At 43.1% G+C, this 63217-nt stretch overlaps 1 protein-coding gene and 1 long non-coding RNA gene across 3 annotated transcripts; both read left to right on the top strand.

Annotated features, from left to right (window-relative positions):
- Positions 1-6374: 6374 nt before the first annotated feature.
- LOC106581804 (interferon-induced helicase C domain-containing protein 1) lies at positions 6375-26553 on the top strand. Of its 2 annotated transcripts, none has more exons than XM_045704468.1 (16): positions 6375-7018; positions 12443-12617; positions 12777-12953; positions 14401-14472; positions 16754-16974; positions 19448-19658; positions 20786-21003; positions 22365-22466; positions 22611-22734; positions 23131-23346; positions 23453-23709; positions 23953-24102; positions 24361-24522; positions 24663-24856; positions 25104-25197; positions 25379-25847. In XM_045704468.1, the coding sequence occupies exons 1-16, from the start codon at positions 6578-6580 to the stop codon at positions 25469-25471; spliced, it is 2907 nt and encodes a 968-aa protein (XP_045560424.1). In that variant the 5' UTR covers positions 6375-6577; the 3' UTR covers positions 25472-25847. The 2 variants fall into 2 exon arrangements, with proteins under 2 accessions (XP_045560424.1, XP_014019608.1); XM_014164133.2 differs by having other exon boundaries at positions 6376-7018; positions 25771-26553.
- A 9190-nt stretch (positions 26554-35743) lies between these two features.
- LOC106581723 (uncharacterized) lies at positions 35744-40088 on the top strand. Its single transcript, XR_006761227.1, has 11 exons — positions 35744-36046; positions 36152-36616; positions 36737-36867; positions 36993-37031; positions 37650-37720; positions 37968-38093; positions 38373-38423; positions 38552-38650; positions 38748-38818; positions 38974-39112; positions 39580-40088. It is a non-coding gene; the product is annotated as an uncharacterized lncRNA (long non-coding RNA).
- The last annotated feature ends 23129 nt before the right edge of the window (positions 40089-63217 follow it).

The raw sequence follows: 63217 nt of genomic DNA, 5'->3' as shown, positions 1-63217 counted from the left end.
GAGCTGTTTTTACTGAATGGATGTGATTAATAGATAAGTGTGCCCAAATAAATAGAATACTCAAAATTACAGTTATAACAGTTTGTTGATTAAAAATAGTGTCCAATAAGGATGTTATCCTTACAGAAATATAGGTAAAGTAATGGCCAAAGCTTAAAGGAAAAATTCTACCAAAATCTATCCACTGTTTGATTCAGTCCCAAAAGTGTCACTTGCCACATCAATTAAGTGTCACTTGTCAATGACGTCGATTAAGGCAGACCCACGCACCACTCTGATTCAGAGGGGTTGGGCTAATTCCGATTGAATGAGGGATTGGGCACATTCCGATTGAATGCAGCTCATTTTGCTTATTGGGACTATTCTGTTACACCTGCTCCCGCTCTCCCTCTTTGGCGCTCGAGGGAGCCAGGTTGCCTTTCATTACGCACACTTGTCACCATCATTACGCGCATCAGCGCTCATTGGACTCACCTGGACTCCTTCACGTTTTTGTCCGTATTCTGTTCCTGTCCGTGGTTATTAAATGTTCAGTCCCTGTACCTGCTTCTCGTCTTCAGCGGTGATCCTTACAGAATGCTGACACCCCTATACGAAGCATCAGGGAGGTTTTTGTTTTTTGTTTTGTTAGTGACGTCGGGTCCGGGTGCCGCCGCCGATGGAATCGGGGGTGCCTCAGCTGGCTCGTCAGGCTTTCACGCCTTAGCTGGCTCGAGAGTTTTCCTTTCCCCGGTTGGGTCGGCAGGCTTCCATACCACGTCATGCCTCAGCGAGCTCGTTGGGCTCCTACACCTCAGCAGACTCATCGGGCGCCCATCCCACGTCATGCCTCAGCCGGCCCATCGGGCTTCCATGCCTCAGCTGGCTCGTCGGGCTTCCCAGCCTCAGCGTCAGGCTTTCACGCCTCAGCCGGATTGTCAGGCTTTCACACCTCAGCCGGCTCGCCAGGCTCCCACACCTCAGCCGGCTCGTCGGGCTTCTACTCCCCAGCCGGCTTGTCCAGTGCCCATGCCTTGGCCGGCCCTTCAGGCTCGCCCAGGTGGGATGCCGGGTGGTGCCCCTAGAGGGGGGGTATTTTTTTTGTCTCGCCCAGGGAGGGAGAATGGCCAGGACTGGGCCTGCTTGGAGGACAGTAAAAGTTTATAGAAATGCTTATTTTTTTCCCCTTAGCCACATCCATCATGGTTTTACAGATGGGAATTGGCAGATTCGATTATGCTGAGCCCCGGGGCACCGGACTATGGCCCGTCACATGAACTAGGTTTTCCCTTCCCTCAACCATGGACTGATCAGAGATGGGACCAAGTCCTAACTTTAGTGTCTCAAGTCAAGTCCCCAAGTTTTTGAATCATCATTACTCATACAAATGCCATCCAAATGATGACTTACAGCTAGTGTTGATAATCAGCTACCGTTTGACTGACATTGTGAAATATCCAATTAGAATCAAGTGTTTTCTCCGCGCCCACTACATGCACGTTGAGAGGTCTGTGGTGAACTGAGAATAAACACTCACATAAACTCTTGCTCAGAGCGCATATTTTCAAGTGACAAGCATTGAAAGTATAGGAGAGTGCTCTATTTTCCCCCTTGCGTTTCCGCACCTGCCGGCACTGTGGCGCTAAGAACATAATTGAATGGTAATTTCCCATATGCGATTCTCTACTTTGAGCAACGGAATTGTTTACGGTGTAATAACAGAATTTAACAGGAGAGGAAGGTGGTGCTGCTCTTTTGGGAGGGGTAAATCCAAGTCTCTCGAGTCTCTTCAGTGTTACAGCTCAAGTAAAATGTGAGTGCTGAGTCATAGATACACAAGTCGAAGTCGACTTAAGTATTTTTCTTTTTGCCATGTTAAGTCTCAAGTTGCAAAATTAGCGACTCGGGACCAAGTCACGTGACTCGAGTCCACATCTCTAGGATTAATAAAAAAAATACCAAAATAATGTTTTTGAGTGGAGCTTGGAGGGTACTATGGTGTTGAATGCTGAGCTATAGTCGATAAACTGTATTCTTACTTAGGTATTCCTCTTGTCCAGGTGGAAGAGGGCAGTGTGCAAAGTGATGGCGATTGCATCATCTGTGGATTTATTGGGGTAGTAAGCAAATTGAAGTGTGTCTAGGGTGGCAGATAAGGTAGAGATGATATGATCCTTGACTAGTTTCTCAAAACACTTTACGATGACAGAGGTGAGTGCTACGGGGCGATAGTCATTACGTTCATTTACCTTTGCCTTCTTGGGTACAGGAACATTGGTGGCCATCCTGAAACATGTGGGGACAGCAGACTGGGATAGGGAGAGACTGAATATGCCCGTAACCACACCAGCCACCTGGTCTGGACCGGCAGCCTTGCGAGGGTTAACACGTTTAAAAGTTTTACTCACGTTAGCCATGGAGAAGGAGAGCCCACAGTCCTTGGTAGCGGGCCGCGTCGGTGGCACTGTGTTATCCTCAAAGCGTGCAAAGAATGTATTTAGCCTGTCCAGAAGCAAGACGTCAGTCTCGGCAATGTGACTGGTTTTCCTTTTGTAGTCTGTGATTGTCTGTAGTCCCTGCCACATACGTCTTGTGTCTAAGCCGTTGAATTGCGACTCACCTTATCTCTATACTGACGTTTAGCTTGTTTGATTGCCTTGCGGAGTGAATAACTACACTGTTTATATTCTGCCATATTACCAGTCACCTTGCCATTGTTAAATGCGGTGGTTCACGCTTTCAGTTTTGCGCGAATGCTACCATCTATCCACGGTTTCTGGTTAGGGTAGGTTATAATAGTCACAGTAGGTACTACATCTCCTATACACTTCCTTATGAACTCAGTCACCGTATCCGTGTATACGTCTAGATTAATTTTGCACGCTACCCGGAACATATCCCAGTCCACGTGATCAAAACAATCCTGAAGCGTGGATTCCGATTGGTCAGACCAGCGTTGAAAAGTACAAAGCACAGGCACTTCCTGTTTGAGTTTCTGCCTCTAGGACGGGAGGAGCAAGATGGAGTCGTGGTCAGGTTTGCCGAAAGGAGGGCGAGGGAGGGCCTTGTAAGCATCCCGGAAGTTTGAATAACAATGGTCGAGAGTCTTAGTAGCGCGAGTAGGACAGTCAATGTCTTGATAGAATTTTGGCAGCCTAGTCCTCAGATTTGCTTTGTTAAAATACCCAGCTACAATAAATGCAGCCTCGGGATATGTGGTTTCCGGTTTGCATAAAGTCCAGGGAAGTTCTTTGAGGGCAGTCGAGGTTTCGGCCGTGGCGATGACGGAGGAGAATTCTCTTGTCAGATAATATGGTCGGCATTTAATTGTGAGGTATTCTAGGTCGGGTACACAAAATGACTTGAGTTCTTGTTTGTTCCTAGAATTATACCATGAGTTGTTAATCATGAACCCCCCCCCCACCCCTGCCCTTCTGCTTCCCGGAGATATATTTATTCCTGTCTGCGCGATGTACTGAGATTCCTGCTGGCTTTACTGACTCCGACAGAGTATCCCTAGAGAGCCATGTTTCCGTGAAACAAAGTATGTTAAAGGCCTCGATGTCTCTCTGGAAAGAAATCCTTGCTCTAAGGTCATCAGCTTTCTTATCCAAAGAATGAACATTAGCGAGTAATATACTCGGAAGCGGTGGGTGGTGTGCGCGCCTCCGAATTCGAACCAGCAGGCCGCCTCGAGTGCCTCTCCTCCACCAGTGATGTTTTGGGTCGGCCTCCTGAATAAGTTCAATTGCTCTGGGGAGAGTGAACAAAGGATCTGCTCCAGGGAAGTCGTATTCCTGGTCATAATGCTGGTAGTCCTGGTGATTTACCGGCACTCTAATATCCAATAGTTCTTCCCGGCTGTATGTAATGACACAAAACATTTCCTGAGCTAATAATGTAAAAAAAATAGTACATAAAAAAAAAAAAATACTGCAAAGTTTTCTAAGAGCTAGTCGCGATGCTGCCATCTCCGTCAGCACCATCGACACATCCTGCACCAGGATTTACACCATACCCTGTTCCAGGTGAACCCTAATTACCTGCGGGACAAAGCATGCCTTATCCAGTTCCAGCAACACCAGGCTTCCATCCAGGTTTAGCCGTGCCCTATCCCAGTCCAGATGCACATTATCCTGCCCCGGGACAGATGGCACTCTACCCGGAGCCTGCTGATTGCCTCATCATATATAAGTATCAAGTGCTCATGGCCCACCTGAAACTACAGAGTGCAGTCCAGCTCGCTAAGGCCTACATGCACAACATGAGACCTTACACTGCTGCCTTACAAGCTCTGCAGGACAAGTACGGTCAGTACTGTCTATCCACTCTGGTAGGCATGCTCAGGACCCTTGAGGGGCAGAACGGCTATGAGCTCAGATGTGGATCCAACATCGACCGGCTCTTGAGCAAGATGCCACAGAGCTACCGGGATGAATTAATTGAGTACTGGTTCGATTGCGGCATCCTCAGGACTGGCACAGACCTGATGTACACCCTGCACAACTTGGCAGCCTGGTTGCAGAAGAAATCCCAGGCTAAGCGCATATTAAGCAGAGCTGCAGTCCTCTATTAATGTGATATGCCTAAGCAAATGGAGAAATCTGCTTAAATCTTTTTCAACGCAAGTGGAGATCCAAACCCCAAGGAGCCTGCTCAATCCAAGGAGAAATCCAAACCCAAGCCATACTGTCCCCACTGTGACAATAAAGAACCCTTTCTCAACTCATGTAAAGAGTTCAAGAAGCGTAACACAGGACAGATTGTGAAGTGGTTAAAGGATGGAGAAAAAAAGCTGGACGATCCCACAAAGCTGATGCTTGCACCCTCAGACGACCTTGCAAGACATGTAAAGAGCAGCACCTAACGATCTTTCATGACACCATACAGGAAAAGCAGAAAAGCAGGCTCATGTTGAGTGTCCCTAAAACCAAGGTATACTTGGACAGACCCAACCGATCAGAGAAAGTAATGCTAAAGATCATGAAGGTCTTACTTCACAATGGAGACCGAGCCCTAAAGACATACGCTGTGCTCAACGATTTTCATCACCTGTTTCGCATGATATGTTACGAATTTGCAAAACGTACAATATGTTAAGAATTTGCTAAATGTATGATATGTTACAAATTCTAGCTAGGTGGCTAACGTTAGTTAGGTCGCTAACATTAGCTAGGCTAGGGGTTAGGGTTAAGTTTAGGAGTTAGGTTAAAGAGTTAAGGTTAGGGGAAGGGTTAGCTAAAAGGGTTAAGGTTAGGGTTAGGGTTAGCTAACATGCTAAGTAGGCACAAAGTAGGTAAAAAGTAGTAAGTAGTTGAATTAGCTAAAATGCTAAAGTTGTCCATGATGAGAATTTAACTCACAACCTTTGGGTTGCTAGATGTTTGCGATATACACCCACCCATCTTTTTTACTTAACCATACCAAACATTATATCATACTAAATCGAGTGTCTCAGATTTATGAATAGAATAATACAAAATGCTCTGAGACCGGGCTGGTTTGTTTTGTATTTTGATTGGTCCCTGAATCCATAGGTGGCTGTTTTGAAATGTATAAAAGCCATCTTCACTTTTCTATCTGTAAAGCCTTGATGAAAGTTATGAAACCGAAATGCGTTGTTTTTTTACGTTTAATAATGACGCACTTTATCAAGTGTTGCTGAATTTCCTATTCACTTCAGTTTGCTCTTGTATTCATGCGCGTTGGTTGGAGGCGTTCCCTTCCCTTTGCTAAAAATCACACCGGTGTTCCTCAATCGTTCCATTTATTGGAAGTTTAGTAGTCAACAGCTCGTTTTTTTATCAATACATTGCTCTAGCGGTAGGCAATTATATGGCAGTGCTTCCTCGAGACTGCAGTGTCGTCACTAGTTTCCACAGCCACAAACTAATACACCTCGCCAATGGAGAGATGTACTGCTTGGAATCTTTACCTACGATAGAAATAAGCTGAAACAGTTTTATGTAATTCATTTCATTATTCTTTTGGCCAAAATTCATTTTCACAAATGTAAATTTAAAAAAAAAATCTTACCATACAAAAATAAATTGAACTGTTTTTTAAGACAATTAAACAATACAAAAAACGGTTAGAATTATAAGTGTATGTATGTCCCTTGTGTAATGTGATATTGTACCCCCTAGCCCAATTGTCCATTGTATATTATTCATACATACTTGTGTTCCCACATGTACTTCCTGTATTGATTTATTGTTAATTCAAAATATATATATAAATAAAAACAAATAAAAAATAAACCTCGCATATTTCTACAATGTATCTTCTTAAAATGTTATTTTAAACCTAACCACACTGCTTAACTTATGCCTAACTCTAACCTTAAAATAAGACCAAACAGCTCATTTAAGTTTTCATTCATATTTGACTTTGTGGCTGTGGTAACTGGTGGAAACCAGACTGCAGAGGGAGAAACGAAACTGAAAGTGCTTGCATTGACGGGAATAGAATCTCGATTGATGCATGTTGATTTAACTATTTGCACTGCAGTTAGCCTACTCTTCCGTGTGCTTGTCTACGTGACTCAGGACTTCGATGTGACCAGGCATTTCGTGTATATCTCTGATCAACCTGATCGATGGCCGCTGACAAAGATAACGCCGCCAACATCCGTCTGATTGACGATTTCAGACCTAGGCTGCGGAAACTCATTGAAGTCGAGTTTGTACTGGATCACCTGAACTTCTTAGACAATGACAACAAGGACTTGATCCGAACTAAGGCGAGAAAAGAGAGCAATCTAAAGGCAGTGGATCTACTTATTGATACAATCATCAGGATCCGGCCACTTCCGAACGGTTGGTTCAGGGAGTTTGTGGATGCACTGTCAGCTGGGGGTTGTAAACATGCGGCCGTCTACGTGGAGGATAGCCCTCCATGTCCTGCTCTGGAGGCAGAGAATGACAACTGCGTCAGACTAATTGAACTTCTGTCGCCAAGTCTTTTGAAGATGAAGACTACTGATGTTTGCTGGGACTGCTTTTCTAAAGAAATTCTCACCGAAGAGGACCGTGAAATTGTAAGTAGTTGTATGTGTGTCGTCCGGGTGTGACCGGGGTAGGCCGCATTGTAAATAAGAATGTATTCTTAACTGACTTACCTAGTTAAATAAAGAAATATATGTGTAGACTGTATGATCTGTTGGATTCGACATTTTGAACATTGAGATATTAAAGACATGATAGATCAGACGCATAGTATATTAAGGAGTGAGCTCTGTAGAAAGACAGTGGCTGTGGAATGTGCTGGGTGGACGGGAAGAGATCAAAGGATTGCTATAGGGAGGCAGATGGACAACTGTGGACTAGGCCAAGGAGGGGGTGAGGTCAGATCCCCCGAAGGGAGTAATAAGGGTTTAGTATCCTGTTACCCTCTTCCTGTGGAACCATAATATGTAAGGATTGTAGAGAAGGAGGCTTGTCTTAAGTGGGATATATATATATACACTGCTCAAAAAAATAAAGGGAACAGTAAAATAACACATCCTAGATCTGAATGAATGAAATAATCTTATTAAATACATTTTTCTTTACGTAGTTGAATGTGCTGACAACAAAATCACACAAATAATCAATGGAAATCCAATTTATCAACCCATGGAGGTCTGGATTTGGAGTCACACTCAAAATTAAAGTGGAAAACCACACTACAGGCTGATCCAACTTTGATGTAATGTCCTTAAAACAAGTCAAAAGGAGGCTCAGTAGTGTGTGTGGCCTCCACGTGCCTGTATGACCTCCCTACAACGCCTGGGCATGCTCCTGATGAGGTGGCGGATGGTCTCCTGAGGGATCTCCTCCCAGACCTGGACTAAAGCATCCGCCAACTCCTGGAGAGTCTGTGGTGCAACGTGGCGTTGGTGGATGGAGCGAGACATGATGTCCCAGATGTGCTCAATTGGATTCAGGTCTGGGGAACGGGCGGGCCAGTCCATAGCATCAATGCCTTCCTCTTGCAGGAACTGCTGACACACTCCAGCCACATGAGGTCTAGCATTGTCTTGCATTAGGAGGAACCCAGGGCCAACCGCACCAGCATATACAGTAGTGTGAACCTGCTTTCACAAGGGGTCTGAGGATCTCATCTCGGTACCTAATGGCAGTCAGGCTACCTCTGGCAAGCACATGGAGAGCTGTGCGGCCCCCCAAAGAAATGCCACCCCACACCATGACTGACCCACCGCCAAACCGGTCATGCTGGAGGATGTTGCAGGCAGCAGAACGTTCTCCACGGCGTCTCCAGACTCTCACATGTGCTCAGTGTGAACCTTCTTTCATCTGTGAAGAGCACAGGGCGTCGGGCCCTCATACCACCCTCATGGAGTCTGTTTCTGACCGTTTGAGCAGACACATGCACATTTGTGGCCTGCTGGAGGTAATTTTGCAGGGCTCTGGCAGTGCTTCTCCTGCTCCTCCTTGCACAAAGGCGGAGGTAGCGGTCCTGCTGCTGGGTTGTTGCCCTCCTACGGCCTCCTCCACGTCTCCTGATGTACTGGCCTCTCTCCTGGTAGTGCCTCCATGCTCTGGACACTACGCTGACAGACACAGCAAACCTTCTTGCCACAGCTCGCATTGATGTGCCATCCTGGATGAGCTGCACTACCTGAGCCACTTGTGTGGGTTGTAGACTCCGTCTCATGCTACCACTAGAGTGAAAGCACCGCCAGCATTCAAAAGTGACCAAAACATCAGCCAGGAAGCATAGGAACTGAGAAGTGGTCTGTGGTCAGCACCTGCAGAACCGCTCCTTTATTGGGGGTGTCTTGCTAATTGCCTATGATTTCCATCTGTTGTCTATTCCATTTGCACAACAGCATGTGAAATTTATTGTCAATCAGTGTTGCTTCCTAAGTGGACAGTTTGATTTCACAGAAGTGTGATTGACTTGGAGTTACATTGTGTTGTTTAATTGTATTACTTTTTTTGAGCTGTGTGTGTGTATGTGTATGTGTGTGTATATATATATATATATATATATATATATATATATATATATATATAAAACCTGTGATGGTGAAAAATGTTTGGCTGTCTGAATTACAGCTATACAGACCCTTTGGGAAGAATTAAACTTGGTTAAAGCTTCTCTAGTGTCTGCGAGTTATTTACTCTGAAAAATAAGAACCTAACAGGTCCATAGCCTAAATTTCTACTGTCTCCCGAGTGGCGGCGCGGTCTTAAAAGACACGCCATCTCAGTTCTAGAGATGTCGCTACAGACACCCTGGTTCAAATCCAGGCTGTATCACAACCGGCCGTGATTGGGAGTCCCATAGGGCAGCGCACAATTGGCCCAGCGTCGTCCGGGTTTGGCCGCTGTAGGCCGTCATTGTAAATAAGAATTTGTTCATAACTGACTTGCCTGGTTAAATAAAAACATTTCAATTTTTTTTTTAACTCTTATTAAATCAGATTATTAATGATGACCTAAATGTACAAGAAGGGTGCAATTTCGGCTCGCAATCAGGGCATTGCAAGGCAATATTATGGATTTCCCCTGATTGTCTGTGCGATTTAAAATGTGGGTCAAAAAGGAAATAACAGTATTATCTGAGTTTTTAACTAGCTACCCATTCAGGTCGTTCAAGATTGATGTGGAAATTTGACGTATATCGATGTCCTGAGGATGTTCGGAAATGCCTTCAAAACCGGACCCTAGGGGCAACAGTGAGCACAATTACCATCAAGTAGGCTTAGGTTTTGCTAGTTGAAAGAGAGCGACCCGGCTCTATATATTTTACTGGTTTGTGAGTCACTGACACCCCTTGGTTAGAGGGGAATAAATCAGACTAAGACTTAACACACACATGAACTTTACTCGCACACAGGAGAAGATGAACATGGTTATGTACATGGGTATGTAAATGTGTATACATGGGTATGGTTCTGTAATGGACAGAAACAGATATATAATAAATATAATATACAGGAGATAAATACACAGGCCCGAATAGATATTTGTAAAGTATGATTTGCAAAGCCAATCCGGGCCTAGAGAGACTGCATGGCTAGAGCGTGCACAGGGGTGCGACATATGGCTATTGTCCGATTGGCTGAAGCCATGAGCTGGAGGTGATATTGGTCTCTCATGTGAAGGTGAGAAAGGGTGAGGTTTGGTGAGAGGCAGTCAGCGCAACTCCAGCCACACATAAACAACAACAAAACACGCTGGAATTTAGTCCCACAGTGGCATCGGCAGGGGGATTCTGTAACGAGTGTTGTGGGTGGTGGATGAACATAATCCCATGGCTCTGGTCCAAAAGGTTGTTTTAATGTTTTAACCCTATCCCAAACCCATATCTTAACCATTCGGAATGAGTGCCGAAACTGAATGTTTTAACCCTATCCCAGACCTTGACCCTTAACCATTCGGAATGAGTGCCTCAACTTAACCCTTAAAATGTGACATTTTGAGAAATGGAACGATAGAGTGCAGCAGGAGCAACAATCCCCTGACTCTGGATCAGAAGGTTTTGTGTTCGATCCCAGTCGTGGACACTGGTTTAAATTTTTATATTAGTGTTTTGGAATATTTTTTTTCTTCTATTTGACCTTTGGAGAAATGGAATGATACAGAGCAGCAGAAGCAACAAAAACACTTCGAAATTTGACTTTTGGAGAACGTGGATGAATGTCTAATTCTGCAGTGAGACCTTGTTGAGCTACCAGTGTCACCACCAGTGTCACCACCGCTTACCCCCCTGCTGTGTATCGGAGTCCTTCTAGAGATAACTAGCTAGCACACAGTGTCCTTCGCTCCCATCTGCCGAACACCTGCCCTCGCCGACGTTAATAGAACTGCGGGAAAACACTGCCGACAGGCGGGGGCGAAGAACACTATCTACCGGTGTCCTATCTATCGTTAGCTAGATAGCTACTTATCCCACCTGCTGTATACCGTAGTTAGCTAGCTCGCTAGCACCCAGTGTCCTTCGCTAATGCCTGCCGAACACATACCGTCGTTAAGCGGTAAAACACTGTCTACAGTTGTACTAGCTAGTAGCTAAAAAATAATCCACATATTATTGTTTGTAGATCAGTGGCACAAAGTCTCAGTTTAATCCATTTTAAATTCAGGCTGTAACACACTTTTTGGGGGGGGTCAAGGGGTGTGAATACTTTCTGAGGGCACTGTATGTATGGATGGTTTCGTTCAAATAAAAAAGGGGTGCTGTAAAAAAGGGATTGATTTCAAATGGATTTATCCCACATCCAGCAACGCAATTGCACTCTTCTCGGTACACAGGTATGAGGCTGGGGCGCTCCAGTACAGTACAGTACTGCATGGTAACAGTATGGTAATGCTCCGTAACGTTGGATGCCAACCGCTGATAAATTCCACAGAAGAAAAGGCGGGGGCGACAACGCCGGTAGCTAGCTAGCTAGAACTCCAGCACACAGCAGGCGGGAGAGGTAGCTAGCTAACGATAGCTAGGACACTGGGATACACAGTGTCCTTCGCCCCCGCCTGTCAAGCACTGTTTTCCCACAATGCTGTTAACAACTCTGAGGGCAGGTGTTCGGCAGACGGGAGCAAAGGACACAGTTAGCTAGCGAGGACTACGGTGCACAGCAGGCGGGATAGGTAGCTAGCAAGCTAACGATAGCTAGGACACAGACGGTGTCCTTCGCCCCCACCTGTCAGGCACTGTTCTGCTAACAAGGGCAGGTGGGAGCAAAGGACACTGTGTGTTAGCTAGCTAGGAGGTCACCAGTACACAGCTAGCTAGGATACTGGTAGACCGTGTCCTTCGCCTCTCAAAAACTAAATGTATTATTTGTTTCCCTTTTTTCGCCCACATTTTAATAGCATAGACAATCAGAGAAAATCATTTTTGAGCGTGGTATGATCGTCAGTGCCAGAAGGAGAATGGCAAAAATCATCAAGATGACATGCGGGCCCCAAACAGTCAAATAATGGTGCAGTGTACAACGGTGTACAGAACAGCATCACTGAATGCACAACTCATCGGTCCTTGTCACGGATGGGCTATTGCAGCAGACAACCACACCGGGTTCCACTCCTATCAGCTAAAAACAAGAAGCGGCTCCAGTGGGCAGCTATCATCAACACTGGACAGTTGAGGAGTGGAAAAGGATTTGGCGTAAGCAGCATGAGTCCATGGCCCCATCCTGCCTGGTGTCAATGGTACAGGCTGGTGGCGTAATGGTGTGGGGAATGTTTTCCTAGCACACGTTACGTCCCTTGATGACAATTCAGCAATGTTTTACTGTCCCGAAGAATTCAAGCTGTTCTGCGGGCAAAGGGGGATGCGTCCCGGTACTAGATGGGTGTACCTAATAAACTGTCCACTTAGTGTATTTATGTAATATATCTCTGGACCAGATGAGGGCAGACTAATGCCACTAACTGCACTGCAGCTTTGATGTGAGTGCATAACTCTTACATGATCCTATATTTAACTGATTCTATTTCTGTTTTAGATTTTAGCTGAATGTAAAAACCGAGGAAATATGGGTGGTGCTCGTGAACTACTCAAGAGAATCGTGAGATTCCCGCCCGGATGGTTCTCCATCTTCTTGAAGGCCTTACTGAACACTGAACACAAGGACCTGTTTAAAGAATTGACAGGGGAGTCACCTGGTGATAACTTGATAGGTAAGATTTTATAGATTGCCCATATATTGTCCTTCATGCTAGCCTAAACCATGCTCCTTTGAACTTGAATAGTAGCTTTGAATAAGTTGTACATATTGACTAGCCTATCCCTGTCTTTTTCTCATCATGATATAATTTATAACATGATCAATACATCAGATGAGCCAGGTGTCCTGATGGCTGTGAATGAAGCTCCAGGGAATGTGGATCACATGGTGGAGGAGGGTCCTGTAGAAGCAGCAGGGAACTCTTTTCTCCCAGAGCAGGAGACACTGGACAGCAGTGTGACCAGCATGCATCTGGATGAACCTTCAGAGGCTGACTCAGAAACTGCAGGTGCAATATAACACAGTCATACCCTTTTACTGACCTTTACACCATTGATCATGAGAGTCAAGGTTGTAGTACTGGGCCTTTTGTTCATAAAGCGTCTCATAGTAGGAGTGCTGATCTGGGGTCAGTTTAGCATTTTAGATGATAATGAATGGACACTGGGGGGGGGGGCTGTTCATAGGTCAGCACTCCTCCTCTGCGACGCTTTATGAATACGGGCCCCGGTTGGATATTCAACCTTTAAGGATAAATAAGTAGAGTGCTAGAGGAAGGTGCATTGGAGACACATTTTTGAAACACTGAAGCAGTACTAGTTCAAAGCAGTAAATTCAGTTGAAGTCGGAAGTTTACATACGCTTAGGTTGGAGTCATTAAAACTCGTTTTTCAACAACTCCACAAATGTCTTGTTTTACAAACTACTATTATTCTGACATTTCACATTCTTAAAATAAAGTGGTGATCCTAACTGACCTAAGACAGGGAATCTTTACTAGGGTTAAGTGTCAGGAATTGTGAAAAACTTTGGCTAAGGTGTGTGTAAACTTCCGACTTCAACTGTACAGTATTTTTACTGAACAAAAATATAAACGCAACATGCAACAATTTTACTGAGTTATAGTTCATATAAGGAAATCAGTCAATTGAAATAAATAAATGATACCCTAATCTATGGATTTCACATGACTGGGCTGGGGTGCAGCCATGCATAGGCCCACCCACTTGGGAGCCAGGCCCAGCCAATCAGAATGAGTTTTTCCCCACAAAAGGGCTTTATTACAGACAGAAATACTTCTCAGTTTCATCAGTTGTCCAGGTGACTGGTCTCAGATGATACCGCAGGTTAAGAAGCCGGATGTGGCGATCCTGGGCTGGCATGGTTACGTGGTTGTGAGGCCGGTTGGACATACTGCCAAATTCTCTAAAACGACGTTGGAGGCGGCTTATGGTAGAGAAATTAACATAAAAATCTCTGGCAACAGCTCTGGTGGACATTCCTGCAGTCAGCATGCTCCCTCAACTTGAGACATCTGTGGCATTATGTTGTGTGAAAAAACTGCACATTTTAGAGTGGCCTTTTATTGTCTCCAGCACAAGGTGCACCTGTGTAATGATCATGCTGTTTAATCAGCTTCTTGATATGCCGCATCTGTCAGGTGGATGGATTATCTTGGTAAAGGAGAAATGCTCATTAACAGGGATGTAAACCAATTTGTGAACAAAATTAGAGACAAATAAGCTTTTTGTGCGTATGGAAAATATCTGGGATCTTTTATATCAGCTCATGAAACATGCGACCAACACTTTACATGTTGCATTTATATTTTGTGCAGTATAAAATCTGTGTAAACAAATGTTAACACATTAAACTGAAATTATCACACTGAGATGGATGGATGAAAATTATTAACACGTCAGTTGTGTAAATAATAATTGTTTTTATATTTTTAGACCTATATAGTGGCACAGAAGAACCAATGGAAAATGGGACACCGAAAAATAGCTTGGATCTCTCAACGTCAGGTAATATTTAATTCACCTTCTCCTGTTCTGTTTCATATGCAGCAATTTTTGGAAAATAGCTCAACCCCTAATCATCCTTTGAACAAAAGTTAGAAACTGTATCTGACATTACCTTAGAAAATAATGCAGTTGGATTACATGTTAGATTCATAGCAGAGGCTCTTCTTAAAACAGTTTGAAGTGTTGCGAGTCATCAGTCAATCACAAATATAGTCCTACTGAACTCCTCCACCATGTACAAAATGGGGAACCATCAAAGTCACACTTGAAGGGGAGTTCTAATCATCCCTCACTCTAGTCTGCCGTCTGCAGTTTTGGATTAAGTTAGCAGCACTTGCACGGTGTCTGTTAGCATTAATCTTGAAATGATAATGGTGGAATCAGTTGAACACTTTTGGGAATGAGTGATTAAATGCTGGAACTATCTATGTAGGAGAAGGAGAGGGAGCTTGCAAAGCTTGCTCAAATGAAGGCCAGATATGCAATGAAATCCAGTCTGCTATTGTTGTTTCTTGTCAACCTGCTGTGATGTTAGTCTTATATTGCATCATGTCCTCATAACATTCTTTGAAAGCTCTCTTCATTGTTTTATGCATTTAAAACATTCCATAATATCTGTCAGGACCTCGATCAATCGAATTTCAAAACCAGGTGTTGCGCTGATGAATAATTCAGATCCCTGAAAATAATTAGATGAATTTGTAATTATAGTAAAGTTATAATAAGCATTGTTGCTTGTACTTTAGTTAACATTTTGAATATGATAGAATGAAAGGAACTTTCAATTGGTTTTTCCGTTTGGAGGAGAATCCATAGTTTGGGTGAGAGAGAACTGGAATGAGAGACAAGTTTGAATGGAAGAGTTCCTAGAGCCTATCCTATTTGGCTCAGAGAATAGGTTCCATGTGTATCATGACAAGCCACACAGGTTAAAGAGGACGGAGCATAGCCAAAGCTCCCAATTGCAAACACATGCTATTTAGAGTCCATATAGGGACTAAATGAAGAGTTGGATGTCGTTACATGGTTATGATTCAGTAATATGCCAAGAGTGCGCAAAGCTGTCATCAAGGCAAAGGGTGGCTACTTTGAAGAATCTAAAATATATTTTGATTTATTTAACACTTTTTTTGGTTACTACATGATTCCATATTTATTTCATAGTTGTGATGTCTTCACTACTCTACAATGTAAGAAATAGTAAAATAAAGAAAAACCCTGGAATGAGTAGATGCAGTACCATTATGTTAGACAGTGATGCCTTGGGATCCACGTTTCACACGCTTGAAATCAATTTAAGTATGAAGGCATTTGCTTTTTTAGAGGCAACACTTTTAGATTTCTCACCTCACATAAAAAAATGTGACTGATTAGTTCACTTTAATAGGCTTTTATAAATCAGCCAATTGATATTTATACCATGAATCCGCCACAAGGGGTCTGTGACATCATGATGATGATGATGATGCGGAGTGATGAGTCATGGGACGTTAATGTGAAGCCTAACACACCGACGCGGACAGCTCCTGTCACTCAAACCAGCCTCTGACACCACTGTGTGTCTGTTTGTATCGCCTTTATTTTGAGTTACTCTCAATCTTGCTTACATTACTCTGCTATCAAGACCGTGAGTCACCATATTCAGCCACATGTTGTGGATTTTTTATTTATTTAGCTACTCTGGAAGTTGGGCAGAATGCCTGATGTGAGCAGATCCAATACATATGGGGTTATGGTGCGTTTCCATAAACCTGTGGCATATGTGCTCTGCGGCTTAAAGAAGACATTGGGAGTACTTCATTAAAATACAGTATATTGCATTCTGCTTTCTCCATCAGGTGGAAAAACACTCTGTGGGATTCATATCTTATTGACATGGCATTAACCATGGTGGAATCTCCTCTCTAATAAGTCTGGGATTTGCTGATAAAATACCAGGAGAGCAAAGTTCACTGTCTATTTCCTATTGAGTTTAAGACACCATATCTCTCCGTTAGTTTGTGTTGCAGGAGTCCAATTTAATAATGTTACTTCAGACGAGAGACCTCTAACATACAATGTATGGGAGATTAAAATGTTTTCCTTGTAGTTATACATGGAAGCACACCTGCTTTTTCCATGACATAGACTGACCAGGTGAAAGCTATGATCCCTTATATGTCACTTGTTAAATCCACTTCAATCAATGTTGGTGAAGGGGAGTAGGTGGGATAAACAAGGATTTTCAGGGTGCTAATGTGGACAACAGTTTTGATCTGAACCTCTCTCCTCTACTCTACAGGCTGCATTGCCGCTGCTGCTGAAAGCCCCCCAAAAGATGTCATTGTTCTTCGAGATTATCAGATGGACGTGGCCAGGCCTGCCTTGGAGGGAAAAAACATCATCATATGTCTCCCAACAGGAAGTGGTAAAACCAGAGTTGCTGTCTATATTACCAAAGAACATCTGGACAGCAGGAGGAAGGAGGGCCAACCAGGGAAAGTGGTTGTCTTGGTTAACAAGGTACTCCAGTTTCCCATACAATGTCCCGTGCACACAACCTGTCTGTACAGTATGTGTGTGTGTATTGTCACATACTGTAGCTAGGCCTATAGAGATCACAAAGAAAGCTGCTAGCACAGTACTGGGCGTGACACAGTTAGTCTCTACTCAACACAAATCATTTCTTTAAGAGTAATAAAATACACCACTTTACAACAATCAGTTTGGCAGTCATTCCCATGCTCTTTTTCTATATTGTAAAAACCATTGTCATATCACATCTAGCACGGTTCACATGTAGGGTATGCTGGTACTCATTTTGGGTGCCGCTACGGTTTATATTTAAGTGCAGGAGCTTCACAATACTTTTGAGCTAATATTATATGAGGTGCAGGAAGTCCAGCAGTAGAAAAATGTAGGTGCCCGTACTCAGCTCCAGTGAGCTCCTGCCCAAGTCAAGCACTGCATACAGTGGGGGAAAGAAGTATTTGATCCCCTGCTGATTATGTACGTTTGCCCACTTACAAAGAAATGATCAGTCTATAATTTTAATGGTAGGTTTATTTGGACAGTGAGAGACAGAATAACAACAACAAAAATCCAGAAAAACGCATGTGAAAAATGTTACAAAATAGTTTGCATTTTGATGAGGGAAATAAGTATTTGACCCCTCTGCAAAACATGACTTAGTACTTTGTGGCAAAACCCTTGTTGGCAATCACAGAGGTCAGACGTTTCTTGTAGTTGGCCACCAGGTTTGCACACATCTCAGGAGGGATTTTGTCCCACTCCTCTTTGCAGATCTTCTCCAAGTCATTAAGATTTCGAGGCTGACGTTTGGCAACTCGAACCTTGAGCTCCCTCAACAGATTTTCTATGGGATTAAGGTCTGGAGACTGGCTAGGCCATTCCAGGACCTTAATGTGCTTCTTCTTGAGCCACTCCTTTGTTGCCTTGGTCGTGTGTTTTGGGTCATTGTCATGCTGGAATACCCATCCACGACCCATTTTCCATGCCCTGGCTGAGGGAAGGAGGTTCTCACCCAAGATTTGACAGTACATGGCCCCGTCAAATGATGCGGTGAAGTTGTCCTGTCCCCTTAGCAGAAAAACACCCCCAAAGCATAATGTTTCCACCTCCATGTTTGACGGTGGAGATGGTGTTCTTGGGGTCATAGGCAGCATTCCTCCTCCTCCAAACACGGCGAGTTGAGTTGATGCCAAAGAGCTACATTTTGGTCTCATCTGACCACAACACTTTCACCAGTTGTCCTCTGAATCATTCAGATGTTCATGGGCAAACTTCAGACGGGCATGTATATGTGCTTTCTTGAGCAGGGGGACCTTGAGGGGGCTGCAGGATTTCAGTCCTTCACGGCGTAGTGTGTTACCAATTGTTTTCTTGGTGACTATGGTCCCAGCTGCCTTGAGATCATTGACAAGATCCTCCCGTGTAGTTCTGGGCTGATTCCTCACCGTTCTCATGATCATTGCAACCCCACGAGGTGAGATCTTGCATGGAGCCCCAGGCCGAGGGATATTGACAGTTCTTTTGTGTTTCTTCCATTTGTGAATAATCGCACCAACTGTTGTAACCTTCTCACCAAGCTGCTTGGCGATGGTCTTGTAGCCCATTCCAGCCTTGTGTAGGTCTACAGTCTTGTCCCTGACATCCTTGGAGAGCTCTTTGGTCTTGGCCATGGTGGAGAGTTTGGAATCTGATTGATTGATTGCTTCTGTGGACAGGTTTCTTTTTTACAGGTAACAAGCTTCGGTTAGGAGTACTCCCTTTAAGAGTGTGCTCCTAATCTCAGCTCGTTACCTGTATAGAAGACACCTGGGAGCCAGAAATCCTTTTGATTGAGAGGGGGTCAAATGCTTATTTCCCTCATTAAAATGCAAATCAATTTATAACATTTTTGACATGCGTTTTTCTCAATATTTTTGTTGTTATTCTGTCTCTCACTGTTCAAATAAACCAACCATTAAAATTATAGACTGATCCTTTCTTTATCAGTGGGCAAACGTACAAAATCAGCAGGGGATCAAATACTTTTTCCCCCACTGTATAAACGATGCACACCCCTACACGTATGACTGTGTTATGAAGTTACTCAGTGTTCTTTTTCTCAGCATCTAAAATATACATCCCGATCCAATTTGAGAAATGTATTCAATAAAACACACAACATGATATGCATCTTCATTGAAGTAGAAATAACTTGAGTACCTCCCCAAACTAAAAAAAAAAACACAATCTGTGATCTTGTTGCACGCATTATTGTAACACACGTCCAATTTGTCAGTCTAAACATTTTTTTTATTAACTCTGTTCATAAGTAGTTGTACTTTCAAACAAAGAACTGTACATATGCACCAGCTAAGTGCATACTGACAGTGAGAAATACAGTATTGCTTTCTTTTTAGAGACAGGGCCTCACATATTGAATGTGATTAACCGCTAGTCTTTCTAATAATTATATGTTCTCCTTCAGGTGCCCCTGGTAGAGCAGCATTACTCCACAGAGTTCTGGAAGTTCCTTAAAAACAAATACAAAGTTGAGAGGGTCAGTGGGGACTCCCAGCTCAAAATCTCCTTCACAGACATTGTCCAGAAAAACGATATCGTCATCTGTACAGCCCAGATTCTGGAGAACTACTTGGAAAGGGCTCACAGTGGAGATGACGATGGGATTAAACTTTCAGGTTTGACATCATTTTCTTGAACTGAGTTTCCTAATGACTAAATCCGGGATGGGAGTAATGTTAATGGGAAACATATCTACAGTAAGCTAGGCATGTTTATGTAAAACTTTGACCGTGGGTTTTTATCTCCGCCTTAGTCCAAAGTCAGTTTGCTGGCCACAGCGATGGACGTTAAGCGGGGTTTGGAATTGGAAATGGAAAGTAAACAGGACGTGTTTCCTCTTGAGAATTAATTTGACAGGTTCTTGTCAGTCAGTTGCTTCCGGCTCTCCTGCTTGCTCTTGCTGGCACTCGCCAGTCCAAGGTGGAATATCCCTCCAGTGTAACATATGCTGTTTGTTGAAACGCCTGAGAGGGTTAGGTTTTTTTCTGGTGCTTTCCAGGCCACACGTCTGTTCAAGCCATCAGTGTGTGGCTGATCAAATTCACATGAGAGCCTCTGTCACTGCATCAGACTGAATGTTCCACTCCAGACTCTTATGCCCTCTGGGGAAGGGAATTATAGCACTTCTGTTTAAAGTTGTATTTGTGGATGTTCGTACCTCATCACGTGTCTCTCAGTGCTGTGAAATACACATTTAAACCTTTCTGAGAAATGGACTCTAGCGACACAGCAGTCATGCAGTGTGGTGGAAAATGCATCGTAGACTTCCTAGAAAAGTAGTGGTTAGTGTGGGAGGGCCTCAGACATAGAGCCAGACCAGGGAGGGTGTAATTTGTGGGTGTCAATAAACCACTTAAGTATATTTACAGCACTAGCATTATGGGGGATAAAACAAAGGGAATGTTGAATACAGGTAGTAAAGCTAGAGCCAACTATTGTTCCTAGGAGCCCTACAGCAATGTAACCAGACCCACGGCACAATGTAATGGGAAAATCAGACTTTAGAGGAGACAAAGTGATCAGCAGACCAAACTGGCCTCGGCGGAAGCTTTTCTACGGTCTATGAGGGTTAGACGGTTTTAGATTGTTGAATGCGTAACAGCAGGAATGTTTGTAATTTAAAATGTACACCCGCTGTCTCCTATATCCATTATATGGCACGTTCTTACGTTAAACCAATATGTTTCATTTTGTCTTCCAATCAATCGCATGAGTGTATTTGCTCCTTGTTTCTGTCGTGTAGATTTGTCACTGATTGTGATCGATGAGTGCCACCACACACAGAAGGGAGGAGTCTATAACCACATCATGATCCGCTACCTCAAGCAGAAGCACAAGAACGCCAAGTTAAAGAAAGAGCAGAAGGATACAGTGGACATCCCACAGATCCTAGGCTTGACCGCCTCACCCGGCGTCGGGGGAGCCAAGAAAATTGAGAAAGCAGAGGAGCACATTCTACGAGTAAATACCATACACTACATCTCTTTTTTTTCTCTCTCCCTCTTTCTCATTCTCTCTCAAGACACACACCCTCGTCATTCTCATTCTTGCCATAACTCTTTTTCATTAAGCACTTTCCTCCCTCCCTCCCTCCCTTCCTCCCCACCCGCCCTTTGTCCCTCCCTCATTCAGTTACTACTCTGCTCAGTGCTCACCCCTGCTCAGCCAAGCTGTTTCCAATGTTCCACATGGCCTCTGCACTTCAGGCAGCCGTAAACCTCACCATGCCTTTTTTAACCATGCCTACTTTGGGCTCCTGAGTGGTGCAGCGATCTAAGGCACTGCATCTCAGTGCTAGGGGCGTCACTACAGACACCCTGGTTCAAATCCAGGCAGTATTACAACCAGCCGTGATTGGGAGTCCCATAGGGCGGTGCACAATTGGCCCAGCGTCGTCCTCGTTTGGTCGGGGTAGGCCGTCATTGTAAATAAGAATTTGTTCTTACTGACTTGCCTAGTTAAATAAAGGTTAAATAAAAAAATCACCACACAGGAAAAAATTGGAAACAGCTTTTGGTTTTAACTCTCAACGGGTCACACTGAAGTGGTGATGCAAAATAGATGTTATTGTTATTTTATTTGAATATACTCAGTGGTGTAAAGTACTTAAGTAAAAATACTTTAAAGTACTACTACGTTTATTGGGGGTGTCTGTACTTTACTATTTATATTTTTGACAACTTTTACTCCATTCCTAAAGAAAATAGTGTACTTTTCGCCATACATTTTCCCTGACAGCCAGAAGTACTCTTTACATTTCGAATGCTTAGCAGGACAGGAAAATGGTCCAATTCATGCACTTATTAAGAGACCATCCCTACTTCCTCTGATCTTGCGGACTCACTAAACACAAGTGCTTTGGAGTGTGCCCCTGGCTATCCGTAAATACATTTAAAAAAATCAAATAGTGCCGTCTGGTTTGCTTAATATAAGGAATGTGAAATTATTTATACTTTTACTTTTGATACACTTAAGTGTATTTTAGCAATTACATTTACTTTTGATACTTAAGTATATTTCAAAACCAAATACTTTTAGATTTCTACTCGAGTAGTATTTTACTGGGTAACTTTCACTTTTACTTGAGTCATTTTCTACTAAGGTATCTTTTACTTTTACTCAAGTATGACAATTGGGTACTTTGTCCACCACTGAATATACTGTGTGATTGATTAATAGAACACTACTTTGGAAGTACAGTATTGCATTGCTATGCATTGTGACTGATCTTTATTACAGAGGTAGGTGGTTTCTAATAAACCTCATCGTATTTGTTTTGATGTTTTTGCTCATTCGTTCAATTCATGTTCTGCCTTTTGTAGATCTGTGCAAACTTAGACGCATACAAAATAATGACGGGGAACCTTGGGGAAAACAAAAAAGAACCGCACAAAAAAATTGCCACTGCCGAAGAGAGAAAAGAGGTACTCTTTTAAAAAAATAAATTTATTTATTCCCAGTAGAAAGAGATGTATACATATTATTTCATGAAAATCCACATAATCCTGAGTTTTTGAAGTGTGTAAATGTATTTATGTACTTACATCTGTTTAATTATTTCTTGTCAGGATCCCTTTGGTGATGTTATCAAAGGAATCATGAATGCCATTCACGTCCATGCTGAACTGAACCCTACCTGTGACCTAGGCACCCAGAACTATGAGCAGTGGGTGGTCCAGAAAGAACAAAATGGTGAGGGAACACATTTATTTTCATGTTCTTTTGATCTAAATATATTTCAACCATTCTCTATACCAACCAAGTGTCATAGCTGAATAAATAGACACCCTGTTATACCCCAAAAGTATACTGAACAAAAATATAAATGCAGCATGTAAAGTGTTGGTCCCATGTTTCATGAGCTGAAATAAAAGATCCCAGAAACTTTCCAGATGTACAAAAAGCTTATTTCTCTAAAATTTTGTGCACAAATTTGTTTACATCCCTGTTAGTGAGCATTTCTCCGATGCCAAGATAATGCTTGCTTATATGAACTGTAACTCAGTACAATATTTGAAATTGTTGCATGTTGCATTTATATTTTTGTTCAGTGTACGTTCCTAAGCAACTATCGATGTTTTCCTACAGCTGCAAAAGAGGAGAATCAGAAAGTGCGAGTTTGTGCTGAGCATCTACGGCAGTACAACGAGGCCCTGTACCAAGGCAAAACCATCCGCATGTGGGATGCCTTCAGCTTCCTGGACAAATACTTTGACGAGGAGCTGAAGAAGAAAGTGGCCCCAGAGGATGAGGAGGCCATCATCAAGACCGACACAGAGAGATTCCTTTTCACACTCTTTAAAGGTAGCTTACTGTACATCTAATGTTTTTAGTACATTGTAATGTAGCCCTACATAGATATCTGGGAGTTTATTTTTCACGGCTTTCTTCAAAATCTACTTTCTTGCAGATAGCAAAGTGAAACTGCAGGAGTTGGCTAAGCTTCCCCAGTATGAAAATAATAGCCTAGCTAAGCTGAGAACCAAAATCCTGCATGAGTTTACATCTAGAGAAAAGGCTAGAGGGATCATTTTCACCAAAACCCGTCGCAGTGCCATCGCATTAGCTCAATGGGTTCAGGAGAACTCCAAGTTCGAGGAAGTCGGAGTAAAAGCTTGCCATGTGATTGGAGGAGGAGGCCAGAGTGTCGTGAAACCAATGACCGCTGTGAGTGCACTGTTTCACATTTTACAAAGGCTGGCTGTCAGCCGAGTCTGCTTTTTTACTTAAACAGATTACTTTGAAAACATTCACTGTGAAAATGTACTTAAGTGGATGACGGTAGTATTACATCAAATTGGTTCATCTTTGTTTGACTAATGCACACTGTCATACATCCTCTTCTGTGTAAAGTTGTGCTTAATTACATTGTATTGAATAATGTATTTTGCCCACGTTTGTGTTTTTCAGGCAGAACAAAGGGATGTTTTGAACAAGTTTCAGAATGCGGAGGTTAACTTGCTGATTGCAACAACAGTGGCTGAAGAGGGTCTGGACATAGCAGCATGTAACTTTGTGATACGATATGAGCTTGTGACCAATGAGATCGCTATGATTCAGGTCAGTGATTTAATGGTTAACTGGCTTTGCCAAAAACATGTCAATATCCACAGTGTCATTATTAACTAAGAACTATGAACTTAGATTCTGTATCGTCTGCTAACTCTTTTGGTATGCGCCAAATAAATAGTATTCACTGGTTAGCAGACAATGTACTCGCTGTATAACTCGAGCCGCATTATCATGCTGTTAGCATGACTTCAAGCGCTCACTCACATGGTTTAATGAGAACATGTTTACTGTGTTTGTGTCTTGTAGGCCCGAGGCAGAGGCAGAGCTGAGGACAGTAGTTATACCTTAGTGGCAGGGGAGGGTTCTGGGGTCGCTGAACGAGAGAGTGTCAACGAGTACCGTGAGAAGATGATGAGCAAAGCTATCGATAAAGTCAAGAAATTAGATCAAGAGGAATATGAAAAGAGGGTAAGTCTCCTCTCAACTCTTAACTGCCAGCTTGATATTAAAATGAAATATATTTTAAGATTTGATTTCTTAAACCTAGTTGAGTAACGTCAACAACAAAAAAATGATATACTAATTGCATTTTAATTGTTTGTTGCCAGATTAAAGAATTCCAGATTCAGGCGATCATGGAGGAAAGAGTGCGAACAACCAAGAAGAAGCAGAAAGGAATGAAAAAGGAGAGCCCGTCCAAAGTGAAGTTCAGTTGTAGAAGCTGCAACAAACCAGTCTGCTCTGGGGAAGATGTTGAAATCATTGAAAATATGCACAGAGTCAACGTAACACCCCAATTTAAGTATGTTTTGCTGCAAACAGCTGTCCTCTTGTCAAAGTAACCCAACCTGTGCAAGTTTGTAGCCTACTATACAGTACACGGTTGTTGGTAAAGATGTGTTGTACACACGTTCTAGCATTAGAGAACTAAAAGATATACCCCAAACCCCTATATTCACATTTTAAAATGCTTGCCTTGAGTCTGCATACAGCCCCTCAACCACAAATGTAAGTTATTATTGAAACAATGTCTGTTTTCTCTTTTGCAGGGAACTTTTCATTCAAAGAGAAAACACCTCACTTGTTAAGAGGCTACTGGACTACGACACCAATGGTTTCATAGCATGCAAAGACTGTGGACAGGTAGGCCTATGCCCCTTCCTAATTCTGTAAAGAGAGAAAGATGTTGGTGTTCACCTATAATAAACAACAATTGACATTAAAGTTTGAAAGGCACTTGCAAATCAAGCAAGTAAGGAGTATTTTTTTTGGGGGGGTTGCCTGAAGATTTGCCTAAAAATTTACATTTGCTTTTTACATGCAGGAGAGCCATATATTACCTACTTTACACCTATACATATGGGAGGAATCAGAAAGATCGGTACTGGAATTATTGTATTTTGGTTGTTATCAGTAAAAGATTCTCAGAGCAGGCTCAATTTGCCCAACTGCCATAAATGCCAAAAAGTGTCTGTCTTTCACTTAAACAATTGGGAGAAACCCAAATGATCAGTTTTAGGCTACTAGAATTCTTTCTGTTTGGTTGTTTTCAGAGCAGGCTCAACTTGCGTGACTGCTTAGTTCATTTTCCCAAGGCAACAGGGCAACCCTTTTAATGTCAATCCCTGAATAGATATTCAAACATTTCAATCTATATCTACTGTAAATGCACGTTACAAAGCCAACTGTCCACTCACATCGATTTTCTTCCTGCAGAGGTGGGGTTCAATGATGCTCTACCGTGGAATCGAGTGTCCTTGTCTTCACGTCAAGAACTTCCTGGTGACGTATGATGAAAAGAGGAAGAACATCAACAAGTGGAGCGAGCTGGGTATCCAGTTACCTGCCTTTGACTATGCTGAACACGCTCGATCTGTGGCCGAAAGTTCAGAGGATGAAGAATCAATGTAATAATATGGAAACTACAAGAATTGGTTTGCGAAAAGTAAGAATCAAAACAAATGCATGCAGCTCCATGTATCTGTGGTAGCTGGATTGAATAAATCAGCCTTACATTTTCACTTGAAGTTACACATGTGCAAGCTTTTACAATGTGACTTTGCTCATATCTTTTTAATTGTGAAAGCCATAATTGATGCAGAATCATATGGGGGTTTCATGTGTCTTATTTTTAACAAGTTGCTGCTTTTAATTGTCACTAATTAATCATTGTATTATTCAATTTATTGACTATGACTATCAGTAAAATGTTGAATCAAATGAATAATGTGCTTTTGTGATTGAAAAAAAGATCATGGAGAAAATATGACATTACTATGTGCCCTAGGTATCGCCATGCTTAATCACTGATTTGGGAAAACTGGTTCAGCAGGAAGAGAGATGACTAGTTGAATATGCCGTGCAAACATTTTATTTTTCTCCATTTCCTTTTTCTTTAAAAACATTTCTAATCTGTGCTAGATGAGCTGTTGTTGTTGTCAGACACTGCATACATCATGAATGGATCAAATTAAAGATGAAATTGAACTTCTTGACACACTTAATCTCCTCTGGTGTTTTTTCCAGGACCCTTTGGTACTTTCTAAACTACAGTGCACCTGTCAGCACACATGTTTCTGTTTAGATCTAACACACTAGACAGGTGTTTTTTGTTGTTGTGCATTGTCAGTAAATTCACTTATCATTTTGCCAATGTCACAGGTGTGACCTGTCCAGGGGTATGGTGATGTGTTGCCCTGGCTACTGTGATTTGATAGTTCAGGGAGTAATTAAGGGAAAGAATATGGGTGCCCCATGGTTACTTTTTTTTCTTCATTGTTTTGTTTAATCCTAAAATCATAGCCTTCTAAATATTTCCAAAATACACATTTCTTCCATGTGTAAAGTGTATGAGGAGACAATAAATTGAGCAGGCAATTTGCCTCAATGTGTGTTTGCTTTCAATCCTCTCTGTCACTTGGCACACCCCTGCATGGAATAAACTGTATATACTTTGCAGACATACAAATTAGTGTTTATTTATTCACAAAATGCCCAGAACTCCACAACTTGCGAATGTAGTCTATATCATTCCAAAGGTTACCCATGTTCACTGATAATAGCTGGACTGCTTGTGATATGTGGTGAATAGAAAAGCCACTTCCTAAATCTTGAAAAGTTCAGCGCCCTCTGAAAGATATTTGGGCTGCTGACTTCGAGGAGGCATCCCTGTGACTGAGAAAGCATTTCCAAGCATTTCCTTACGGTTGCATCCTGGAGTTTAATAACGGAAGCCAAGTGCAACTTTAATTGGAATGAGTAATATTTTAATTTTTTTGGTGCTTAAGTTTCAGTTTTTCTGCGTTATGTTAATTATTTGGCATCCAGAGAGTGTGCGAAGAAGTTGACTTGTCATTCCACTAGCGGATGAATGCCTATACAGAATCGGTGCTACTATGGTCAGTAAAACTAATGCACATTAGAAATACATATAAATTGTGTTTTTAAATGAATTTAACGAGAAGCCCCATCAAAATGATCTTTGCATGAAAAATACATCACAAATGTTTTGTTGCTAATATATATAAATAAATCCTGTGTTTCGCATTGTGAAGCATCATGTTGCCTTGTCTCGCTTTGTGCAGGTATTCGCTATCTATAGGACAATAAGACAGAAATGCTACTTTTTGAGACACATGAGCAAAACGGGGTCACTTCAAAAACAAAACTGATAATGACAAGGAATGCATGCATACTCTATTGGAAGCAATTGAATAAACAAAACAATGAAATACCTGATATCAATCGCAAAGTATAGATGTTATACCTAATAATGGTGTCATTGAAATAATCTGCCAGGGTAAAAGGCCTCGTGGGGCTTCAGTCCTTCCCTAACATGAAAATGAACTTGTGGATATCTGTCTACAGTGTGTCAGATCTAACATAAACATATTGTTTAGGGGTCGTTACAATATCTTCAACGAATCATCCACAGAGGCAATAGCGATCACTTGGTGGCAAACACATGGTTATCGGTATACTATATTGCATGTAGTAGGCCGACTTGAATTTGCAATGTTCACATTGGTGGTTCAATAAACCCCATCCTATCTCATCTTTGGATTTTGCGATTTATAAAATGTAAAGAGTTCTAGAATTCTAGAAACAAGACTAATTAATGAATGCTCGTATCAATTTGAAGGGTCCTTGGTCAGAAAGAAAACCATTTCTCATAGAATAAAATTTTGAAATCATCCATGAATGATAAGATAAAGCAATTTACTGTTTAGATATGTTGCCATGGGGACAGTTACTAACGTGACGACAACAGCAACAACCAGTACCGCCCAAAGCACCTTGCTGCAGCAATGTTATTAAAGGTGAGGGTGAAACAATGTTGCAAAAAGCTCTGTGTGAATTATAAAGTAGCCTATAATATAGTCTTGGAGAACTCACTGACATGCTATCAATATATCTTGGTAAGTTTGTATATTGCCTTATTAAATATGATTTGGCCTACATATTAAGGCTAAGTTCATCTTTAGAACTTTCGTAGGAGCATCAATACATTTAGAGCTGTTTTCCAAAACGATCGTTATTAAAGTTGCACTTGAAAACGCTTGTTATTTACCGACTGCCTCAGACCACTCATAGAACAGGCTAAGTGAGTTGTTAGATGCTTTTTCCCCTTCCCCGTCACTTTAGATCTCCGCTAAACATTGAATGAAGAAGTTTATCTGTCTCACTGTGGCCGCCGATGACTTCACAACGTAGTTGACTACCAATACAAAGTTGCCAAAGTCTTTGCAATTGTTACAAACAAGTGAAGGATAAAATGATGATTCAAATGAAAACCAAGATGAATGCATTAAAATAAATAAGCTGGAGTGGTGTAAAGCTCACCGCCATTGTCTCTGGAGCAGTGGAAACGCGTTCTCTGGAGGGATGAATCACAGTTCACCATCTGGCAGTCCGACGGATGAATTTGGGTTTGGCAGATGCCAGGAGAACGCTACCTGCCCCAATGCATAGTGCCAACTGTAAAGTTTGGTGGAGGAGAAATAATGGTCTGGGCTTGTTTTTCAGTGTTTGGGCTAGACCCCTTAGTTCCAGTTAAGGGAAATCTTAACGCTACAGCCTACAATTACATTCTAGACGATTCTGTGCTTCCAACTTTGTGGCATCAGTTTGGGGAAGACCCTTTCCTGTTTCAGCATGACAATGCCCTCCTGCACTAAACATATAATCAGTATGTTTACCTGTTTATATGTGTGGCTCAGTTGGTAGAGCATGGTGTTTGTAATGCCAGGGTTGTGGATTTGATTCCTATGGGGGACCAGTATGGAAAAATATATATATGAAATGTATGCATTCACTACTGTAAGTCGCTCTGGATAAGAGTGTCTGCTAAATGACTAAAATGTAAAAAAAATATGAGAAAGCTGATCCGAGAGCAGGACTGCTTTTCTTTCGATCCTATCAGTGTCGACACATGCCTCAACAACGCACTTTGCAAACGTTCTATCTGCTTGGTGTTTTGGAAAACGCATGTTACATCTTCGGAAGTGGATCATACCAGTTGCATCTTTATTTATGAGCCAACTTTTTAAGAGTGTTTCCCAAACAAGCACGTAGAGAGAATTTTCGCTAAATGCGTCGTTAGACCGTAGGTCGATACTTGTAGGATCACATTAAAAGCAATGCCGCTCTCAGATCAGCCTTCTGCACTCAAATCTTACCTTAAACCCTCTTAGAGTCTAAGCCCTGTCTAAACCTGGGGAGGATTCTAAGCTAACATATGGAATTTTTTAAGATGGTCATAGCAAGGATTATTTAGCTATTTGATTTAGACTTTTAAGACCCCTGAAGGTATAAAAAAAATAGAAAAACTTATTGGATTGCAGCATTGAATTTAGCATTACTGCTATTAGCCAATAGTAAGCGTTGAATAACAGATTCACTACATGGAACAACAGATAGTCCCCCAACAAAATCGAATATAAGTTTGTTCTGAAGAGTCTGACATATAGTACCAGTCAAAAGCTTGGACAAACCTACTCATTCAAAGGTTTTTCTTTATTTTTACTATTTTCTAAATTGTATAATAATAGTGAAGACATCAAAACTATGAAATAACACATAGGGAATCATGTAGTAACCAAAAAAGTGTTAAACAAATCAAAATATATTTTAGATTCTTTAAAGTAGCCTTGATGACAGCTTTGCACATTCTTGGCATTCTCTCAACCAGTTTCACCTGGAATGCTTTTCCAACTGTCTTGAAGGAGTTTCCACTTATGCTGAGCACTTGTTGGCTTCTTTTCCTTCCCTCTGCAGTCCAACTCATCCCAAACCATCTCAATTGGATTGAGGTCGTGTGATTGTGGATACCAGGTCATCTGATGCAGCACTTCATCACGCTACTTCTTGGTTAAATAGCCCTTACACATCATGGAGGTGTGTTTTGGGTCATTGTCATGTTGAAAAACAAATGATAGTCCTACTAAGCTCAAACCAGATGAGGTGGCGTATCGCTGCATGCTGTATCGAATGCTGTGGTAGCCATGCTGGTTAAGTGTGCCTTGAATTCTAAATAAATCACAGACAGTGTCACCAGCAAAGCATCCCCAACCCATCACACCTCCTCCTCCATGCTTCACGGTGGGAACCACACATGCGGAGATCATCCGTTCACCTACTCTGCGTCTCACAAAGACACGGTTGGTTTTAACCAAAAATCTCATATTTGGACTCATCAGACCAAAGGACAGATTTCCATCGGTCTAATGTCCATTGCTTGTGTTTGTTAGCCCAAACATGTCTCTTCTTATTATTGGTTTCCTTTAGTAGTGGTTTCTTTTCAGCAATTCTACCATGAAGCAATTCTACCATATTTTTATTTAACCTTTATTTAACTAGGCAAGTCAGTTAAGAACAAATTCTTATTTACAATGACGGCCTACCAAAAGGCCTCCTGCGGGGACGGGGGCTAAAAAATATATATATATATATATATATATATATATATAGTATAGGACAAGACACACATCCCGACAAGAGAGACAACACAACACTACATAAAGAGAGACCTATGACAACAACATAGCAAGGAAGCAACACATGACAACACAGCATGGTAGCAACACAACATGACAACAACATGGTAGCAACACAACATGGTAGCAGCACAAACATGGTACAAACATTATTGGGCACAGACAACAGCACAAAGGGCAAGAAGGTAGAGATAACAATACATCACCCAAAGCAACCACAACTGTCAGTAAGGGTCCATGATTGATTCTTTGAATGAAGAGATTGAGATACAACTGTCCAGTTTGAGTGTTGCAGCTCGTTCCAGTCGCTAGCTGCAGCGAACTCCTAACTTGTCACAACGCAACACAACTGATTGATTGGCTCAAACATGTTAAACACATCAAATACATTAAGGAAAGGCACACCTTTTCACAAGGCACACCTGTTAATTGAAATGCATTCCAGGTGACTACCTCATGAAGCTGGTTGAGAGAATGCCAAGAGTGTGCAAAGCTGTCATCAAGGCAAAGGGTGGCTACTTTGAAGAATCTCAAATATAAAATATATTTTGATTTTTCTAACACTTTTTTGGTTACTTCATGATCCCATATGTGTCATTTCATAGTGTTGATGTCTTCACTATTATTCTACAATGTAGAAAATAGTTTAAAAATTTTTTTTAAACTTGAATGAGTAGGAGTGTCCAAACTTTTGACTGGTACTGTATATCTGAGAGCTCTAAGAAAGATCAGGAAACTATTTTAAAATGTTTTTGCATGTATTTATCCCTTTATTTTAGGCGCTAAACTATCTCCATATATACTGGCACCGAGACCATAAGCAAAACGGAGAACATCATCCTGCTAGTGAGTGTCTCATCTTTCAATAGAGTGGTCATAATAGTTTGTAGGCCAAACCGTTCGGACACAACAGACGTTTTGGTGAGAAGACCCATTTTCAGGATGTCTCATGATCTGACAAACACCGCTCTAGCTCTGCCACCTTTCAGGGCGACGTCAGCGGATGTGGTGGATTGAGACGCAGCCCATGCAAAAAAACAATAACATATCTCTAGTTTCAACAGACAGATTTTGATGGGAATTTTTGTGTGATGTTAGTTATTCTTCTTTTTTTAGGGGGTAGATCAGCTTTAATATTGCAGATAGATTGTAGCATCCATCAATGTAATTGGCTGCATCACTTCCAATCCCCCATATATTTTTTGCCAAATATATATATATATAGTGAACAACAACGCTTAGGCCTCTACTTCCAGCTTATACATACTATATACATTTTATGGACACAGTCTATTTTAAAATAGTTAGATTTTGTTTGTTTTTACTCCTGTCCTTCCTCTACCCTCAATCTCCCCCATCTATTTCTGATGTCCATCCGGTTTGATTTCTATTTGCCATATATTTCAAACTGTGCTCTTTCACAAAAGTTCTTAACCCATATACATTTCATTGTTGTTTGTAACAATTGCAAAACGCTTTGGGAACTTTGTGTTGGTTGTCAACTTCGTTCTGAATCTGCGGTCACAGTCAAACAGATACCTAGCCTAAACATCTTGATTCTATGTTTAGCGGAGATCTTCTGTGAATAAAGTAGTTAAAAAAGGGCAAAAAAAAATCGAACAATGTCCTTTGGCTGCTCTATGAGTGGTCTGGATCACTCTTAGATGTGGGAAGGTGTTTAAGAGCAAAGTTAATAACGAAGGCTCTGGGAAACGAGGCCCTGATGTTTCCATCTTCTTTTCCCCCTAGAACATTTATCAATCCTGTGAACGTTCCACAAATTGTGCTATACTTTTCCTGGAAAAAGTAAAAGGAAACAAAACTGGTGAGTAACAAACTGGTGAGTAATTAAAAAACAGTCTGATAGACTATCTAGGCTAGAGTCCCAAATGGCACCCTATTCCCCATTTAGTACACTAATTTTAACCAGAGCCCATAAGGAAGTAGTGCACTGTGTAGGGAATAGGGTGCCATTTGGGACGAAGCTGTTCAAGTCATGCGTATACACTATAAAATACAAAGTCAAGTCTATCGATGGACAATATCAAACAACAACAGAACAATTAGAGAAATCAGAATATAACCTACGTTTTATTTGAAAGTATTTCGTTTTTTTATTCCCATTAGCTACAGCCAAAGCTGCATCTACTCTTCCTGGGAGCCACACAAAACACAAAATACATCATATTAATAGTAAATTACAGCTGAAGGACAGAACTACATAAAATGACATAATACATAATATTAATAGACTGGTACAGAACTACATACTGTACATTTAAAATAAGAATACACATTTTCATATTCTTATGCCTTAGCAATCCAAACAACATGTACTCATAATAACAGCTACACTGCAGTCATCCATTTTGTTACATTTGCTTACTGTTACATTTTCTGGTCCTGATCCTAACCTCTCAGAACCAGTTGTTCTGTAAACACTAGGAAGAATTTCACAACATTAAGAGCCACCTGTGTCCTTGGTTCTCCCATTTGACGTCAAGACTATTAATAATAATGTGATTCATAGATGTTATGGAATGCAAGTGCAACGAAAACAACAATGGAAATCCAACAATTCCTCTAGCTAAGGCGTCAACCACAGTTTTCACCCTAGCAACCGTGCTATTCCGCTCATAAATGAGCTACAGATGGAGTTTTCTTCCCGTTAACGGCTTCAATTTAATCCCTTACCTCAGCAACCATGTTGGAGTTTCCTCCAGATAAAGTTTGAGGACCTGAGCCCTAGGACCATGCCTCAGGACTACCTGGCATGATGACTCCTTGGTCTCCCCAGTCCACCTGGCCGTGCTGCTGCTCCAGTTTCAACTGTTCTGCCTGCGGCTATGGAACCCTGACCTGTTCACCGGACATGCTACCTGTCCCAGATCTGCTGTTTTCAACTCTCTAGACAGAAGGAGCGGTAGAGATACTCTCAATGATCGGCTATGAAAAGCCAACTGACATTTACTCTTGAGGTGCTGACTGGTTGCACCCTCGACAACTACTGTGATTATTATTATTTGACCATGCTGGTCATTTATGAACATTTGAACATCTTGGCCATGTTCTGTTATAATCTCCACCCGGCACAGCCAGGGAAGAGGACTGGCCACCCCTCATAGCCTGGTTCCTCTCTAGGTTTCTTCCTAGGTTTTGGCCTTTCTAGGGAGTTTTTCCTAGTCACCGTGCTTCTACACCTGCATTACTTGCTGTTTGGGGTTTTAGGCTGGGTTTCTGTACAGCACTTTGAGATATCAGCTGATGTAAGAAGGGCTATATAAATACATTTTATTTTATTTTATTTGAATTTAATCCTTTACTTTAGCTACATACGTGGACTTTTTTGAGATCCATCACTCCACTCTGCTCAATAAATTGAACAAAATCATAATTATCATCAGATGGGCTTCACTTACGTCCTTTGCTCTATCTAGTGCATAGAAATGTAGAACTTAACCCAACATTTACAGTGTTACGGTCTACCGCCCATAAAGGGTTAACTGAGGTATAGTGTAATGTGTTACAGTCTAACACCCATAAAGGCTTAGCTAAGGTATAGTGTAATGTGTTACAGCCTACCACCCGTAAAGGGTTAGCTAAGATATAGTGTAATGTGGTACAATCTACCACCCATAAAGGGTTAGCTAAGATATAGTGTAATGTGTTACAATCTACCACCCATTAAGGGTTAGCTAAGGTATAGTGTAATGTGTTACAATCTACCACCTGTAAAGGGTTAGCTAAGGTATAGTGTAATGTGTTACAGTCTACCACCCATTAAGGCTTAGCTAAGATAGTGTAATGTGTTACAGTCTACCACCCATTAAGGCTTAGCTAAGATAGTGTAATGTGTTACAGTCTACCACCCATTAAGGCTTAGCTAAGATAGTGTAATGTGTTACAGTCTACCACCCGTAAAGGGTTAGGTAAGGTATAGTGTAATGTGTTACAATCTACCACCCATAAAGGGTTAGCTAAGGTATAGTGTAATGTGTTACAGTCTACCACCCATAAAGGGTTAGCTAAGGTATAGTGTAATGTGTTACAATCTACCACCCATAAAGGGTTAGCTAAGATATAGTGTAATGTGTTACAGTCCACCACCCATAAAGGGTTAGCTAAGATATAGTGTAATGTGTCACAGTCTACCACCCATAAAGGGTTAGCTAAGTTATAGTGTAATGTGTTACAATCTACCACCCATTAAGGGTTAGCTAAGGTATAGTGTAATGTGTTACAATCTACCAACTGTAAAGGGTTAGCTAAGGTATAGTGTAATGTGTTACAATCTACCACCAGTAAAGGGTTAGCTAAGGTATAGTGTAATGTGTTACAGTCTACCACCCATAAAGGGTTAGCTAAGATATAGTGTAACGTGTCACAGTCTACCACCCATAAAGGGTTAGCTAAGATGTAGTGCGTGTCCTTTGGACTTATTCATAAAATGAATAAATTCCCCTTGATATGGAGTTTCCTCCGGTTCTCTTATGGAGTTTTGCATTTCCATTTTCATTCCCCGCACCACACTCACACCCAGCAGCATCCACCAATCAAACACAAAATAAGAATACACTTTCATACACTTAAATAAAACTTTGCTCTACTGATATCCTGATGCCAAAGGTGCATCTTTTCCTGAATTTTAACCCAAACACCAGATGTGCTCTCTCTCCCATGTCAAGTATGGGCAATGGCCCTGAGCGATAAACATGCAAAAGCACAGTGGGTTTAGCTGCTGCACCAACCAAAAGAATCTGGAGTAGGATTCCAGGGCATTAAAACCCCTGTAGAGGAAGTTCCAGTAGGCTGTCTCTAGTGTAAAGTAAAGAGAATGGAATGATGACTTTAAGGCGACTGTCAGCCTCTCTGCCAGGCTTACGTCTGGAATTACAACATTTATTTGAAACCCAACGCCACTGCTGAAGCCATGCAAGTCACCCATAATGGGAAAGCTCATCAGATCCTTAACGGTGCCCCTGACTGGGCATATGAGGGTGAGTACTGAGTAGTATTGACCCATTTTAGAGGGAAGGGACAAGGTGGGTTTCATCACACACACGAGGCTTTTGAGTAACGTGATTTCTTCCACTTTTTTTCAGAGGAGGTTTTCTCATCCAATGAGGCAATATGGTGGTCACCAACTGGAAAGTATCTGTCTGATGTTGAGTTTAATGACACAATCGAGTTATTTTTGGATGGATATGGACAATACCCCAAAACGGTGGTTGTCCCATACCCTAAGGTGGGATGTTGTAATATGGGCCCTTTTTAAAACATGGTATGAATGTCATAAGAATGATATATATACCACAGATAGCAGGTAATAGGTCAAATATACAGTATACCATGATCACGCATTATGTGTGTGTTGTACATTGTACAGAGTAAATACAGTATTTGAAGTATATGTACTGTATCCTGAAAGAATGCCCCACATTTTTGTTATTCGTGTTATCTCCTGTCAAGGCTGGTTCAACAAATTCTAAGGCAAAGCTATTTGTGGTGGACACAACAAATCCGTCAAGGTGGACACAGGTGGTGGTGCCAGATTCCTTTGGTGCAGGGTACAGTATCAGGTCATACTTTCATATACGTTGATAGCGGTTGATATAGTAAAGTGTTGTCATAGGGTGATATAAAAAAGGGGGATATAAACCGGTCGCTTTGTGTTGTTTTTCTCCCAGTGATCACTATTTGAGATCAGTCACATGGGGTGACAGATGAGCACGTCGCTGTTCAGTGCACCAGGAGGAAGCAGAACCATGTCCTTTTACAGATCTATGACCTTGACGGAAACAACTGGAATGAGAACCAGGTAGTTGTCACCTCACCTCACTCTGTGGGTGGGCTCCTTGGTAGACTACAGCATTCAGAGAACAGAGAATCATGAATATTTTGTCTTGATAAACGTATTAAAATACATGTCTTTTTTTATTTTAGAAATGTGAACAAGTAAGCAAGACAGGTTGGGTTGACCAGGTAAGATCACATACTGTATAAGGAAAGAACCATGAGAACTAAATGTAGCTTTTTATGAAATATTTTGTTCCATTATTTCCATTTTCCGGTATGTTCCTCTCCAACCAATGTTTGCAGATGATCATATAAGTTTCTACAAAGTGATAAGTGACACATACGGTTCTAAACAAATTCACCATGTGAAAGATAAGTGTTTTAGTGTTTTATTCCTCAAAGTGATTGCTTGTTCAAAATCAAATCAAAGTGTATTTGCCAATATGCACAGGATAATAAAATGCGGACTTGCAAGCTATTCAAGGGAGATACCTAGTCATTTGTACAACTGAATGCCTTCCACATTTAACCAACCCCTATGGGTCAGAGAGGTGTGGGGGGGCTGCTGTAATTGACATCCAACAGTTAGTTCAGGGATAGAACAACAGATTTTTACCTTGTCAGCTTGGGAATTCGATCCAGCATCCTTCAGGTTACTGGCCCAACACTACAACCACTAGGCTACCTGCCAGGGGTTGTATTTGTTCAAATGTGTAGATTTGATTGATTGATTCCAGTCTACTGTAAATGTTAGCAATATCAGAATTCAATACCTACAGTATGAAAGTGTATATCATTCCAAAGGGCAAGGCAACACCCATTACCTCAGGCAAATGGGAGGTCATCTACATTTCAGAACTCACCCAAGGCGCTATGTAAGTACAGATGCAAATCCATTTCACTTAATTAGATAACAAAATAGAGTAAACCTACTATTTATCTATCACTTTGACCACATTGTCTTTAATGTGTTTCTCATAACCCCCATGGATATTTCATTTCAAGTGGTTTCTCTAAATTCATGATCCTGAATACCAAAGAAACCATGAAAGTATGTTCAATTGTTCATCGTTCAGACGGAGATGTTAACTCGTATGAACCTGTGGTTTGTTTGTTTGTGAGGGTTATGATCGGAAGGAGCCACTGTGCTCCCCCAGTGCCTCACCTGTGGCCTGTATCAGGACAGGTGTCAGTACAACTCAGCCTACTTCAGCTACGATGCCTCTTACTACCGCATGGACTGCTATGGTCAGTTACCCCATTCCCCATTCACACCCTGAGTACTAACCCATCCGTGATCAATGCACAAAAATAACTGTGCTGCGCAATATCAATGAGTGATACAAGAAGTGTCCCAGATAACACCCTATTCCCTGTGTAGTGCACTACTTTTGACCAAGGCCCATAGGCCACAGTCTCAGTTCTGACCTCTGACCTCCAGGTCAGTTAGTACCTGATGTTATGTGGTGAACAATTAACCCTACGTGATGTTTTAGTGTATTGTGTGTGCTGATTGTTTCTTAACAGAACCTGGAACACCTTTGTTCACACTCAGGGACGATAGAGGCTCAGGTGAAGGTACGCAAAAAGTAACACTATTATGAAAATACTCTTTCTAACTGACCAATACTCAGGTTCATGAATCTTCACCATAAACGGGCCAACTTCTGATTTGACTTTTAATTGATAAAGAAGTTTTGTTTTAGAGCTCCTGGTTCTTCGTGACAACAAAGATCTTGAAGACATGATAAAATAATTCCAAATGCCGACCATGCAGTGTGGGACCCTGAGGGTAGCAGAATTTGGTGAGACTGAAGTTTTACAGACTGGCAGATCAAATCATACCATGCTAAATCAAATGTATATCTATTGGCCTCATGTTTCACTACCTTTTGCCAACAGATCTTTGGTATCAAATGATGTTACGCCCTAATTTCCCCCAAAAAATAAAAGTACCCTCTTCTAATTGATATGTAAGTACACAGGCCTAAGCATCTTACAGGATTTGCAGATAATTGATTACCCCATTCATTTCACTTCACTTTACTGCCTCCAGATCCAGTACATTATATTACAATAATTGTAATTGGTCAAGTTGTGTCAAGTTATATACTGATTTCCCTTGCAGATATGGAGGCCCCTGTAGTCAGAAGGCAGATTATCGCTAAAGACTGAACTGGGGTTCGTACCTCTCCAGTACAGAGGGGATCATACTGGCCAGTTTCAATGGACAGGGAAGCATCTACCAACGTCTTGGAACATTGAAGGTGGATGATTAAATAATGGCCGAAGGGGTAAAATGCCATTGAACTACAGAGACCTCAGTGTGTCAAGTATAACATCTGTTTAACAATATGTAAAAACAATTCACAAGTAAGGCAATGTATTCATTTCTGATAATTAATGCAAATTGGAATACCCCAAAGTGGGCTATCTGTTGCTCTTGAAAAAGGTCTCATTAATGTAATCTGCTCTCATCAGTTTTTGATTCTGATGAGATCAACACTTGAATGACATAATACTGTAGCTAGAGCAGATCAAATAAAGATGTTTCATTTTTTTGGTACTAGAAAATTTATTGATATGGGCTTTATAGACAAAGAACGAACAGCCATAAGGGGTTGCGTAAATTGGATATTCTCTTAGATTTTGTATATATTTCTTATAGATAAGTTGTTGTAAATATTTGTTCAATTAAACTAACTGATGTGGTTTGAAATAATCTGTTTTTCAGTCAAATGGTGGCTTTGTCACGTGGATGGCTTTGGGGGTGTCACGTCTGCTCCTGCTCCTCCCCTACGGCGTTCGACGTCGCCGGTATACTAACCACCGGTCCTGGGATCCATCATTACGCACACCTGGCATCAATCATTACCTCACTTATTACCTCCCCTATATTTGGCACTCCCTTAGGTTGTTTCCTGATAGAAGAATTTGAATGTTTAAAGGTAATGACTAAAGTATTCCACCCAAAATTATATAACTGTGTGAAATGTGTTAGACTCAAGAATATAATCTGAGAATGTGTGTAGCTCTGTTAGAATTCTAGAACTATGGCATTATATTATTTTGTAGATGTGCAAGCAGGGTGCAGCTGCAAAACAGATAACAGAAAACCATTAGAGGTCTTCAAACCAAGGGGCCCCAATGGGGGAGGAGAAGTGAAAGACTTGAAGAATGTGACAAGATTGATAGTTCTTTCTCTATTCTGTGGTCAGTGGAAAAATACTGTTTGTTTGAACAGGGAGTAGCCTAAGATAAGGATTTTTGTGTGTATAAAAGACTGGCTCTGCTTTTGGGGGGCAGAGCGCTCTCTGAATAAAGAATTGACCTATTGCAGACTGAGACTTTGTCTATTTATTTAAACTGGAGTTTTACAACCTTCAGGAATTAGACAGAGATATAAAATAGTTCAGTTAGAACATTGAAATAGAAATTCTCGTGACAACTTGGTCCTTCGAGCCGGATCTCAATACCTGTTTCTGTCATCCCATGGGACACCGAAACCGTGCACAGGTGAATGATACATCCGTAGTAACAAAGACCTGCCCTCTAACATTGGGGGTCCGTTACAGGCCGGTGGCAAACTGGGAACGACAGGAACGGTGACGAGATCCAACCAATATTGAATCTCAGCTGCAAGGATAAGGTCAGTAATCTTTATTCACTAGTTTGGATTAATTTAAATTTACAAAAAAAAATGACTTAATGGACAGGATTAAATTCCTATAAGCATTCGTGTCATAGTAAACTGTATGGGAGATTTAATTGCAAACGAAAAGGTTTGATTTGTATCGGGTATACCGCCTATATAATCTAATGTAGAGAAAGTTTAATTACAAAAGTATCTACATTTGTGTTAGACGGCACTGGGTAACAGATCATTGACATTTCGAACGGATACGGGCTGAAATGACTCGTAGTAGTTAAGGCCATTACTAAAAATAAACTAACTTGTGTTGAGATAGTCTGAGCAGGGACTATTAAAAGTATGCAGGGAGAGGTATAAACACCTAAAGCCTATAAGACAAAGGCGTACTTTTAAAAGGACGATTGTAAGTAAGACTTCCTAGGAGGTAAACCCTGTGACGTATGAGAAAGTGTGGGATTGTTAAATAGGAATAATGGGTAGTAAAACCTCAAAGGAGGTCCCGGAATTAACCGGGGATGAGAGATATATGGAATATAAAGATAAGAGGAATGTATATTATGGTCCGAAGTGGAGGAAGAAGTATGGTTTTGTTGGGCGTCTAGATATAGACAAGTTAGAGTTTATTATTAACTTCACTAGGGTAGGGGGCAGCGTTCGGAATTTTGGATGAAAAGCGTGCCCAAATTAAACTGCCTGCTACTCATGCCCAGAAGCTAGGATATGCATATAAGTGGTAGATTTGGATAGAAAACACTCTAAAGTTTCCATAACGGTTAAAATAATGTCTGTGAGTATAACAGAACTGACATGGCAGGCGAAAACCTGAGGAAAATCCATCCAGGAAGTACTATTATTTTGAAAGGCTGTTTTTCCATTGAAAGCCTATCCACCATACAAAGACTTAGGACCCAGTTCACAATCTCTGTGGCTTCTTCTACATGTGGCCAGTCTTTAGGCATTGTTTCAGGCTTTTACTCTGAAAAATGAGGGAGATACAGCACTTTCAATGAGTGGACAGTGGAAATTTCCAGACATGAAGCCAGCGCGTTATCGGGAGCGAGCCTTTCTTGTTTCTCCTTTTCTATTGACGAAGCTTTTGTCCGGTTGAAATATTATCGTTTATTTATGACAAAAACAACCTGAGGATTGATTTTAAACATCGTTTGACATGTTTCTACGAACTTTTATTGTACTTTTTTGACTTTTCGTCTGGGTGTTGAGAGCGCGCTTTGTGCCTTTGGATTACTGAACTAAACGCACCAACAAAACGGAGGTTTTTGGACATAAAGAGGGACATTATCGAACAAAATGAACATTTATTGTGTAACATGGAGTCCTGGGAGTGCCACCAGATGAAGATCATCAAAGATAAGTGATTAATTTAATCGCTATTTCTGACTTTTGTGATTCCTCTCCTTGGCTGAAAAATGTCTGTATGGTGTTTTGTGGCTAGGCGCTGTCCTAACATAATCGCATGGTGTGCTTTCGCCATAAAGCCTTTTTGAAATCTGACACAGCGGCTGGATTAACAAGAAGTGTATCTTTAATCCTATGTATAACACTTGTATCTTTCATCAATGTTTATGATGAGTATTTCTGTAATTTGATTTGGCTCTCTGCAATTTCACCGGATGTTATTTGGACAATGCATACTGAACATAACGCGCCAATTTAAACGGAGGTTTTTGGACATAAAGAGGGATATTATCGAACAAAACGAACATTTATTGTGTAACATGGAGTCCTGGGAGTGCCACCAGATGAAGATCATCAAAGGTTAGTGATTCATTTAATCGCTATTTCTGACTTTTGTGAGTCCTCTCCTTGTCTATGAAATGTCTGTATGGTTTCTTGTGGCTAGGTGCTGTCCTAACATAATCACATGGTGTGCTTTCGCCGTAAAGCCTTTTTGATATCGGACACTGTGGTTGGATTAACAAGAATACTGTGAACCATCAGATCCTCCTCTCCACCCTCTCCGAGCTGGGCATCTCCGGCGCGGCCCACGCTTGGATTGCGTCCTACCTGACAGGTCGCTCCTACCAGGTGGCGTGGCGAGAATCTGTCTCCGCACCACGTGCTCTCACCACTGGTGTCCCCCAGGGCTCTGTTCTAGGCCCTCTCCTATTCTCGATATACACCAAGTCACTTGGCTCTGTCATATCCTCACATGGTCTCTCATATCATTGCTATGCAGATGACACACAATGAATCTTCTCCTTTCCCCCTTCTGACAACCAGGTGGCGAATCGCATCTCTGCATGTCTGGCAGACATATCAGTGTGGATGACGGATCACCACCTCAAGCTGAACCTCGGCAAGACGGAGCTGCTCTTCCTCCCGGGGAAGGACTGCCCGTTCCATGATCTCGCCATCATGGTTGACAACTCCCTTGTGTCCTCCTCCCAGAGTGCTAAGAGCCTCGGCGTGACCCTGGACAACACCCTGTCGTTCTCCACTAACATCAAGGCGGTGACCCGATCCTGTAGGTTCATGCTCTACAACATTCGCAGAGTACGACCCTGCCTCACACAGGAAGCGGCGCAGGTCCTAATCCAGGCACTTGTCATCTCCCGTCTGGATTACTGCAACTCGTTGTTGGCTGGGCTCCCTGCCTGTGCCATTAAACCCCTACAACTCATCCAGAACGCCGCAGCCCGTCTGGTGTTCAACCTTCCCAAGTTCTCTCACGTCACCCCGCTCCTCCGCTCTCTCCACTGGCTTCCAGTCGAAGCTCGCATCCGCTACAAAACCATGGTGCTTGCCTATGGAGCTGTGAGGGGAACGGCACCTCCGTATCTTCAGGCTCTGATCAGGCCCTACACCCAAACAAGGGCACTGCGTTCATCCACCTCTGGCCTGCTCGCCTCCCTACCTCTGAGGAAGCACAGTTCCCGCTCAGCCCAGTCAAAACTGTTCGCTGCTCTGGCACCCCAATGGTGGAACAAGCTCCCTCACGACGCCAGGACAGCGGAGTCAATCACCACCTTCCGGAGTCACCTGAAACCCCACCTCTTTAAGGAATACCTGGGATAGGATAAAGTAATCCTTCTAACCCCCCCTTAAAGATTTAGATGCACTATTGTAAAGTGGTTGTTCCACTGGATATTATAAGGTGAATGCACCAATTTGTAAGTCGCTCTGGACAAGAGCGTCTGCTAAATGACTTAAATGTAAAAATTGTAAATGTAAGAAGTTTATCTTTAAAATGGTGTATAATACTTGTATGTTTGAGGGATTTTAATTATGGGATTTCTGTTGTTTGAATTTGGCGCCCTGCAATTTCACTGGCTGTTATCGAGGTGGGACGCTAGCGTCCCAATGATACCAGAGAGGTTAAACAGATGCATAAAACCTGTGGAGATAATATAGGAAAGCAGCAGGCAGAAGGGTTAGATACAGCCAGGATGTGGCTATCAGAAGCCCGCAAGAGAAGAGGTAGAGAAGGAAAGAAGGGAGGGACCTAAGAGAGAAGGGAAAAAATGGACAGGATCAGACGATAGAAAGTGTTTTAATTGTGACAGAACAGGACATCTGGCCTGAGAGTGTAGAGCTCCTCTAAAGGATGAGAGAGAAAGACAGTACCGAGACAGAGAGAACAAGAAAGAGAGAGCGAGAGCAGAGAGAAAGAGAGAGACAGAGACAACGAGAGCGAGAGCAGAGAGAAAGAGAGAGACAGAGATATGGAGATGAGACAGCACCATCTTTTTAAAGATTTTTGATGTGTTAAACAGCAGGTTTGTTTTTACAAAATGTATGCAACAGGTTGAAATGATTAGATTGCTGGAAAGGGGTTATGGGTTTGTTTATTGTTTACTGTTTATTGTTTATTTTAGGTGTTGATTTCACTTAATTAAACATTGTATTATCTGATGTGATTGAGTAGGATTCTTTCTTCCGGGACGGATGGAAGTCACCTAAAGTATGTATGGTTAAGGAGAAATAGGAGAACACGTCTACACTTTTATTAAATGCCTGGGATTAAATATCACTGATTCCTTACGCTGAGAAATGTACTACATTTGTGACAGAATTTTTTTTTACATTTAGTGGGGTAACAGGAACAATCTAAGGAGAAAAAGCTATCACATATTTGTTGGACATTGGTCTAGTAATGATGCCAGGATAAATTAAGCATACATATACATTGATGTAGATTAAAACTAATGATTAATGATTTGAGGGAGTACAGTAGAATTATCATTATTATCAGTTTTTGTTTGTAGTTAACTTTTGGGTTTCTGTATCGGTGTAGTATAATGAATGCTGATGAAGTGTTTTGTGTTTTTTCTGGGAAAATGGGGGTTTCATTGTCTCTCTTTGGAATCTTTCACGGGGCAATAATCTTGGGGAGAGTGAGTGAGATTGAGGCCGTAAACTACCAAATTGAAAAGGCCTGGCAAGTTTGTTTGTTTTTACCTTAGGGTTTGCAAATACCCACACACAACACATAGTGTATAACTATTTGTTGGTGTTTATAAAATACTATGTTTGATTTGTGTGTACTATTTCTTTTGGGTTTGGTGAGTTTTCCTTTTGTCTTAGTGCCAAGGTATCTTAAAGGGGCACGCACACACATGGAATTTTAGAAGTTTTTATTTTTTGAGTTTTAATTAAACACGTGAATTCTTTTGATAAAGGAATGTTCTGGGAACCTGGGATACAACATGTAGGAAATGTTTGACTGTTTTTCTTTAATTTGTCTAATATAGTAAGAAACACTTATTTGAAGGGTTTGTATGACCTATGACCTCTATCATGACTTTCCATTGTGGTTTGACCAGCCTCATTGGAAAGCCATTTGGATAATGAATTTAAGGTAATTTGTAATACTGATTTCAAGGTAATTTGTGTAATTGATAATTATGATGGAGTTTATAGTTCTTAGACATATTTGTAATTTGGACCAATGTGAAGAAAGAAAGGGCATTGCCTTTGACTACGGATAGGCTTCCTTAAGTCTATTTTCTTATGACCATAAGGGTACATAATTATCCTTTGTGGAGTATTTCAGAGTAGTGATTTTAATTTGATTATGTTATTTGAAATTTTGTTTTATCTTTTGACCAGTAGTAGTGTTTTTTATACATTACTCTCATGGAGAGTTATGTGTTAAAAATGGGGGAGGATACGGTCCTTTGAGGTTTGGATTTATATTTTTGGGGCGAAGGTGTGTTTATAAAACATTGTTATAAGGTTATTTTGAAACTCCCACTATTATAGCTTAAGTAATGTTTAGTAACCTAGCTAAGTTTTATTTTCCCTTAGCTGTTGTTGTTTTATGTAGATGATATTTTTGTGTGAAATTTAACACAACAAGGCTATAAAATTGATATTATAGTATTATTAGATTTTTTGTTGAATAACATTATAAAGTTAGCAAGAATAAGTTTTTATTATGGTAGACTTATGTTAAGTATTTAGGACATATTTTAAATAGGAAAAGAAATACGGTTCATATTACCCACAATCGGCAGGATTAATTGAACACAGGAGTGATAAGATTAAAGTACGATTAACTTTAGTGACAGGGGGCTGTATGTCACAGTATCTAACGAAGGTGGCGCCCCTCCTCGGTCGGGCGGCGCTCGGCGGTCGTCGTCGCCGGCCTATTAGCTGCCACCGATCGTTGTTTCTGTGTCTTTTGGTTTTGTCTGTCTGTCTATCTCGCACCTGTTTTGTGTTTGTCATTAGTGGGGGGTTATTTAGTGTGTATTTTCAGTTGGGGTTCTCGTGCGGGATTGTTTATTGTCCACTCAGGACAGTTGTGATTATAAATTGTGATTGTAGATTATTATTGCCGGGCTGCGCCCCGTGCGCTTTTCGTTTCCAGTGCGCTTATTTTGGGAAGGTGTTTTTCCCCTGGCAGACTTCGCCACGCGCCTGGTGCCCTACGGCTATTGCGTGTCAATAATATTATTAAAACACCGTTGCTCCGGCCCTCTGTCTCCTGCTCCTGATTCCACCTCTCCACTGGTCCTAGACAGTCGTGACAGAATCCCGCACCAAATATGGAGTCAGCAGGAGCAGAAGCGCCGTCCATGGCTGAGCAGGTCTCTCAACACGCCAGCCTCCTCCACCGCCTAGGCTCGGCCATGGACCAGGTGTTGGCCCGGTTGGAGAACTGGGAGAGAGGTGCTTCCCCAGCTGGACCAGCTCCGGTCCCTCACCCTGCGCCCCTACACACACCCCCTGAAGCGGCCGCCGGTGGTATCCGGATTACTCCTCCCCGGGAGTTCGATGGGACGGCCGCTGGGTGCAAGGGGTTCTTGCTCCAATTGGAACTATACCTGGCGACCGTCCGCCCCCCTCCTTCCGACGAGGAGAGAGTGAGCGTCCTCGTCTCCTGTCTCACGGGTCGAGCCCTGGAATGGGCCAATGCGGTCTGGGATGGCCCAGACTCGGCTCGGGGCGACTACCCTGAGTTCACCCGCCGCTTCCGGGCGGTTTTCGATCATCCCCCGGAGGGCAGGGCGGCGGGTGAGCGGCTATTCCACTTGAGACAGGAGACGAGGAGCGCTCAGGATTTCGCCCTAGAATTCCGGACTCTCGCCGCTGGATCGGGGTGGAACGAGCGGGCCTTGATAGACCACTATAGGTGTAGCCTTCGCGAGGACGTCCGCCGGGAGCTGGCCTGTAGGGACAACACCTCCACCTTAGACCAACTGGTGGATTTGTCCATTAGACTGGACAACCTGCTGGCTTCCCGGGGACATTCCAGTCGGGGCCTGTTCGTTCCGCCTCCCAGTCCCCCCGCTCCACAGCCCATGGAGATAGGGGGGACTGCGTCGAGGAGGACCGGAGGGGGGGGTCTCTCCTGCACCCGATGTGGACGCAGAGGACACACTGTGAACCGGTGCTGGAGTGGTCCCCCCGGGAGTTCGGAGGGCAGGCAGAGCACTACTTCGAACCCCCAGGTGAGTCCGCACCAGCCACACCCAGAGCCCCCTGTTGACCACATGTACACCTCTGTTTGTTTTCCTGATTTTTCCCCTCACTTCCAGTATAAGGCACTAGTCGATTCAGGTGCAGCTGGGAGTTTTATGGACCGTGGGTTAGCGAAGAGGTTAGGGATTCCCCTGGTTCAGCTGGACCACCCCTTCCCTGTGCACGCCCTAGATAGTCGACCGCTAGGGTCAGGCCAAGTAGGGGAGGTCACAGTGCCACTGGTTATGCAGACGTGGGGGGGTCATGAGGAGCGTATCAGCCTGTTCCTCATTGACTCCCCAGCGTTTCCGGTGGTACTGGGAATCCCCTGGCTAGCCACGCACAACCCGCAGATTTCGTGGAGACAGAGGGCTCTTACGGGGTGGTCGAGGGAGTGCTCAGGTAGGTGCATAGGTGTTTCCATCGGTGCGACTACGGTGGAGAGTCCAGACCAAGTCTCCACCGTGCACATTCCCTCAGAGTATGCCGATTTGGCTATCGCCTTCAGTAAGACGAAGGCGACTCTATTACCCCCCCATCGACGAGGGGATTGTGCGATAAACCTCCAGGCCAACGCGGTTCTTCCTAGGAGTCACGTCTATCCTCTGTCTCAGGAGGAGACAGTGGCTATGGATACATACGTCACTGAATCCTTGAGACAGGGATACATTCGGCCATCTAAGTCCCCCGTCTCCTCGAGCTTTTTTTTCGTGAAGAAGAAGGAGGGAGGTCTGCGCCCGTGCATTGACTATAGAGGTCTAAATGCTATCACAGTGGGTTTCAGTTACCCGCTACCTCTCATTGCTACGGCAGTGGAGTCATTTCACGGGTCGCGCTTCTTCACGAAATTAGATCTCAGGAGCGCATATAACCTGGTGCGTATCCGAGATGGAGACGAGTGGAAAACCGCATTTAGTACCACATCGGGCCATTATGAGTACCTCGTCATGCCGTATGGGTTAAAGAACGCTCCCGCTGTCTTCCAATCCTTTGTGGACGAGGTCCTTCGGGACATGCTCGGGCAGGGTGTGGTGGTGTACATCGATGACATCCTGATTTGCTCCGCCACACGCGCCGAGCATGTGTCCCTCGTGCGTAAAGTGCTTGGGCGGCTGCTGGAGCATAACCTATACGTCAAGGCTGAGAAATGCGAGTTCTTCAAACGAGCCGTCTCATTTCTAGGATATCGCATTTCCACCTCGGGGGTAGAGGTGGAGTGTGACCGCGTGACGGCTGTGCGTAATTGGCCCACCCCAACCACTGTGAAGGAGGTGCAGCGGTTCTTGGGGTTCGCTAATTATTATCGGAGGTTTATCCGGGGTTTTGGTCAGGTGGCGGCTCCCATTACCTCACTGATGAAGGGGGGCCGGTGCGGCTACGATGGTCAGCAGAGGCGGACAGAGCCTTCCATCGTCTGAAGGTTCTGTTTACCAATGCACCTGTCCTGGCGCATCCGGACCCCTCCTTGCCATTCATAGTGGAGGTGGACGCGTCCGAGGCTGGGGTAGGAGCTGTGCTATCGCAGCGCTCGGGCGTTCCTCCGAAGCTCCGCCCATGTGCCTTCTTTTCTAAGAAGCTGAGCCCGGCGGAGCGCAACTATGATGTGGGGGACCGGGAGCTGTTAGCCGTGGTCAGGGCTTTGACAGTGTGGAGACATTGGCTTGAGGGGGCACGTCACCCTTTTCTCATCTGGACCGACCACCGTAACCTGGAGTATATTCGGGCAGCGAAGAGGCTTAATCCCCGTCAGGCAAGGTGGGCCATGTTTTTTACGAGGTTTCACTTTACCCTCTCGTACATTCCAGGTTCCCGGAACCGGAAGGCTGACGCACTGTCGCGTCTCTACGACACCGAGGAGCGGACCATCGATCCCACTCCCATACTCCCCGCCTCCTGTCTGGTGGCACCGGTGGTATGGGAGGTGGATGCGGACATCGAGCGGGCGGGTCGGTCAGAACCCACTCCTCCTCAATGTCCCGTGGGCCTGAAATACGTTCCGCTTAGTGTCCGCGATCGTCTGATCCGATGGTCCCACGCTCTACCCTCCTCGGGTCATCCTGGGGTGGAACGGACAGTGCGGGGCCTGAAGGGAAGGTACTGGTGGCCCACCTTGGCTGAGGATGTTCGGCGTTATGTCTCTTCCTGTTCGGTATGCGCTCAGTGCAAGGCTCCTAGGCACCTGCCTCGAGGGAAATTACAGCCCCTCCCCGTTCCACAGCGGCCTTGGTCTCACCTCTCGGTGGATTTCCTCACGGATCTCCCGCCGTCCCAGGGGAATACGGCGATCCTGGTCGTTGTGGACAGGTTCTCTAAGTCCTGCCGTCTGCTCCCTTTGCCCGGTCTTCCTACGGCCCTGCAAACCGCGGAGGCCCTGTTCACCCATGTCTTCCGGCACTATGGGGTGCCCGAGGACATCGTATCTGATCGGGGTCCCCAGTTCACGTCCAGGGTGTGGAGATCGTTTATGGAGAGGCTGGGGGTCTCGGTCAGCTTGACCTCGGGGTTCCACCCCGAGAGTAATGGGCAGGTGGAGCGCATTAACCAGGATGTGGGCAGGTTCCTGCGGTCGTATTGCCGGGACCGGCCAGGGGAGTGGGCGCAGTTCGTGCCATGGGCCGAGATGGCCCAGAACTCTCAGCGCCACTACTCTACCAACCTATCACCCTTCCAGGTGGTATTGGGGTATCAGCCGGTCCTGGTGCCATGGCAACAGAGCCAGACGGAGGCTCCTGCGGTGGAGGCATGGGTGAAGCGCTCTCAGGAGACCTGGAATGGTGTCCAGGAGTGCCTAAGGAGGGCTGGTGAACGTCACAAGGAGAGCGCTGACCGCCACCGCAGTGACGCCCCCGTGTATAATCCGGGGGACAGAGTCTGGCTCTCGACCCGGAACCTGCCTCTCCGCCTGCCCTGCCGGAAGCTGGGTCCGAGGTTTGTGGGGCCGTTCAAAGTCCTGAGGAGGATAAACGAGGTGTGTTACAGGTTACAACTCCCTTCATATTACCGTATTAACCCCTCGTTTCATGTGTCTCTCCTCAGGCCGGTGGTAGCTGGTCCACTGCAGGACGATGAGGTGCTGGAGGTCCCCCCCCCTGGACATCGGGGGGGCCCCGGCGTACACAGTCCGAGCCATCCTGGACTCCCGACGTCGGGTCGGGGGCCTGCAGTACCTCGTGGACTGGGAGGGGTACGGTCCGGAGGAGAGGTGCTGGGTTCCGGCGGCGGACATTCTAGATCCACCTATGCTACAAGAATTCCATCGTCTCCGTCCGGATCGGCCGGCGCCTCGCCCTCCGGGCCGTCCCCAAGGCCGGCGTCAGGGGAGGGGTACTGTCACAGTATCTAACGAAGGTGGCGCCCCTCCTCGGTCGGGCGGCGCTCGGCGGTTGTCGTCGCCGGCCTATTAGCTGCCACCGATCGTTGTTTCTGTGTCTTTTGGTTTTGTCTGTCTGTCTATCTCGCACCTGTTTTGTGTTTGTCATTAGTGGGGGGTTATTTAGTGTGTATTTTCAGTTGGGGTTCTCGTGCGGGATTGTTTATTGTCCACTCAGGACAGTTGTGATTATAAATTGTGATTGTAGATTATTATTGCCGGGCTGCGCCCCGTGCGCTTTTCGTTTCCAGTGCGCTTATTTTGGGAAGGTGTTTTTCCCCTGGCAGACTTCGCCACGCGCCTGGTGCCCTACGGCTATTGCGTGTCAATAATATTATTAAAACACCGTTGCTCCGGCCCTCTGTCTCCTGCTCCTGATTCCACCTCTCCACTGGTCCTAGACAGTCGTGACACTGTAAGGGCTGTCATAGAGAGGGGACCAAAGCGCAGCGTGTTGAGTGCTCATGATGAAATTTATGTGAACTCAAAAACACTAAAGACAAAATAACAAAGAGAAAAACGAAAGTGCACAGTTTTGTCAGGTACATAGACTAAACAGAATACAACTACCCACAAACACAGGTGGAAAAAAACCCTACTTAAGTATGTTCTCTAATTAGAGACAATGAGGACCAGCTGCCTCTAATTGGAGACCATCCCAAACAACAACAACATAGATATAGAAAACATAGACAAACACAAAAACACCCCCTGTCACGCCCTGACCTACTCTACCATAGAAAATAACATCTTACTATGGTCAGGACGTGACATGGGCAGTATTCGGAAATTCAGATGAATGACATGCCCAAATTAAACTGCCTGCTACTCGGGCACAGAACGTATGATATGCATAATATTAGTAGATTTGGATAGAAAACACTCTGACGTTTCTAAAACTGTTTGAATGATGTCTGTGAGTATAATAGAACTCATATGGCAGGCAAAAACCTGAGAAAAATCCAACCAGGAAGTGTGGAAATCTGAGGTTTATAGTTTTTCAAGTGATTCCCTATCCAGTATACAGTGTCTGTGGGATCATTTTGCACTTCCTAAGGCTTCCACTAGATGTCAACAGTCTTTAGAATGTTGTTTCATGCCTCTACTGTGAATGGGGAGAGAATAAGAGGTCCTGGAGTCAGATGACTGAGAAAATGACATGAGCTCAGACAGGCACGCGCTCCCATGAGAGTTAGCTGTGTTCCTTTTCTTTTTTAAGACAAAGGAATCGTCTGGTTGGAATATTATGGAAGATTTATGATACGAACATCCTAAAGATTGATTCTATACATCGTTTGACGTTTCTACGAACTGTAATATAACTTTTTTGACTTTTCGTCTGAACTTAACTGCGCGAGCACAGTGCATTTGGAGTACTCTACCGAACGCGCAAACAAAAAGGAGGTATTTGGACATATATATAGACTTTATCGAAACAAATTAACATTTATTGGGGAACTGGGATCACTGGGAGTGCATTCCGATGAAGATCATCAAAGGTAAGTGAATATTTATAATGTTATTTGTGACTTCTGTTGACTCCACAAAATGGCGGGTTTGGTTTCGTCTCTGAGCGCTGTACTCAGATTATTGCAAAGTGTGCTTTCGCTGTAAAGTTTTTTTGAAATCTGACACAGCGGTTGCATTAAGGAGAAGTGTATCTATAATTCTTTGAACAACAGTTTAATATTTTATCAACGTTTATGATGAGTATTTCTGTAAATTGATGTGCTCATTCACCGGAAGTTTTGGGAGGCAATACATTTCTGAACATTACACGCCAATGTAAAATGGGGTTTTTGGATATAAATATGAACTTTATCAAGCAAAATATACATGTATTGTGTAACATGAAGTCCTATGTGTGCCATCTGATGAAGATCATCAAAGGTTAGTGATTAATTTTAGCTGTATTTCTGGTTTTTGTGACGCCTCTCCTTGCTTGGAAAATGGCTGTGTGGTTTTTCTTGTCTAGGTGCTGTCCTAACATAATCTAATGCTATCCTTTGCCGTAAAGCCTTTTTTAAATCGGACAATGTGGGTGGATTAACGAGAAGTTTATCTTTAAAATGGTGTAAAATAGTTGTATGTTTGAGAAATTTAAATTATGACATTTTTGTTGTTTTGAATTTGGCGCCCTGCTATTTCACTGGCTGTTGGCGACGCTAGCGTCCCACATTTCCCAGAGAGGTTAAGGAAAACACACATGAGCACAGGTAGAAATTGGGTACAATGTTTACCAATAGTATTAATGACTATTAGGGTAACTCCAGATAAAAAATGGGCTGTCCCCATTCGAGAAAGTGTTTGGTAGACCATACAGAATGCCTGAATTGGGAGGACCAGAGCAAGCCAACATAGAATTAGAACACACCTTAGCAGAACACATGAGAAGATTATTTGTTAACCACACCCGTATGTCAAAGCTTTTGTGTCCCACAGGTGAATTACAGAAGATGATTCACTCAATCCAACCGGGAGACTGGGTGTGGATCCAATCCCTGAGGAGAAAAGACTGGAAGCAGTCCTGTCGGGAAGGCCCATACCAGGTTTTGTTGGTAACCGCCTTTGCCATTAGAATAGCTGAAAGAGCCACTTGGGTCCATGTTACCCACTGCAAAAAGGTAGGAACACCAACTGACACCGTTGAAAACACACAGTGTTAGGGAGCAGAACCGAGTGCCAATAGGGCCTGGGAGTTACCTCCCTAACGAAGATTCCCTATCCTGACCTATCATCACTGTGTGCGCTCATGGAGGTGTGAGTATGGGGTGGTTCCTAGCAGATTGACTAAGGGCAGGAGAGGGTTGGCAGTTTTTGGAAATATGGGGGACCCTGAGCTGCATCATAGTCTTGGTAATCTTCCTAATACATCCAGATCCACCACCAGTTGGCATAAATCGTACCGAGTCTCTACCATTGTTGAAAAGCAAAAGACAAACTACTCAATATAAGGACAGCCAAGGAAGAGTGACATATAAAATAGGGGTTAGAGAAGGACAGAACGTGAGATTTAAGATAAGGGTACTAAATTTGACTAACGGGTGGGGTTACTGTTATAAGGAGATAACTGACGACAACACCCCCTTATACCTGTGTCAACCAACTATGTCCACGTGTTCCTGGTCCCAGGTGTTTAAACACACAGGGGGAAGGGAATATGAGACTAATATCTGGAAATGGAGCGCACGGTGGGGTGTTAAACGGAATAAGGATATTCCTTCATGTATGTTGGGAATAGTAGTAACTATACAAAATGTAACTAGGAGAGACATACAAATGAAGTATCTGGTATGCGCTGATGAGTATGGCAAGGATACCTGCCTTCCATTTCCATTGACAGACACCACAGTGAAATACCCCGTAGTAAATCCATTATTAGGAACAAGTCAAGTTGATCATTCAGGTGGAAATTCCTTTGATTCTACTAGTCTACCCGATGTGAAAGATTTCCTTCTCCAAGAAAGGAACCAAGGGGAGATAGAAGGAATAACAGATGAAAATCTCTGGTTGAGATGGATGAATTACACGGCCAGGGCTCTGGGCCAAACCAATTGTTATGCATGTTCTACTGGGCGACCAACTATGTTGACTGCTCCAATGCCACAGACTATGCTCTCTTGTGTGTTAGACTTGGGATCTAATCAAAAAAAGGTCAACTGTACAGGGATAGGGATGGCCAGATTGAAAAACGCGACCAATCCACCTCAGTTCACTCTAACTCCTGGGGAGTACCAGTGTTATAGACTCAAGAATGGCATCAGGGATTTGGGAGATTTTAATGGATGTAAGACGGTAGTTAATGTGACTGACTTAGATTCGGAAGCACAGGAGAAAATTCTTAACCTCACAGCCCCTATAACTGATGTATGATGGGCTTGTACCACCCAAGGACGCATACGGCAGACGCTACCAAAAGGGTGGGTAGGTACTTGCGCCCCGGTGTTATTGGTACAACCAGTTAGAATTAGTCATCAGAGGCCGGTTATAAGTGGCCAAAGTAGACATAGGAGAAGTTTGGACCAGGATGGGAGTAGCCCTGTCTGGATGGATGCTATTGGCACCTGATGAATACAAAGCTATGAATCAAATAGGTGAAGGTTTTACCACTGCTTTCTTTTGGTGGGTAACTATTAACAAAAATGTGGATTGGATCAATTATATCTATTATAATCAACAAAGATTTGTGAATCAGACTAGAGATGCGGTGAAGGGAATCTCTGACCAATTATCCGCCACCTCCCTCATGACCTGGCAAAATAGGTAGGCTCTTCATATATTATTGGCAGAAAGAGGCGGGGTTTGTAGAATGGTGGGGGGTCATTGCTGTACTTTTATCCCTAATAACACATCACCAGAAGGGACTGTAACTAGAGCCTTGGCTGGGTTGACCGCTGTAAGTGAAGAATGGGCTGAAAACTCAGGGGTTAATACATCTGTGACAGGGTGGTTTGATGAAATGTTAGGCAAATGAAAAACCATAGTAGCTACCATCTTGGGGGCTGCTATTGTTTGTATGGGTATGCTTGTATTATGTGGTTGTTGTCTTATTCCCTGTGTCCGAGGTTTGGTGAGCAAGGCGTTGGAGAATGCAGTGACTCAGCAGATGGTGAGGTACGGGCCCTTCCCAGAGTCCGACCAATGGGATGAACGCTATATATACCCAGACCTGGTGAACACTGCTGATCCATTCGATCCTGACGACCTACAATTAGATACAACTTTTCTTAGTTCTAATGTGTGAAGGTTATAGTGAAAATCGAGAGAAGAACTATGACTGGGAGTAGTAATAGAACAAATCCCTGATAATTATGTGTTATTACTGTAGATACATTTAACCTGTGTGTGTAATATTTAGTCAAAGGGTGGATTGAATGAAGAATTTGAATGTTTAAAGGTAATGACTAAAGTATTCCACCCAAAATTGTATAACTGTGTGAAATGTGTTAGACTCAAGAATATAATCTGAGAATGTGTGTAGCTCTGTTAGAATTCTAGAACTAGGGCATTATATTCTTTTGTAGATATGCAAGCAGGGTGCAGCTGCAAAACAGATAACAGAAAACCATTAGAGGTTTTCAAACCAAGGGGCCCCAATGGGGGAGGAGAAGTGAAAGACTTGAAGAATGTGACAAGATTGATAGTTCTTTCTCTATTCTGTGGTCAGTGGAAAAATACTGTTTGTTTGAACAGGGAGTAGCCTAAGATAAGGATTTGTGTGTGTATAAAAGACTGGCTCTGTTTTTGGGGGGCAGAGCGCTCTCTGAATAAAGAATTGACCTATTGCAGACTGAGACTTTGTCTATTTCTTTAAACTGGAGTTTTACAACCTTCAGGAATTAGACAGAGATATAAAATAGTTCAGTTAGAACATTGAAATAGATATTCTCGTGACATTTCCCCAGTCAGTATTGTGTATGTGTTTCATGTCTATACGTAACTCGAGTTTGTTATATTGTTCGATGTTCTGTTTATTATTAAACTCACCACCTGAACTTGCTTTCCGACTCCTAGCATATACACCCAGATCCCCCGATCTCCTTTGTGGTGGAGGTGGACACTTCAGAGGTGGGTGTGGGGGCAGTTCTGTCTCAACGACAGGGTAATCCACAGAAATTGTATCCGTGTGCATATAACTCTAAGAAACTGTCCCCTGCAGAGAGGAATTATGACGTCAGTGATCGAGAGCTCCTGGCGGTGAAGTTGGCATTAGAGGAGTGGAGACACTGGCTGGATGGCGCCAAGGAACCATTCGGCATCCTTACCAACCATCAGAGCCTGGAGCACATATGGACAGCGAGGAGGCTGAATCCACGCCAAAGCAAGGTGGGCCCTTCCCAAGGTTTGACTTCACGCTGACCTATCGCCCAGGTAAAAACAAAACACCAAGGCCGATGCCCTGTTCCGTCTCTACGATTTGGGAGAGGGTCCTGTCCAGAATGCACCTATAATCCCATCCTCCCGAGTCTGGGACGTAGATCTGGACATTCGCCAAGCTCTGGAGAGGGAGCCCACACCCACTAATTGTCCTCCTGAGCGCATCTACGTTCCCAAGGGGATAAGGGATCGGCTTCTGACCTGGGCACACACAGCTGTTGTCGCTGGACCAAATCCCCCCAGAACGCTCCAGCAGGGAAACTCCTTCCCATGCCTCAGCGTCCCTGTTCCCATCTATTCATTGACTTTGTTACTGATCTCCCCTTCTTTGACGGTTTCACCACCATTTTGGTGGTTGTGGATACATTTTCAAAATCCTGTCATTTAATCCCTCTTTCTGGTCTCCCTACTGCTATTCCAGCAGGTCTTCCGGAATTATGGCCTTTCCGGGGGACATCATCTCAAACCGTGGCCCCCAATTCACATCACAGGTATGGAGAGCCTTTATGGAGAAGCTCGGGCTCACGGTCAGCCTCACTTCCAGGTATAGGCCTCAGTCCAACAGGCAAGTGGAGAGGATGAACCAGGAGCTGGGGAGGTTCCTGAGGAGTCACTGTCAGGACCGGCAGGGAGAGTGGGCTCGATTCCTTCCATGGGCAGAGTACGCCCAGAACTCGCTACATCACTCATCCACTGGGTTGACCCCCTTCCAGTGTGTTCTGGGTTTTGGAGCATCTCTCACGTGAGACTCCAGCATGCCGTCCACCGTCAAAAGGAGCAGGCAGACAGCCACCCCAGTTAGACCCCCATGTACCACCCTGGGGACCGTGTCTGGCTTCCTACCAGGAACCTCCCACTCCGCCTGCCCTGCAAGAAGCTGACTGGAGGGTCAATGAGGTGACGTATAAGTTTCAGCTTCCCAGTGACTTTTGTATCTCACCTTCTTCCCCATAGATTAGGAGAACCTTGAAGGCTACTCCCGGTATCTCACACACACATGTCTACTGCTCCTTTGGGGCCACTAAATACACACACACATTTCTCTCCCTCTCCAGCCTCTACTAGACTTTATGGGACTAACGTTCAGTACATTGATTATTCATTATCCATGCTACATAACTACTAATTCATAATGGATTATTGATTAATTTACCTTTATTAGGTTCTCCTCTTATCAGTTCCCTAGCTGATGCTGTCCCCCATGACACCCCTCTACCCATCCTGGACATCGAGGGGGTCCGGCCTAAGCCGTCAGATCTCTACTAAACTCCCGACGTCGTGGGGGTCGGCTCCAGTATCTGGTAGACTGGGAGGTGTATGGCCCGGAGGAGCGGTGTTGGGTTCCGGTGAAGGACTATCTGGATCTCAACATCATCCGTGATGTCCACTTTTGCCGCCCGGACCGGCCCTCTCCTTGTCCTCGGGGCCGCCCCTCTGGTCGGCGTCGTCCTGCATCTGGAGCCGCGGGGGGGAGGGGGAGGGGTACTGTCACATCTACTCCCACTCCTCCCCTCCCGCGTTCGATGTCGCCGGTATACTAACCACCGATCCTAGGATCCATCATTACGAACTCTTGGCATCAATCATTACACACACCTGCACGTCATCAGGCACACCTGGACTCCATTACCTCACTTATTACCACTCCTATATCTGGCACTCCCTTAGGTTGTTTCCCCAGTCAGTATTATTTATGTGTTTCATGTCTATACCTGCTCGTGTTTGTTACATTGTTCAATGTTCCGTTTAATATTAAACTCACCACCTGACCTTGCTTTCCGACTCCCAGCGTATACAGTACAGGGTGCTGGAAGTGGAGTTTTCAAGTGTTGAATAGCAGTTGCCCCAGTAGATAAGTGGGTATATTATGGTATGTATCAGGGCGTATAACCGTACAACAGGTCTAATACTATAAAAACATGCATTTAGTAATGCAAAAAGTTCAAAAGGCAATGTTTGTTTCACCTTATATGAGTACAGTCACTAGTTGGATATTCCTTTTCCAGACTTGTGTATACTGAATGCTGTATTAGTAAACCGGAGAAAAATGCTGAGGGTAAAGACATCAGAAACATCACAACGTCCTTCTTAGTCATCAAATAATCTATTGTATGTCAACTGTAACTGTGTCTACATATAAAATGATTATATTCAACAGAATTCCAGTAACGACTAGAGCATAGAATTTCAAAATCAGTGGACTATCTCCTGGTTCATGGGACAGCTGATGGTATGTCTTTGTTTCAGTGAAATATTTTACATGCTACTCAATCACGCACTCACACACAATGCTGTATTTTTCATTTATAATGTATAGAATATAGTACTCGGTATAGCCATTAACAGGTGAATGCTCCTGATCTTATTCATAATTGGTTTTAATGGTATTTGACAGATGCATATATTTCCTTGTTCAATAAGGTATTACAAACAGTTTGTTTTTCTTGTAGACAATGCTCACTTCCAGCAATCTGTACAGATCTCCAAAGCCCTGGTTGACCAGCACGAGGACTTTGAGGCAATGGTAAATATTGATTTGGGGAGGACAACCTGAGGAAGGTGGTGGGGATGATGAGTTGCACTTGGAGTCCACGTGAGGAGTGTCAAATATTCTTCATTGGTTCTGATCTACAGTATGCCTATGTTTGATAGTCCTAGGGCTAACTATAGTACGTGTAAAAATATTTTGGGGAGTTACTACTGTATGTTACATGCAAACTATATGTTACAACTTTCATTACACACATTTGACAGTTTATAAGACATTTTGCATACCCTTCACTGAGTGGTTTGAATATGACCAAACTGTATCTATGATATGAACTACACTGAGTGTACAAAACATTAAGAACACCTGCTCTTTTATTGACATAGACTGACCAGGTGAATCCAGGAGAAAGTGAATCCAGGTGAAAGCTATGATCCCTTATAAATGTCACATATTACATTCACTTCAATCAGTGAATATGAAGGGGAGGAGATAGGTTAAAGAAGGATTTTTAAGCCTTGAGACAATTGAGGCATGGATTGCGTCTGTGTGCCATTCAGAGGGTGAATGGACAAGACAAAAATGTAAGTGCCTTTGAGTGGTTTATGGTAGTAGGTGTCAGGTGCACCGGTTTGTGTCTAGAACTGCAGCGCTGCTGGGTTTTTCACGCTCAACAGTTTCCCCTCTATCAAGAATGGTTCACCAGCAGTGGCGACCCGTCATTCAGGTTAGGTGGGACAGAGCTCCACCTGTTTTGAGCACCACCTGTTTAGCAAAATAAAAAACATATACAGTGCCTTCGGAAAGTATTCAGACCCCTTGACTTTTTCCACATCAATCTACACACAATACCCCATAATGACAAAGCAAAAAGAGGTTTTTTGAAATGTTTGCAAACTTATAAAAAATGTAAAACAGAAATACATTATTTACATAAGTATTCAGACCCTTTGCTATGAGACTCGAAATTGAGGTCAACTGCATCCTGTTTCCATTGATCATCCTTGAGATGTTTCTACAACTTGATTGGAGTCCACCTGTGGTAAATTTAATTGATTGGACATGATTTGGAAAGGCACACACCTGTCTATATAAGGTCCCACAGTTGACAGTGCATGTCAGAGCAAAAACCAAGCCATGAGGTCGAAGGAACTTTACGTATAGCTCTGAGACAGGATTGTGTTGAGGCACAGATTTGGGGAAGGGTACCAAATAATTTCTGCAGCATTGAAGGTCCCCAAGAACACAGCGGCCTCCATCATTCTTAAATTAAATACGTTTGGAGCAACCAAGACTTTTCCTAGAGCTGGGTGCCCGGCCAAATTGAGCAATTGGGGGAGAAGGGCGTTGGTCAGGGAGGTTACCAAGAACCCGATGGTCACTCTGACAGAGCTCTAGAGTTCTGCGGCACTCCACCAATCAGGCCTTTATGGTAGATTGGCCGTACGGAAGCCACTCCTCAGTAAAAGGCACATGACAGTCCGCTTGGCGTTTTCCAAAAGGCACCTATAGACTCTCAGACCATGAGAAACAAGATTATCTGGTCTGATGAAACCAAGATTTAACTCTTTGGTCTGAATACCAAGCATCACGTCTGGAAGAAACCTGGCACCATCCCTACAGTGAAGCATGGTGGTGGCACCATCATGCTGTGGGATGTTTTTCAGCAGCAGGGACTGGGAGACTAGTCAGGATTGGGGCATAGGTGAACAGGGAAAAGTACAGAGAAATCCTTGATGAAAACCTGCTCAGGAACTCAGACTGGGACGAAGGTTGACCTTCCAACAGGACAACGACCCCAAGCACACAGCCAAGACAACGCAGGAGTGGTTTCGGGACAAGTCTCTGATTGTCGTTGAGTGGCCCAACCAGAGCCCGGACATGAACCCGACTGAACATCTCTGGAGTGACCAAGAAATAGCTGTGCACCGATGCTCCCCATCCAACCTGACAGCGCTTGAGAGGATCTGCAGAGAGGAATAGGATAAACTCCCCAAATACAGGTGTGCCAAGCTTGTAGCATCATACCCAAGAAGACTTGAGGCTGTAATCGCTGCCAAAGGTCCTTCTACAAAGTATTGACTAAAGGGTCTAAATACTTATCGTTGAAGTCGAAAGTTTACATACACCTTAGCCAAATACATTTAAACTCAGTTTTACACAATTCCTGACATTTAATCAGAGTAAAAATTCTTTGTCTTAGTTCAGTTAGGATCACCACTTTATTTTTAAGAATGTGAAATGTCAAAATAATAGTTGAGAGAATTATTTATTTCAGCTTTTATTTATTTCATCACATTCCCAGTGGGTCAGAAGTTTACATATGCTCAATTAGTATTTGGTAGCATTTCCTTTAAATTGTTTAATTTGGGTCAAACGTTTTCGTTAGCCTTCTACAAGCTTCCCACAATAAGTTGGGTGAATTTTGGCCCATTCCTCCTGACAGAGCTATTGTAACTGAGTCAGGATTGTAGGCCTCCTTGCTCGCACACACTTTTTAGTTCTGTTCACACATTTTCTATGGGATTGAGGTCAGGGCTTTGTGATGGCCACTCCAATACCTTGACTTTGTCCTTAAGCCATTTTGCCACAACTTTGGAAGTATACTTGGGGTCATTGTTCATTTGGAAGACCCATTTGTGACCAATCTTTAACTTCCTGACTGACGTCTTGAGATGTTGCTTCAATATATCCACATAATTGTCCTCCTTCATGATGCCATCTGTTTTGTGAAGTGCACCAGTCCCCCCTGCAGCAAAGCACCACCTCAACATAATGCTGCCACCCCCGTGCTTCACGGTTGGGATGGTGTTCTTCGGCTTGCAAGCGTCCCCCTTTTTCCTCCTAACATAACGATGGTCATTATGGCCAAACAGTTCTATTTTTGTTTCATCAGACCAGAGGACATTTCTCCAAAATGTACGATCTTTGTCCCCATGTGCAGTTGAAAACCGTTGTCGGACTTTTTTATGGCGATTTTGGATCAGTAGCTTCTTCCTTGCTGAGCGGCCGTTCAGGTTATGTCGATAATGGACTCGTTTACTGTGGATATAGATACTTTAGTACCTGTTTCCTCCAGCATCTTCACAAGGTCCTTTGCTGTTGTTCTGGCATTGATTTGCATTTCTCGCACCAAAGTACGTTCATCTCTAGGAGACAGAACGCGTCTCCTTCCTCAGCGGTATGACGGCTGCGTGGTCCCATGGTGTTTATACTTGCGTACTATTGTTTGTACAGATGAACATGGTACTTTCAGGCGTTTGGAAATTGCTCCCAACGATGAACCAGACTTGTGGAGGTCTACAATTTTTTTTTTCTGAGGTCTTGGCTGATTTCTTTTGATTTTCCAATGAAGTCAAGCAAAGAGGCAGTGAGCTTGAAGGTAGGCCTTGAAATACATCCACAGGTACACCTCCAATTGACTCAAATTATGTCAATTAGCCTATCAGAAGCTTCTAAAGCCATGACATAATTTTCTGGAATTTTCCAAGCTGTTTAAAGGCACAGTCAACTTAGTGTATGAAAACTTCTGACCGACTGGAATTGTGATACAGTGAATTCTGATGAAATAATCCGCCTGTAAACAATTGTTGGAAAAATGACTTGTGTCATGCACAAAGTAGATGTCCTAACCGACTTGCCAAAACTATAGTTTGTTAACAAGAAATTTGTGGAGTGGTTGAAAAACGAGTTTTAATGGCTCCAACCTAAGTGTATGTGAACTTCCGACATCAATTGTATGTAAATGGGATATTTCAGTTTTTATATTTTTAATACATTTGAAAAAAAATCTAGAAACCTGTTTTTGCTTTGTCATTATGGTGTATTGTGTTGAGGGGAAAAAACTATCTAATACATTTTAGAATACGGCTGTAGCGTAACAAAATGTGGTACAAGCCAAGGGGTCTGAATACTTTCCAAATGCACTGTAAATAGTATATTGCTAAAATAAAATTGCTTTTCTTTAATTATGTTCTTATTGATATTCTGAAGTGAGGATTCAATGTGGTTAAACGCTATCATTTTTTTACAGGTTATATGCTGTAATTAACATTGTG

The sequence above is a fragment of the Salmo salar genome, chromosome ssa21 (assembly GCF_905237065.1).
Source record: "Salmo salar chromosome ssa21, Ssal_v3.1, whole genome shotgun sequence".
Lineage (NCBI taxonomy): Eukaryota > Metazoa > Chordata > Actinopteri > Salmoniformes > Salmonidae > Salmo > Salmo salar.
This window is presented reverse-complemented; position numbering and strand designations above follow the sequence as displayed.

Bases quoted from the DNA above. Each gene is read 5' to 3' on its own strand.
- LOC106581804 (XM_014164133.2), top strand. From the start codon at position 6,578: ATGGCCGCTGACAAAGATAACGCCGCCAACATCCGTCTGATTGACGAT. The intron at 12,618-12,776 runs GTAAGATTTTAT...TCAATACATCAG, and splicing joins ACCTGGTGATAACTTGATAG to ATGAGCCAGGTGTCCTGATG. The intron at 24,857-25,103 runs GTATGTTTTGCT...TCTCTTTTGCAG, and splicing joins AACGTAACACCCCAATTTAA to GGAACTTTTCATTCAAAGAG.